Source organism: Hoplias malabaricus, chromosome 15 (assembly GCF_029633855.1).
Source record: "Hoplias malabaricus isolate fHopMal1 chromosome 15, fHopMal1.hap1, whole genome shotgun sequence".
NCBI classification, from domain to species: domain Eukaryota; kingdom Metazoa; phylum Chordata; class Actinopteri; order Characiformes; family Erythrinidae; genus Hoplias; species Hoplias malabaricus.
Genome location: NC_089814.1, coordinates 3807152 through 3879240, shown reverse-complemented (window position 1 = coordinate 3879240; position 72089 = coordinate 3807152). Strand labels below are relative to the sequence as shown.

At 44.4% G+C, this 72089-nt stretch overlaps 3 protein-coding genes across 3 annotated transcripts in view; all 3 read right to left on the bottom strand.

Moving 5' to 3' along the window:
* The window catches only part of LOC136668694 (lymphocyte antigen 75), a gene marked incomplete at its 5' end in the record, with an annotated part of 61465 nt that extends 52600 nt beyond the window's left edge, over positions 1-8865 (bottom strand). Inside the window, 6 exons of the mRNA XM_066646369.1 lie at positions 1392-1510; positions 3447-3556; positions 3928-4151; positions 4534-4667; positions 8484-8596; positions 8686-8865. Coding sequence (XP_066502466.1) covers positions 1392-1510; positions 3447-3556; positions 3928-4151; positions 4534-4667; positions 8484-8596; positions 8686-8865 — 880 coding nt within the window. The remainder of the gene's footprint in view (positions 1-1391; positions 1511-3446; positions 3557-3927; positions 4152-4533; positions 4668-8483; positions 8597-8685) is intronic.
* Positions 8866-14893: 6028 nt separating this feature from the next.
* Positions 14894-54363, bottom strand: sdad1 (SDA1 domain containing 1). Its single transcript, XM_066646368.1, has 33 exons — positions 54069-54363; positions 53410-53514; positions 53129-53227; positions 52889-52999; positions 51879-51950; positions 50780-50880; positions 49540-49597; positions 49365-49439; positions 48959-49060; positions 47124-47193; positions 46899-47002; positions 46465-46522; positions 45818-45876; positions 45426-45502; positions 44076-44173; positions 43864-43940; positions 42778-42904; positions 42585-42679; positions 42146-42327; positions 41158-41242; positions 40478-40639; positions 38418-38454; positions 36940-37034; positions 32632-32826; positions 30343-30570; positions 28713-29033; positions 27601-27787; positions 25320-25463; positions 23958-24069; positions 23360-23528; positions 22904-23063; positions 19674-19875; positions 14894-19463 (listed from the first exon to the last, which is right to left on the bottom strand). Exons 1-33 carry the CDS (start codon positions 54156-54158, stop codon positions 19340-19342), a joined length of 3981 nt encoding a protein of 1326 aa, XP_066502465.1. The 5' UTR covers positions 54159-54363; the 3' UTR covers positions 14894-19339.
* A 2454-nt stretch (positions 54364-56817) lies between these two features.
* ptpn13 (protein tyrosine phosphatase non-receptor type 13) overlaps positions 56818-72089 on the bottom strand; it is a 19512-nt gene continuing 4240 nt past the window's right edge. Inside the window, exons 6-22 of the mRNA XM_066646556.1 lie at positions 71457-71612; positions 71083-71254; positions 70750-70960; positions 66636-66730; positions 66189-66238; positions 65541-65696; positions 64719-64884; positions 63422-63511; positions 63189-63289; positions 62926-62981; positions 62304-62401; positions 61944-62092; positions 60468-60558; positions 59548-59885; positions 59210-59425; positions 58555-58617; positions 56818-57367 (exon numbers count right to left, since the gene is read on the bottom strand). Coding sequence (XP_066502653.1) covers positions 57290-57367; positions 58555-58617; positions 59210-59425; positions 59548-59885; positions 60468-60558; positions 61944-62092; positions 62304-62401; positions 62926-62981; positions 63189-63289; positions 63422-63511; positions 64719-64884; positions 65541-65696; positions 66189-66238; positions 66636-66730; positions 70750-70960; positions 71083-71254; positions 71457-71612 — 2286 coding nt within the window. The 3' untranslated portion in view covers positions 56818-57289. The remainder of the gene's footprint in view (positions 57368-58554; positions 58618-59209; positions 59426-59547; positions 59886-60467; positions 60559-61943; positions 62093-62303; positions 62402-62925; positions 62982-63188; positions 63290-63421; positions 63512-64718; positions 64885-65540; positions 65697-66188; positions 66239-66635; positions 66731-70749; positions 70961-71082; positions 71255-71456; positions 71613-72089) is intronic.

The window sequence follows — 72089 nt, the reverse complement described above, 5'->3', positions numbered from 1 at the left end:
TCTGGAATAGAGATGGTCTGGAATAGAGGTGGTCTAGAATAGAGGTGGTCTAAAATAGAGGTGGTCTGGAATAGAGATGGTCTGGAATAGAGGTGGTCTGGAATAGAAATAGTCTAGGTTGTCTAGAACAAAGATGGTCTGGAATAGGGATGGTGTGGAATAGAGATGGTCTGGAATAGAGATGGTCTAGAATACAGATGGTCTAGAATAGAGATGGTGTGGAATAGAGGTGGTGTGGAATAGAGGTGGTCTGGAATAGAAATGGTCTAGAATAGAGATGGTCTAGGTTGTCTAGAACAAAGATGGTCTGGAATAGAGATGGTCTAGAATAGAGGAGGTCTGGAATAGAGATGGTCTGGAATAGAGGTGGTCTGGAATAGAAATAGTCTAGGTTGTCTAGAACAAAGATGGTCTGGAATAGGGATGGTCTGGAATAGAGATGGTCTGGAATAGAGATGGTCTAGAATACAGATGGTGTGGAATAGAGGTGGTGTGGAATAGAGGTGGTCTGGAATAGAAATGGTCTAGAATAGAAATGGTCTAGGTTGTCTAGAACAAAGATGGTCTGGAATAGAGATGGTCTAGAATAGAGGTGGTCTGGAATAGAGATGGTCTAGGATAGAGATGGTCTAGATTGTCTAGAACAAAGATGGTTTAGAATAGAGGTGGTCTGGAATAGAAATGGTCTAGGTTGTCTAGAACAAAGATGGTCTGGAATAGAGATGGTCTAGAATAGAGGTGGTCTGGAATAGAGATGGTCTAGATTGTCTAGAACAAAGATGGTTTAGAATAGAGGTGGTCTGGAATAGAAATGGTCTAGAATAGAGATGGTCTAGGTTGTCTAGAACAAAGATGGTCTGGAATAGAGATGGTGTGGAATAGAGATGGTGTGGAATAGAGGTGGTCTAGAATTGAGATGGTCTAGAATAGAGATGGTCTAGATTGCCTAGAACAAAGATGGTTTAGAATAGAGGTGGTCTGGAATAGAAATGGTCTAGAATAGAGATGGTCTAGGTTGTCTAGAACAAAGATGGTCTGGAATAGAGATGGTGTGGAATAGAGGTGGTCTAGAATAGAGATGGTCTAGAATAGAGATGGTCTAGATTGTCTAGAAGTTTGAATAGAGATTGTCAGACCATAAGATATTTTACCACCAAAAATAGCAAGCAATGTGTGAAGGTAGGTATTTATTATATGTATTTTTCTATGGCGTGTAACTCACATGAAATGAAAAAAATAACTGCTTTGTCCTCCTTTTATGAATCAGTTTATGCTCCATGGAGTGGGTCCCCCATTCGGAGCTGACCATGTTTAAGGCAGGGCAGAACCTCTGTCACCTCCAGTCCACTAGGTGTCAGTATAATGTTTGTTGTGTGCTTGCTCAGACTCACTGTTCAGAGCTCTCTTGCACATGTACGGCCGTTCATAGCGACACACATGGGTCTTCCACTTCCCATAATCCTCTCCTGAGTCCTTGATAATGGCAGTGCACACTCCACTCTCCTTCTCCCTGTCACACACCAAACAAACAGCGGTTTAAACGATTTAGAACTACTCCTCCCCCCTGGCTACTTTATTGGAAACCTTTCTAGGTACAGATCATCTGTTGTTCTCCATCCTCGTGTCCAGAGGAAACCCCCACTGCCAACTGTTTGAGAACTTGTGTCCGCCCACATCAGATAAAAAAAAAAAACCTGTCCATATTCAAACTACCATAGTGAGGTGGGAACACACCCTAGAGGGGGTGCCAGTCTTTCACAGGGAGAACACACACTCACACATTCACTCCACACACTCACACCTACAGACACTTCTGACTCTCCAATCCACCTACCAACGTGTGTTTTTGAAGCGTGGGAGGAAACCCACGTAGGCACAGGGAGAACACACCAAACTCCTCACAGACAGTCACCCGGAGGAAACCCACGCAGACACAGGGAGAACACACCACACTCCTCACAGACAGTCACCCGGAGGAAACCCACGCAGACACGGAGAGAACACACCACACTCCTCACAGACAGTCACCCGGAGGAAACCCACGCAGACACAGGGAGAACACACCACACTCCTCACAGACAGTCACCCGGAGGAAACCCACACAGACACAGAGAGAACACACCACACTCCTCACAGACAGTCACCCGGAGGAAACCCACACAGACACAGAGAGAACACACCACACTCCTCACAGACAGTCACCCGGAGGAAACCCACGCAGACACAGGGAGAACACACCACACTCCTCACAGACAGTCACCCGGAGGAAACCCACGCCGACACAGGGAGAACACACCACACTCCTCACAGACAGTCACCCGGAGGAAACCCACACAGACACAGAGAGAACACACCACACTCCTCACAGACAGTCACCCGGAGGAAACCCACGCAGACACAGGGAGAACACACCACACTCCTCACGGACAGTCACCCGGAGGAAACCCACGCAGACACAGGGAGAACACACCACACTCCTCAAAGTCAGTCACCCGGAGGAAACCCACGCAGACACGGAGAGAACACACCACACTCCTCACAGACAGTCACCCGAAGGAAACCCACGCAGACACAGGGAGAACACACCACACTCCTCACAGACAGTCACCCAGAGGAAACCCTCGCAGACACAGGGAGAACACACCACACTCCTCACAGACAGTCACCCAAAGGAAACCCACGCAGACACAGGGAGAACACACCACACTCCTCACAGACAGTCACCCGGAGGAAACCCACGCAGACACGGAGAGAACACACAACACTCCTCACAGACAGTCACCCGAAGGAAACCCACGCAGACACAGGGAGAACACACCACACTCCTCACAGACAGTCACCCGGAGGAAACCCACACAGACGCAGAGAGAACACACCACACTCCTCACAGACAGTCACCCGAAGGAAACCCACGCAGACACAGGGAGAACACACCACACTCCTCACAGACAGTCACCCGGAGGAAACCCACGCAGACACAGGGAGAACACACAACACTCCTCACAGACAGTCACCCGAAGGAAACCCACGCAGACACAGGGAGAACACACCACACTCCTCACAGACAGTCACCCGGAGCGGGACTCAAACCCACAACCTCCAGGTACCTTATTATTTTGTTATTTATGTTGCTTTTGATAGTCACCGATGTTGTAGTTATTATTGATTATGATTATTGCTATACTATTAGATTTGTTTATTGTGTTGTTTATGAGGATCACTGTTGTTGTTGTTGATTATTAAAATATTATTTTGGATGAGTGTTGTTGCTTATAATGATTATTATACTAATATTGTTGATATTGATGATCCCTGTATTGTCAGTGTTATAATTCTTGCTTATGATAGTTATGTCATTGTTATTGTTGGTTTTACTGCTTCTGACAATCTCTGTTTTGATGTTGCTTGTATCGTGGTTATATTTGTTGCTGTTACTGGGTTCTTACGTGAAATCCGGTTGTCCACCGGCCCAGTTGGTGAAGGACGAGGTGGAGGCGTCTGACCAGGTTAAGGAGATGCTGTTGGGCTGGACTTCACACGTCATAGTCGTACATTTCTGTGAAAGGAAGCAAAAACGTTTGTGTACAAATCACCATACAACATTTATTCTGAAGTGAAGGCTTTGTTATTTTAACTACAGCAACAGGCTCCACACTGGGAAAACAGCACACTACACAGCACCACATTTTAAGGATTTGATAGCAGCTGCTAGAGCAGCATCTACTAATGCTGAAGGATTAGGTCTGGATCACAAACACCACTCCAATGCTTCCCAAAATAGGAAGTCCAGGAGAATGAACAGCTTCCAACAGCAAAACTCTGCAAAGTACCTAATTTCCTTTGGGTTTCCTACAAAATCAGGACATTGTTGAATTGGCCCTGATAAAAACAAACCAACAAACAAGTCCAGCAGCAGTGGACCCTCACCAGAGTGGAGTATCCGATCCAGAGGTCAGTGTGGGAGGGGTCCAGTCTGCTGATGACGTACTGCTCCTCCTCAGCCGACTGAATGGACACGAGATCAGCTCCGTCCTTCACACACTCGGAGCGAGCAGAGACCCAGCTCTTCCTCAAAGCAGAGTGCAGCTTATAACAGTTGGAACCGAACTGCTGCCAGCCATTGGCTGTGTCACACTCAATGATGGGGTTCGCTATAGACACACACACACAGGCGCGCGCACACACACACACACACACACACACACAAATCATATACAGTTACTCCTTATGTGGCCTGAGCAAATGTTGGACACCTAACAGGGTCAGAAACAAGTTAAAACCCTCATTTGCAAACACATCACATTCAAAATCTCAGTATGTTTTACATTGAAACAGTATAGTTTCAGCATTTGAAATGTTACCCATGTATTATTCTCAATTAAACATACAGCATTCAGTTAATGAAAATGGGATTTGTATATGAGTGGTATTCTCAGCGCTGCAGTGACACTGACGTGGTGGTGGTGTGTTAGTGTGTGTTGTGCTGGTGTAGAGTGGATCAGACACGCTGGGAATGATCCAGCAGAGACTCACGGTTGTCCTGTTTGCAGATGTACTGGCGTTGGGCCGTGCAGTGTTCGTCGTTCCAGCGTCCGTTACTGTTGCCATCCACCTGACCACAGTCCTCATTATCATTGTAATCATCCGGCTGCCCTGGACGCCAAAACCTGCACACGGGGCCGAAAAGGTTCATTACATCACATACTCCACCACAACGAGAAAATGGATCAGATACAGCTACTGCCTCCACCATCTCCCCTTCTGACCTCAGTGTCCTTCAGGAGAATCTACAGAGATATTAAGGAGACACTACAAAGACACTACAGAGACACTACAGAGATATTAACGAGACACTACAGAGATATTAAGGAGGCACTACAGAGATATTAAAGAGACACTACAGAGATATTAAAGAAACATTACGGAGACACTACAAAGATGTTAAGGAAACACTACAGAGATATTAAGAAGACATTACAGAGATATTAGGGAGGAACTACAGAGATATAAAAGAGACACTACAGAGATATTAAGGACACAACAGAGATATTAACAAGACACCACAGAGATATTAAAGAGACCCTACGGAGACACTACAAAGATATTAAGGAGACACTACAGAGATATTAAGGAGGAACTACAGAGATATTAAGGACACAACAGAGATATTAAAGAAACATTACGGAGACACTACAAAGATATTAAGGAAACGCTACAGAGATATTAAAGTCACTACAGACATATTAAGGACACAACAGAGATATTAAAGAAACATTACGGAGACACTACAAAGATATTAAGGAAACACTACAGAGATATTAAGGAGGCACTACAGAGATATTAAAGAAACATTACAGAGACACTACAAAGATATTAAGGAAACACTACAGAGATATTAAGGAGGCACTACAGAGATATTAAAGAAACATTACAGAGACACTACAAAGATATTAAGGAAACACTACAGAGATATTAAGGAGGCACTACAGAGATATTAAAGAAACATTACAGAGACACTACAAAGATATTAAGGAAACACTACAGAGATATTAAAGAAACATTACGGAGACACTACAAAGATGTTAAGGAAACACTACAGAGATATTAAGGAGGCACTACAGAGATATTAAGGAGGCACTACAGAGATATTAAAGAAACATTACGGAGACACTACAAAGATATTAAGGAAACACTACAGAGATATTAAAGAGACACTACAGAGATATTAAGGACACAACAGAGATATTAAAGAAACATTACGGAGACACTACAAAGATATTAAGGAGGCACTACAGAGATATTAAAGAGACACTACAGAGATATTAGGGAGGAACTACAGAGATATAAAAGAGACACTACAGAGATATTAAGGAAACACTACAGAAATATTAAGAATATTAACAGAAACACTACAGAGATATTAAGGAGACACTACAGAGATATTAAGGAAGCACTACAGAGATATTAATGAGACACTACAGAGACATTAAGGAGCCACTACAGAGATATTAAGTAGGCACTACAGAGATATTAAGGAGGAACTACAGAGATATTAAAGAAACATTACGGAGACACTACAAAGATGTTAAGGAAACACTACAGAGATATTAAGAAGACATTACAGAGATATTAGGGAGGAACTACAGAGATATAAAAGAGACACTACAGAGATATTAAGGACACAACAGAGATATTAACGAGACACCACAGAGATATTAAAGAGACCCTACGGAGACACTACAAAGATATTAAGGAAACACTACAGAGATATTAAGGAAACACTACAGAGATATTAAGGAGACACTACAGAGATATTAAGGAAGCACTACAGAGATATTAAGGAGACACTACAGAGATATTAAGGAAGCACTACAGAGATATTAATGAGACACTACAGAGACATTAAGGAGCCACTACAGAGATATTAAGTAGGCACTACAGAGATATTAAAGAAACATTACGGAGACACTACAAAGATATTAAGGAAACACTACAGAGATATTAAAGAGACACTACAGACATATTAAGGACACAACAGAGATATTAAAGAAACATTACGGAGACACTACAAAGATATTAAGGAAACGCTACAGAGATATTAAAGAGACACTACAGACATATTAAGGACACAACAGAGATATTAAAGAAACATTACGGAGACACTACAAAGATATTAAGGAAACACTACAGAGATATTAAGGAGGCACTACAGAGATATTAAAGAAACATTACAGAGACACTACAAAGATATTAAGGAAACACTACAGAGATATTAAGGAGGCACTACAGAGATATTAAAGAAACATTACAGAGACACTACAAAGATATTAAGGAAACACTACAGAGATATTAAGGAGGCACTACAGAGATATTAAAGAAACATTACAGAGACACTACAAAGATATTAAGGAAACACTACAGAGATATTAAAGAAACATTACGGAGACACTACAAAGATGTTAAGGAAACACTACAGAGATATTAAGGAGGCACTACAGAGATATTAAGGAGGCACTACAGAGATATTAAAGAAACATTACGGAGACACTACAAAGATATTAAGGAAACACTACAGAGATATTAAAGAGACACTACAGAGATATTAAGGACACAACAGAGATATTAAAGAAACATTACGGAGACACTACAAAGATATTAAGGAGGCACTACAGAGATATTAAAGAGACACTACAGAGATATTAGGGAGGAACTACAGAGATATAAAAGAGACACTACAGAGATATTAAGGACACAACAGAGATATTAAAGAGACCCTACGGAGACACTACAAAGATATTAAGGAGACACTACAGAGATATTAAGGAGACACTACAGAAATATTAAAGAGACACTACTGAGATATTAAGAATATTAACAGAAACACTACAAAGATATTAAGGAGACACTACAGAGATATTAAGGAAGCACTACAGAGATATTAATGAGACACTACAGAGACATTAAGGAGCCACTACAGAGACACTACAGAGATATTAAGTAGGCACTACAGAGATATTAAGGAGACATTACAGAGAAACTACAGAGATATTAAGTAGGCACAACAGAGATATTAAAGAAACATTACGGAGACACTACACAGATATTAAGGAGGCACTACAGAGATATTAAAGAAACATTACGGAGACACTACAAAGATATTAAGGAAACACTACAGAGATATTAAAGAAACATTACGGAGACACTACAAAGATATTAAGGAAACACTACAGAGATATTAAGGAGGCACTACAGAGATATTAAAGAGACACTACAGAGATATTAGGGAGGAACTACAGAGATATAAAAGAGACACTACAGAGATATTAAGGACACAACAGAGATATTAAAGAGACCCTACGGAGACACTACAAAGATATTAAGGAGACACTACAGAGATATTAAGGAAACACTACAGAGAAATTAAGGAGACACTACAGAAATATTAAAGAGACACTACTGCGATATTAAGAATATTAACAGAAACACTACAGAGATATTAAGGAGACACTACGGAGATATTAAGGACACAACAGAGATATTAATGAGACACCACAGAGATATTAAAGAGACACTACGGAGACACTACAAAGATATTAAGGAGACTCTACAGAGATATTAAGGAAGCACTACAGAGATATTAATGAGACACTACAGAGACATTAATGAGACACTACAGAGACACTACAGAGATATTAAGTAGGCACTACAGAGATATTAAGGAGACATTACAGAGAAACTACAGAGATATTAAGTAGGCACTACAGAGATATTAAGGAGGAACTACAGAGATATTAAGGACACAACAGAGATATTAAAGAAACATTACGGAGACACTACAAAGATATTAAGGAAACACTACAGAGATATTAAAGAAACATTACGGAGACACTACAAAGATATTAAAGAGACACTACAGAGATTAAGGAAGATGATCTGGTCTTTGTCTGACTGTATATAATTGTTTGTGTAAAGTTGATACTTACGACAGATAGGGGTAAAACACACTCCCATCACTCCACTCCCAGTTCCCCTCAGACACAATATCATTCAAACCAAACCAGTATATGGACGTCCCAATCTGAGTACTGACCCATGTCTGAGAGAGAGAGAGAGAAGTAAGTAAACTGATTAAACTACGTTATCTGTCATTACAGTCATCAGTGATTATTGATCTCAGTGTCTCACCCTCTCATGAATGTCGTGGATGCTCATCAGGTGACTGCCTTTTTTCTCACATTCAGCCCGAGCTTCATGCCATGTTAAACGATCAGACGAGAAAAAATAACACCGCTCCTGGTACGCCCTCCATCCCTTCTCACACTCGCCCAGAGCTGAGAGAGAAGACAAAGTGAGACAGAGCAGAAAGACAGAGAGAGAGAGAGAGAGAGAGAGAGATCAGCACAAATGCACTCTGGGAAAATCACACTGTAGAACAGAGGGGCTGTGGTTCCCCTCCTTGGCCACCAGAGGTAATCACGAGTAATGCACTAGTGCGCTCGTTGGCATTTTTGCATGTGTGCCCTCTGGTGGCTATGTAAGTGAACTTAAAAAACACAGTCAGGTGCTCAGCAGAAACTGGACAAAGTGCCACTGAAGATGCTGCATATGATTCTGGAGCACAACTGTTGATATTTGAACTCATCACAAAACAAACAGTAAACAGACCAGAGAGCTAACATACCACTGATTTTTATAAAAAGTATATTGGCTTGCTTTAAATTGTATACAGCACCTTTAAAGGAACACTAGATAAGATTGGTATTTTGCTCCCGATGCTCCTCCTAGTGTAATTCATTTGTTGTGACACTGTATACAGCTATAGCTGGGGCCTGGAGTAGTAACCACAGATGCTCTATTCTCCCTGTTACAACTCAGTGGAGCATCACAACGATTTTAAATCTGTAACTTTAAGTTAAAAATATTATGTAGAGTCCCTTTAAGTCACTTTTTGAGTTGATCGTTTTGGACTTGTGCTCCAACAGATATTTTAACAGAGTATTGATACTTAGTAGTGGATTCAGGACCGTCTACACACCAGCCTTAACTGACCCTCATTGAAAACCAGTTCAGGGCCAAAGCAATGACTTTTAACTGTTCTCCAAATCCATAATAAAAGTCTCATGACTGTGAGGACAGACATGTGACCCACACCTCTTTATTACAGCAGTGATGAGTCAGGACACATACTCCATCCTTGTGCAGAGACTCATAAAAATCACATGAACCAAACAAAAGAAGGGTTTACAGACATCTGCCAGCTGCCAATCTCAGATCAGAGACCTGAACCTGAAGGGGAGCTTCACCTAAATTTCATAATTTCTGAACAATTAAAGGGTTACAATGTAAACACAGAGATGGAGCATTGGTTTGGTGTGTTGTAGAGAAGTTATGCTCATGTGCAGATGTATTAGAGTGTTGCACACTCCTCACAGACAGTCACCCGGAGGAAACCCACGCAGACACAGAGAGAACACACCACACTCCTCACAGACAGTCACCCGGAGGAAACCCACGCAGACACAGGGAGAACACAGCACACTCCTCACAGACAGTCACCCGGAGGAAACCCACGCAGACACAGGGAGAACACACCACACTCCTCACAGACAGTCACCCGGAGGAAACCCACGCAGACACAGAGAGAACACACCACACTCCTCACAGACAGTCACCCGGAGGAAACCCACGCAGACACAGGGAGAACACACCACACTCCTCACAGACAGTCACCCGGAGGAAACCCACGCAGACACAGAGAGAACACACCACACTCCTCACAGACAGTCACCCGGAGGAAACCCACGCAGACATAGAAAGAACACACCACACTCCTCACAGACAGTCACCCGGAGGAAACCCACACAGACACAGAGAGAACACACCACACTCCTCACAGACAGTCACCTGGAGGAAACCCACGCAGACACAGGGAGAACACACCACACTCCTCACAGACAGTCACCCGGAGGAAACCCACACAGACACAGAGAGAACACACCACACTCCTCACAGACAGTCACCCGGAGGAAACCCACACAGACACAGAGAGAACACACCACACTCCTCACAGACAGTCACCCGGAGGAAACCCACACAGACACATAGAGAACACACCACACTCCTCACAGACAGTCACCCGGAGGAAACCCACGCAGACAGAGAGAACACACCACACTCCTCACAGACAGTCACCCGGAGGAAACCCACGCAGACAGTCACCCGGAGGAAACCCACACAGACACAGAGAGAACACACCACACTCCTCACAGTCACCCGGAGGAAACCCACGCAGACACAGAGAGAACACACCACACTCCTCACAGACAGTCACCCGGAGGAAAAATGACCATTTTGTTTATTTTTTATCATTTTAGTCTGAAAATTAAAAACCCTCAAAACTACTAATAAATATTAAAAACTATTTTTAATATGTCCTCCACCACTCCTGTTTCATATAAATCCAAGAATAATGTGTTCACCAACTGCTGCCCTCAACCAGAATAAACAAATTAAAAGTCCCACTTACTTGAGTGGAGAAGAGCAGAGAGACTGAAGATCAGAATTATCATCCTCTCCATCCTCCTCCTTCTCTCACTCCTTCAGTAAGAAACCAACTCCCAGACTCAGTTTTCCTCCTGGAGCTCAGACAGAGCCAGCCTTAACGTCTAATATCTCTATAATCCTGCTGCCGTTTCTCAGAGACACACAGAGAGAGCGAGAGAGGCCCAGTGTGGTCCAGCTGCCTCTCACCACTGTTCTGAGCAGCATCCTCCACATCCCTCGCTTTTCACTTTTCTCCACAGTCCGAAGGTCACGCTATAAAACCAACAGAGACGATGGTCTGTCCGAGTCCAGGCCGCTCTACACTCTCTCTGCATTTCTCCAGCAGAGTCACAACCGTGTGCAAAACTACAAAGTACTGTTATTCTTTTCCTTAATGAAAATAATGTTTAGGTATCGTTCACACAATAAAACACAGACACAGTTGGAGAACCTTTACAAAACCAAACACTAATGTTACCACAATAATTTACTACATATATTAACAACAAAAACAAAAACAACAATAATAATATAAGGCTATAAAATACAATTATACTAAACAGTAATGCTTATAACAACATTATGCATGTATTACCACAAAAAAACAAATACATAGATAAATTTAGAAAAAAAGGAGACATTAACAATAAACCTGACTATATTTTATTTTATAAACTGAAGTAAAACACAAAATAAAATGAATGAATTAAAGTTAATGTACAGTACCCAGTCCAGCAATGTGCAGTTCTGCTAACTGAGCTAACTGAGCTAGCACAACAGAACTAACACATTCATTGTCTTAAACATTTTGATTCTACAGCTGGATTTGTTCAATATATTATTATTATAATTAATTATTGCTACTACTACAATTAATACTACATGCTACTTTATATATATATATATGTGTGTGTGTGTGTGTTGATGTTGACATTGTTTTTGATGTAGTTTTTCTTGCTCAATTGTAAAATTCTAATTGTAAATGTTTGTTTTCCTGGTTGATGTTAAAGTGATCAGAAAAGACACGAAACACCTGAAATATTTAATGAGGACAGTTTGAGTTAATTTTCATATTTCTGAGTGTCGAGGTCAGAGCCATTTCTCTGGCATTTGGATGAAATTGTTCATGAAAAGCACAAACATCAAAGTCCAGAGAAAGAGAATTGAATACAATCCTTTACAGCAGCTTTTTTAACAGCTCATAGTTCTGTAACATCAGACTGTAAAAGTTATATAACCACAGCTACCGATTACCTCCAAACTCTAACAGGGAATTTATAATGAGCTACAAACCGATCGTAAAACAATAGAGAGTGAGTTCTGTTGCTCTGAGGCTCACACTCATTCTTCAGAGTATTTCTGTGCTTCTATTTATTGATGTTAATTATGGAACAGAGGGGTATAAACACCCCCAGTATTGGGCTGTGGAGCTGTAAAACTGTGTTCTCTGGAGCTCCAACTAACACCTGAGATGAGCTGGAGTGGTGTCTGTGTGAGACAATTGATCATTCAATATCAGCACCGAATCTCATTGCCATGAAAAACTCGTACAGCAATATTCCGTGTCCGATCCAGTGTAAAGCCTTCCCTGGGGAATAGAGGCTTTTGCTGAAGAGAAGAGTAGCAAACTGCTGATTAATGCCTTACATTTCAGAAGACGTGTTGGACGAATGTGTCCACAGGTGTTGTTTCGTCATGTGGTGTCTGCCTACATTTTATTTAAGGAAAAGTTTAAATACAGCTCCAAATACTAGGTTTTTACAAGTTAAACATCATTCATTCATTGTCTGTAACCCTTATCCAGTTCAGGGCGGCGGTGGGTCCGGAGCCTACCCGGAATCACTGGGCGCAGGGCAGAAACACACCCTGGACGGATCACTAGTCCTTCACAAGGCGACACACACTCACACCTACGGACACTTTTGAGTCATCAATCCACATACCAACATGTTTTTGGAGCATGGGAGGAAACCCACGCAGACACAGGGAGAACACACCACACTCCTCACAGACAGTCACCCGGAGAAAACCCACGCAGACACAGGGAGAACACACCACACTCCTCACAGACAGTCACCCGGAGAAAACCCACGCAGACACAGGGAGAACACACCACACTCCTCGCAGACAGTCACCTGGAGGAAACCCACGCCAACACAGGAAGAACACACCACACTCCTCACAGAAAATCACTAGGAGGAAACCCACACAGACACAGGGAAAACACACCACACTCCTCACAGACAGTCACCCGGAGGAAACCCACACAGACACAGGGAAAACACACCACACTCCTCACAGACAGTCACCTGGAGGAAACCCACACAGACACAAGGAGAACACACCACACTCCTCACAGACAGTCACCCGGAGGAAACCCACAGAGACACAGGGAGAACACACCACACTCCTCGCGGACAGTCACCCGGAGGAAACCCACACCAACACAGGGAGAACATACCACACTCCTCAGACAGTCACCCGGAGGAAACCCACGCAGACACTGGAAGAACACACCACACTCCTCGCAGACAGTCACCTGGAGGAAACCCACAAAGACACAGGGAGAACACACCACACTCCTCGCAGACAGTCACCTGGAGGAAACCACACAGACACTGGGAGAACACACCACACTCCTCGCAGACAGTCACCCGGAGGAAACCCACGCAGACACAGGGAGAACACACCACACTCCTCGCAGACAGTCACCTGGAGGAAACCCACAAAGACACAGGGAGAACACACCACACTCCTCGCGGACAGTCACCTGGAGGAAACCACACAGACACAGGGAGAACACACCACACTCCTCACAGACAGTCACCCGGAGGAAACCCACGCAGACACTGGGAGAACACACCAAACTCCTCACAGACAATCACTCGGATGAAACCCACACAGACACAGGGAAAACACACCACACTCCTCACAGAGTCACCTGGAGGAAACCCACAGAGACACAGGGAGAACACACCACACTCCTCACAGACAGTCACCCGGAGGAAACCCACAGAGAACACACCACACTCCTCGCGGACAGTCACCCGGAGGAAACCCACACCGACACAGGGAGAACACACCACACTCCTCGCAGACAGTCACCTGGAGGAAACCCACAAAGACACAGGGAGAACACACCACACTCCTCGCAGACAGTCACCTGGAGGAAACCCACAAAGACACAGGGAGAACACACCACACTCCTCGCGGACAGTCACCTGGAGGAAACCACACAGACACTGGGAGAACACACCACACTCCTCGCAGACAGTCACCCGGAGGAAACCCACGCAGACACAGGGAGAACACACCACACTCCTCACAGACAGTCACCTGGAGGAAACCCACAAAGACACAGGGAGAACACACCACACTCCTCGCAGACAGTCACCTGGAGGAAACCCACAAAGACACAGGGAGAACACACCACACTCCTCGCAGACAGTCACCTGGAGGAAACCCACAAAGACACAGGGAGAACACACCACACTCCTCGCGGACAGTCACCTGGAGGAAACCACACAGACACTGGGAGAACACACCACACTCCTCGCAGACAGTCACCCGGAGGAAACCCACGCAGACACAGGGAGAACATACCACACTCCTCGCAGACAGTCACCTGGAGGAAACCACAAAGACACAGGGAGAACACACCACACTCCTCTTGGACAGTCACCTGGAGGAAACCACACAGACACTGGGAGAACACACCACACTCCTCGCAGACAGTCACCCGGAGGAAACCCACGCCGACACAGGGAGAACACACCACACTCCTCACAGACAGTCACCCGGAGCGGGACTCGAGTTAAACAAATGACACTGAAACATTAATTAATGTGTTTTTTATAACTTTATTCATATGAAACAAACAGAGTGACCAATGCAAAGAGTCAAGCAAAAATATCGTACGACTACAGTACAATTTCACCAGAGATCAGCTCAAAACCACCACACACTCCACTGTAAAGATCCTGTGAATCAAAAACAACACGCAGTCATTCAAAAAATATGATTATCTTGAAATGTCTGATCATTTCTGAGAGTCATCTCCCAACCTCACTCTGTCTATGATTTAAGATCAGGGGATGGAGGAAGAAAAGCCCTGGCTCAGGAGCACACTGCAATTCAGTGAAATCACCTTATACCTGGTCAATATCTCAAACATTTCACATCCTGAGATTAATATTACAAGATTAATCACCTATTTCTACGTGTTTGTGCTTGCTGTAGGTGATTTGTTCTGGAGAGAAAGAGAGCACTAGCAGATGACTTCATTTAAAGGTCATTTCTTCAAAACAACTTTCTACATATAATCTTTTAAAACGTGCAAAATCATCCAGAAACTGGTAAATAATCTTATAATATTCTTACCACAGACTCATAATGAGTTACATTAGAGGTATTTACTAGATTTATGATGATTTCTCTTGCCACAATATAATTTTCCGGTGCATTAGAAGTTGCAGTAGAGAAAAATAAAGAACTTCTTGTTTTACTATCAATATCTCACTCTGATACAAAAGGCTCTGCTACTGAAAATCAGCACTGCACAAGCAGAGGGTCCACCACATTTAATTAATGGCAGTTCAATAAATAACCTCGTCCAGACACGACCCTCAGGTCTGACCAGTGTATTTTAGATATTAAAATCTATATAAATATGCAAATCAAACACGTCTCGTGGCACTCGCGATATTACAGATATGGTGGGTACTGTTATAAACAAACTCATCTGATTGTGCTGCCACAGACGCAGCCCCCCGCCTCTGTGAAGTCTGACACCTGGAAACTCTAAAGGGACTCCAACCTGGAGGAAGAGGGAAGCCTTGCCCTTAAGCAGGGGAGTACCTCACACTATGCAGAACCCAAACACACAATCCCAGGAGACCACAAGTGGTACGTGAACTGTGATTGCTCAGCTGGGGGAGCATCTGTCCACAGCACCAAGTACACTTTGAAACCTGAGCTCGATCTGCACCAGCAACACAGGTTGCAAGGCGTTCCCTCTCTCAAGGGCAAGGCTGACTCACTAGTGGTCCCTCCCTTCTGAATGTTGAGTTTCAGGGTTCTTCTGGGTCCGGGTGGGCTGGATATGTGGTATCTGTGACTAAAATGATAAATATCTCAATAAAAAAGTCTAGAAATCAGTCCGTTCCACTTCAAGAATGTAATCGCACAATTCAGCAACATCGATATTTAGGTGGAAAATAACAAATACTGCAGTGCTTTACATAAAAGAAGCAGCAAAACATATTTGTCAATAAGAATATTCAACAGTCATTGCATTGAAATGATATTCAGAAAGAAGTAATGAAAGACGACACCATCAAGAGAGAGAGAATAAAGCCTCAAGTCATGGGAAGATCTGAGATCAGAGTCCGGAAAGCAGACCGAGCCGATGTGGGCTCTTTAGGAACATCTATAAAATAGTGCTAACCTGTTAGCATTCTTCTCTTTTTACAGAAAAGGAGGCAAAACTATCCCAGAACCCATGCTGCTACTCTAAGAAAAGTAGTGCACAACAGTCAAACCAAATCATAAGAAGTGAATAAAGAGATATGCACAAAATTCCTGACCGAAAAAGGCTTGACCTTTCAAACATTCTCCAGAATCTGAAGCTCCTTATTCTCTCAACATTCATTTGGCAGCTGCAGACTGTCCATCCTTCTCCGAGGCTCTTATCCATTCCAGACACGTAGCACTCAGATCGGAGAACGAAAACATTATAGCTCTCGCAATTCCAGAACGGGAACTATGTAGCTCTCGCATTTCTAGAACTGGAATCGCAGAACTTCATGGCTCTTGGAATTCTGCCAGGCTTCTCTGAAAATAATCCCAGAATCTGAACCTCATAGGTGTCAGAATTCCAGAAATTGAATCACATGGCTATCAGTATTCCAGAATCTTAACCTGATAGCTCTCGGAATTCCAGAAATAGCGTTTGGATTCGGGAACTTTGCGAGATGCCTTGTTCTCAGCTTTTAGATTACTCAGACTCCAGGATTCTGACACCTGTGACTTTCTGGAATTCGAACAGCTGTGAATCCCCAGTTCTGTAAATCTGACAGCTGTGAGGTTCAGATTCTAGAACCGTAATCTAAAAGCTGTGGGTTTTCCAGAACTGGGACCTCACCGACGTGAGAACACTAGACCTGGAAGTGCGAGGCGTTAACATTTCCCAGTAAGGCGGAGTCAGTTAAGCTATGACAGTGAATGGGACTGTGGCTCCTCCCTCTGCTCCTCATGCTGCTGTTTTGGTTGGGTGTTGTTTCTGATACATTCCAGTGGCTTCAGCCAATGTCTATGTATGTTGGACAACATTGAGCAGATGTTATATTGCACTATGGGGTGTCCTCCCCAAGGTCTTGTCCTCTCTGTAAAACGTATAATTGATTGTCCACGGCACAAAAAAACAATCCAGAAGAGGTAAACAGGTCGGACTATTGATTTTGTGCAATTACTGAACGACCTGAACTCATTCTGACGTAGAAACCTCGAGATTAGAAAACGGACCATGTCACCGTGGTCACTGAGCTAACACTGGGTTTACCTGGCTTTGCTCAGATACTGCACTCTTAAGTCAAATCACCTGAAGTCTCCGGAATATTTTTAATCAGGAGTGTTTTGTGGTCATTATGGGAAGCGTTGTGAACTACATTCGATTATATTTCCGCTCTGGTGTGTGGGTTTAACGACAGGGTTCGCTGATTTGCTCCACCCTCAGACACTTGCTGCCCACAAAACACATGGAAACCGCAATGGGAATCAAGTCCTGACCAGGGTGGATATGGTAACCGTTCAGCCCCACAGGAGAAGTGAGGCCTTTCCGTCAGATAAAACCACTTAAAACAAGTTAAATAAATCTATAAATTAGTGAATTAAAGGAGAAATGTTGTCAATATTAAATAATCTAAAATACTGTGCAGAAGTCAGAGACCACTAGGGAAACTCCCAGACCTCAGCATCACTGAATGTGACGTGGATCGTGAGAAGCAGAGATTAAGGCTGAACCATGGACGCTGTGCTGAATATCTTTTAACAGAACCATCCAGCCGACAGCGTCCTGTGTCACTGATGAAGGACTAGAGGACGAGCGACACACACTAACACACCACCACCACGTCAGTGTCACTGCACAGAACACCTGCTCTGTGTGCCGAGTGTTGAAGAACAGGGAAAGTGGGGCTAACAAAGTATGATGAGCAATAATAATAAAAATAAATACAAGACTACACTCCGTTATTGTAGAAATGAAGGAAGGTCTCTGAATTCTGCACAGGACGAAATAACGAGACACAAACGATGTGTACAAGCTTAGATCCAAGACTTCAAGATTTTCTCCAACACCTGAAGATCTCCCTTTTAAAATAAGGAGAGAAAATAAGCGCAAGGGAGATGCGCTTTAAACCCATGGTGTGTAGAGCCTTAGTCTGATTTGTCTTTGTCATTATCCTCGTAAAATATCAGAGAATAAATATTCACTGATCAACAGGCAGCTTTCATACAGTGATACGACCAAAAACTTCCAAACAACTCAGGAACTGTCAGGTGGAGCTGGCTCCATCATTGGGAGATCGAAAGTTTGATCCCAGATGATGCCATAGCCATCCGTAAACAGGAGTCTTGGAGTATAACTGTCCTCTTTCTCTCTGTGTGTGTTTGTGTACTGGATGGTCATGCTTCTCCCTCCATTACTCAGCATAAAGGTAGCACACACAGGGGTCTCTTAGCTGATGTAACACTGGAAGCTGATGTTCTCCTCCAAGCGTGTTGAGACCCGTGTCCAATTAAAACGATGATGTAGAGTTGACTCGGAGCTAAAAATGAAGTCTCGGCAAGTGAAACCAGCTTCTCTACATGAATCAGGATTGTTTCTGTCTTCTCGTAAGTGATTTCTTCTGTAGAATGTGTGTCTCAACCCATTGGCAGATGATTTGACTTTGGTCAAGCATCATGTCCAGTGATCTGCAAACTGGAATAAGACACTTTCCCCACATAAAACCACTTAAAACAAGTTAAAGGTAACAATAAACATGTGAATCTTCTTAAATTATCATTACAACAATCTCAGAATGAGAAAAATATGAATCGGGGAGGTTTCCCAGACATCCTACATCCTCCTTTCAATAGAAAAATCACAATTCAAAATGCTGTGTAATCTCTGTCTGGGAAACCATCCCATAATGTCTGGTTCAAATATGATTTCACTTGCTAAGACATGATTTTAAGTAGTGTGTAGCTGTATGGAGTGTGTATGAGGGTGGAAACAGAGGTGTTGGGGGCGCTGTTACATGCAGTCCACCACGTTGCTGGACCCTTGTCCCACGTCTCGGATTTTACTGATGTGTGTGGCACAGACGGCAACTCCTGCTCCAGCTCTGCAGTGGGATACAGATCCCACTAACTCCCATCTACACACACACACACACACACACACACGTGTCAGTACAAAAACACCAATTATCAATAGCTGATCTTAATTAAGTTTTAATAATGTGCTGATGGCAATCAAACCCTTACAACAATGTTCCAGCATACAATGTAAATGTTTCACTCAACAACAGTGGTGTCTACGAACATATGGAGTGTATCTGGATGACCCCATTCCTTCAGCCTCTCACCTGTTCATCCGGGGGTCGAACGCCTCCACCGTGTTCAGGTAGATGTTTCCATTGTGGCCGCCCACTGCAAAGACTCGTCCCATCACCGTAGCAACCCCGACTCCGCCCCTGGGCGTGGTCAACTCCGCTACGTACTCCCAGCGGTGCATTCTGGGATCGAAGCGCTCCACTGAGCTCAGCGGAGAGTTGTCGTCAAAACCACCTTGACAGGACAAAAACATAGGGTTAGGGTTAGGGTTAGGCAAAACCATTATCTACTATTTCCTCTGTGAAGTGCAATCATCAAACAAAGCCCCTGAATGTAACCCTCTGTACTCCATCAACCGCCTTTTTCGTGTTTATGACTGCCCATCTTTCCGGACCGTCAACGACTGAAGACCTACCGCTGGCCTCTACCGCTATCCGAGTTACCAACTAGACTCACCGTCGGGCCTTTACACGTGGCCGGTCTGAAGCTGACACATGACACTAGAGCCGTTTCTCAATACGTGTTCGGTTCTGTGCTTGTGTTCTTGGGAAACGTCATCAGTCTCAGCCCAAGTCCTGTTCCATTTAAAAGTCCACCTCTATCCCAGTACAGTCCAAATCCCCGGATGTGTTCTTGCTCCGTGTATTTTATTGAGGATGCACTGGGACCTGACTTCTGTAGAATTGAGGGAGTCAGATATCCCAGAATGCATTTCACACCAACCTCGGCGCTGGTTATTTCGCGCCACGGAGACAGTGACTCTCCGCTCCAGTTACAGCACGACCACAGTGTCCTCAGGGGTTTTCCCACTCGTCTTGTCCCCAGACCATGTTTCTACTATTCTCAGCATCCACTATCACATCTCTACCTCACCTGGATCTTTGATGGGACTGATTTAACTTGGAGTCTTTATTATTTTAAAAAAATATTTATAAATGTTTTGACCAGAGGAGGATGCCCCACCCCAGTGAGTCTTGGTTCCTCCCAGGGTTTCTTCCTTGAGGGAGTTATTCCTTGCCACTCTCGCCATTGGCTTGCACACTTGGGGTCGATTAGGACAATTCTGGGTCACATTTTTCTCTATAAAGCTGCTTTGTGACATCCCCATTGTTGTAAAAAGCGATATATAAATAAACCAGACTTATGCTCCTCAGAGCGGGTCGCCCAGACTGCGGAGTCCAGGTTTAATTCATGTTTAATACATAATCTCTGACACAACCAGGCAACAAGCTGTAGATCTGATGACCTTTATGTTTCACAGCGAGTCCTCGAATATTTGTACTCACTTATTTTCACTGGTCATCTGACCAGCGCAGTGACATTCCAGTAGTTTATTTTTTGTGTATGTGTGTGTGTGTGTGTTGTGTTACACTGTCAACGTCGCTCTGTACTAAACCTGCGAATTTGACAAATCTTTTCTCTCCTAAATCTAAAGTTCAACACCCCAGTGTCTATTAACTCTGACTCAGGGAACAGAGAGTAAAACCAGCAGCTCACTGCCATTATAACAGCGAATATAAGAGATTATATTACTCCAGCAGACATAAAAGTCATGTGTTGATGCTCCTGCTCAGTCACTCATTCACAAACACCTCACCTACACCTCATATACCTTCGGTATCAAGGTTCAGCTCTCTCAAGGCAGCTCATGTTTACAGTAACAGCACTGGGGTCACCTCAATGCCTACCCCTCCAGGTTGTATTTAACCAGTTTGGCCAGTACTGTCTAATATATTTGACTGAGGGCGCTGACCCAGATCAGAGTTGGCCTTGAGTTGAATTACGCATTCAATAAAGGTTTAAAATCCTTTTCATGGCCATTCAGGAGTAATTTTGTGTTTTATGTTGTATGTTTACGCACATCATTTCACCTCAGAATAATAACAGAAACAGAACTAACACGGCATACAGCTTAATATTTATCAGCCAAGATTTCTTTGTTATATGTTAAAAGGGACATATGATGAAAATCCAAGTTGTTGTGTTAATGTGTGAATCTGGAGCCCACCAACCCACACACACTGAGCATCCAGTAAGATTTCTGTGCGCTGCCTAAGTCTAAAACACAGGATAAATTGAGCCGTTCTGATTCTGCTCCGCTTCTGACGCAAGTGTGTGTAGAATGGCCACGCCCCCTGATCTGAGTCTGTCCAATCACAGCGCTGGACCCGTGTTTATGTGAGAGCACAAAGACGAGGTTAAACTCAGCAAAACAGACACAACGAGCGCGGAGAAATAAGAGCACTGAGTAAAAACGGAGAAGAAAGAGAACAGAGTGAAAACGGCTAAAAACCAGAGCTTCTGCTCCTCGCTCCTCACTGCTGTGCGCTCGGGGTCGGGGTGAACAGCGAGCGGCTCATTATCATTTAAAGGAACAGGTGCTGAAAGCGGGCGTTCTGAACAGGGCTGTTTACACAGGGGGAGAACACTGCTGTGGGGCTCGTGGGTTAAGAAACAGAACTGTGTTCCACTTTGGAGATGAGGGGGAATACTTTGCCTTTAATTAAGGCACCTGCTCTGAAAAAATAATAAATATACTTTACAAAATGGAAAACATTTAAATGCTTTTCAATGTTCAGAAACCACTTTATAAAATGTGCAGTAGTGCGTTTCTTTTCTTAAATATGGGCCTGATTGGATAACAGTATTCTGCTACTGGAATATGCGGTTATGTAAGAAACTGCTTTATACTAATCTTAGTCCAGAACAAAGCGGACTGTTACCAAATGTCCACCAACCAGTCAGTGCTGGAGATGAAGCTGGGTCTTATGAACTAGTGAAATGGATCTGAAGTCCCACTGGTCTGAGAGGTCAATGATTGCGCGTCGGGACGTAGGTGCCCCAGCAGCTGGAAGATATTGTATAAGCCAAATTTCTGATGATCACCACACGTCTGTTCCTTCTGTGAACCACTGGTGATTCGCTGCTAGGCCCAAAATAATCATCTAACGTACAATACATGGACATTACATTAATCATTTTTGCTGAAATAAATATTGCTCCTTGTGTTTACAAACGAATGAACGTCACCAATATTTTTTAGCCACTGGCTCAGTTTTCTTCTCTGGTGTGAATTCTACCACTGTACATGGTGATGGCTGGTACAATGGAGAACATTTATTTTTGCAGTGGAAATGTGGGTAAACAGTATTTTGGAACCAGCAGCGCCACCTTACATTTGGAAAACAGGCTTGTGTCATCCACCAGTGGAAATCCAAAAATAATTCAATAAAGAAAACAAGGTGATGTCTCTGTTTCTTACCGACGACGTACAGGCAGCCGTTAAGTTCGCTGACCCCGTTACCGGCGCGTCTCTGACCCATCTCTCGGACGTCCGTCCATTTGTTGAGATGAGGATCAAAGCGCTCCACGCTGGAGAGAGACGCTACACCGTCATTTCCTCCCACAGCATAAACATAGCTCTGCAGCACACAGAAACATCACCACAGTTCAGCTCCTTCAGGTGATTATAATAACAACAACAACAACATTACAATCACTACACTTTCTGATTCAACATCTTCTCCCTTTGGAGTTTCTGTTTAAAAACGACTAACAATTTCTAAGAGCTGAAGTATAAAAGACTTAAATCTTTATGTAAAGGACTTTAGGAACAAATTGAGGGTGAAACTCAAGTAATTTAATAAATGACACCCTATGGTTTTCTGTAAAAGAGTGGAAAGTAGGAATTTGAATACCCATGATGCTCTGCTCTTACCCCTAAAGCCACGGAGCCCACGCCCCCTCTGGGCGTGTTCATCGAGGCCACGGCACTCCAGCGGTCCGACTCTATATCATACCGCTCCACATCACTGAAACAGGAGTTATCGTCCAGACCCCCGATTGCATAGATAGGACCCCCTAAAGCAGCCAGAGCTATCCCCCTCCTACACACACACACACCAGGTAATTTTATAACATCCCACATGCCCAAAGTCAAATTTAGAGGCGTGTAAAGCCCTCCAGCATTGGACGGACCCCTGGTTCTCTGGATTAATGGAGTGATGGAGCTCCTGTGGGACGTGTTGGAGTGGTGTTTGTGATCCAGATCTAAGCCTCCCACATCATTAGTGGCCTTCTTAATACTGAATGCCCTCAAATCCCAAAAGTACTGGATGAAGTTCCATCCTTCAGAGAACACAAATTAATAGCTCCCTAGCCCAATGAGGGCTTTACACTCCTCTAGTCCAGTCTTGGCATTGAGCACGGTCGAATTTACAAGCCAAAGCTCATGTTCAAACAAATATGATAATGTTCTAACGACAATAAAATAATAATACACTCTAACAATAATAATAGTAAAACGGTGCAGTTACCGTTTGGTGTTCATAGAGGCTTTCATCATCCACTTGTTGGTGAGAGGGTCAAAAACCTCCATGTTTCCCAGGTGTTCGCTGCCATCATGTCCACCCACTGCATACACCTTCCCTGTGGATAGATAGAGAGACAGATAGACAAACATCAGATTGATAAAATGGTTTTGTGGCAGTAGCAAACACTGCATGTTCATGTTATCGGGTGTCGTCTCTAAGGGGAACAGTGGTCTTTGGGAACCACAACAACGGCGGTGGTAACGTTAAGCGGTGTTTACTCATGGTGTATCGGCGTGTTGTTGTTGTTTGGGACTGAACACAGCTCCGTCATCAGTTCAGACAGATCAGTAGAGTTTGTTCCTTCCTTGTTGCAGCGTCCAGCTCTCGCTGGATTCTTTCGTCGGCCACCGATCCAAGGAGCGTTTGAACCTCTTCAAAAGACCACGGCGTCATTTTACGAGCTGCCGTCGTGAGTCGGATAAAAACAAACGTGATCTCTGCTGCAGCTGGAGATTTTACAGATGGAGAGTTGGTGCTGGTCGTCTGCGTTGCGTGGCGTAGAGTGACGACTCTCTCTGGACAATCAGCGCTCTGCAAGGTTTACACGCCATGGTTTAGTCCCTACTCGACTCGCTCTGAACCACGAGAGAACAGCCACTAAACAAGAACCCGCTTCCAGAACCAGGACCTGATTCACCTGCTGGAGGAGGAGGAAAGACGAGTAGATCTGAGTCTAGTAGAATAGGGACCATGCATTGGAAAGGTACCAAATGTAACAACAACTAGTTCAGAACCCTGTGATCTGATTGGACGAGAGACACTCCCTGAGTGCTGATGATGTAGGATAACTGTACTGAGACTCTGCTTCAGAGGCATGATCTATGTAGCCTTTATGAAGCAATACCACATTTTCCATCAAAACACCATAATATCTACCACAAGATGTGAAATGGCCTTTCTTAAGAAGAAAAGCTCCAACATCACTCATAAATATACATAACACAAAGCAGTTGCTTGCCTTAACGCACACCTATGTGACACAGCATGCTAGTGGGCAATGCCATGTTTATGTTGCTCTGCATAAGTCCAGTGATGTTATTTAATGAACAGGGATAACACTCATTAATCAACATAATAAGTACATAAAGGAAGGCACGGTGGCGCAGCAGGTAATGTTTCAGTCACACAGCTCCAGCACTGTGAAGGACTGGTGCCCCCTCCAGGGTGTATTCCTGCCTTGTGCCCAATGATTCCAGGTAGGCTCTGGACCCACCGCGACCCTGAACTGGATAAGTGCTTACAGATAATGAATGAATGAATGTATGTTTGTTTACTGCATCCATTTGATAATTCCTCTTTCCTCACCTCCTACAGAGATGACTCCTACGTGTCTGCGTCTGCTGTTCATCTCGGGGCCAAAGAACCAGCTGTTTTTGCTGATGGAGTAGCACTCGATGCTGCGGAACGGATCTCCAGAACCTCCTCGACCTCCAACACAGAACAGAACACCTGCAGGGGATCAGAGGTCATGTTTATACACAGCTGTAGTTCACACAGTGCGGGAAACCATGTAACCGACATGACCAGAAATTAGTTTACAACACGACATGATATTGGCAGGACATGACGTAACCCATTACTCGATCTGAAACCAAAAGCAATCGCAAGGAAATAATAAAAAACAGGAAATGCTCTGGTTTCTGTGGTTGTGTTCAGTGTGAGTTGAAGCATGTTGTTTGTGTTACTCCGCAGCTCTCGTTTACCAGCTCAGCAGCCACACTCCAAACCGCTCACTTTTAACTTAATCAGCGAAAACTAGGCACCGTTTACACTATGATCTGAACCCTGTAAACAACTGTTAAACCATGACATTTTACAGACTATACCCGTTCATCTCAGGCTCTGGCGCAGTCCTGATTTAGACCGAGAACAGCTCTGAGTAACGCAGCCTTGGTTCCCCTTCAAAAGAGAATCAAGGATCAAAAACTCAGAACAAAACCAGTTCAATATCCAGAGTTCTTCAAAAGGGCAAAAAGGAAAGTGTGATGAGATGGAACTATTTTACCTGGTGAAAGGTTGATAATAAAAAACTATTTTCTTCTTATTTATATTTAACTCTAACGAACTGTGGTATAATCTCAATAACACAAGGATGGCGCTGTACTGCGAGATGTCGACGCTGGTGACTGATCTTCAGGACTCTGCCTGTGACCACAGCACACCACGTTACAGTACACATTATAGTAATAACATTGAGTGCATTACCGTTTAAATATCAGACTGGATGTTCAAACCTGATACCAACCCCTGAGTAACGGAGCTGCACAGTGGTAACAGCATTGTTCAAAAAAAAAAACCTTTTACAGGAGGAGGAAAAAACCTTCTTAACGTTGAGGATAATTTTGGAGCGATTCTATTGACACATTTCACATGACATTTTCAAACAGTGTGAAGGACAGCTGCTGTGTTCAAATGATGTAGAGCAGTGGTTCTCAAACTGTGGTAGGTGTAACACTAGTGGCACGTGAAGCAGCAAGTGGTACGCCAAATGACCTCGAAAAATTTACTACTTAATTAAGGAATTTATTCATAACTGAAAATATACAGTTTTTGTGTAAATTACATAATGTTTCACAGTTTTCAGAATTAGTTGTAGAAAAACACAACGTGCTACACACACTGTAGTTGGTTACGTCTGTAAGGGCCTCCGTTCCTCCTCTTTTTCCAGGGAGGGAGCACGATCCCCCAATTTTCTGAGAAATCCGTGTAAATAAAGCCCAGTTTCATTTGCTTTTTGGACAAAAGCAAAGCCCTTTATTATGAAAAGGGCAAAGGCTAAAATGAGAAAAACAAGCTGAGACCAAGCCCGAGAAATGCTCTGGAGCCCAGAGGAACTAAGTCCACAGGCAAAAATAGAGAAGAACTAATCGAGAACTGTGTACATGTGACGACAAAATAGAATAAAACACTCGGCTGAAGGAAACCGTGGCCGTTCTTCGCATCATTACAGCCCTGAGACAAGGTTTAAACCAGCGCCACCCCTCCTCCACCTACTGCTACAAGCGCCGAGAGCCACTGTGACCTGCTCCCGGCGCCGCACTGTTTTCACCTGGAGCCTGTTAAAGCACAAAGCTGATATTACACTGACCTCTTGTTTTTATTTCTTTCAAAACGCTTTTTCCCCATAAATTTGATGTGTTCATAAATGTATAATTGTGGTTAAAACATTCAGTGTAGGCCTATAGTTCTCGTGTTCTCTCTATAATTTTCAGTTATTATTTTAGATAATTTGTGTTAAGACAAATTTCAAGTAAAAAAAAAAGCAACAAAAACAAGCAAAAATTCAAGCAGGATTTTGCAGAATGCCCCCGGCCCAGAGGGAGGAGCAGGGGCCACATGTTTCTGTAAAAATCACAGGTGGTACTTGGTCTAAAAATGTTCAGAACCACTGATGTAGTAAACTAAACAACCACAATCACAAGATACATGCGTTCCTTGGATAGTGGCGATATTATATAGATTTTCTTTATATAAATGTATGTAAAACACTATATAAACAAATCTATTTTTGACGACGACTGATGCTAAAATGGTCCAGCGAACGAACCAATATGGGCCATAACCGTCTCATCCCCCGCCCTCTGACCTGCGGTGTGTTTCCGGGGCGTGGTGCGGACCGAATACTCAAAGTCCGGTACGCTCTTGTCGCTGAGGTGCAGGTGGTAGTTCCTGGCCTCGTCCAGAAGATCTCTGCAGTTCAGATTCGCTTTAATCATCTCCTCCTTCGCCACAGTTCCGGTGAGAAAATCCACTGGGAGAAGAGGAAGACGCACCTGACAGAGACAACACAAACAAACACGGGCTGCAGAGACAGACTATACACAGCCAAATACATGTGGAATGGCTTTACACTATACGCTGGAACATCTCTGTGAGGATTTGATGGCATTTACACCATGGAAACTTTAGCAAAGTCAGCTATTGATAGTGGATCATTATTTCCTGATCATAAGCACCACTCGCTCCATCTCTCCAGAGAACACCGTTCCACTGCTCCACAGCACAATACTGACAGGCAGCAAGAGCAGATTTACAGTATTCCCGGTTCTAAGTGTGTGCCACAAGGCAACAACAGCAAAGACAATCTCGCTCTGAGCGTGAGGAGGCACTACTGAGAGGAGCCAAAATGCAAAACGGGATCCCTGAGTAAAAACTGAGAAAACGAGAATGGCAAAAGAAAGAGAACAGAGTGAAAACGGCTAAAAACCAGAGCTTCTGCTCCTCGCTCCTCACTGCTGTGCGCTCGGGGTCGGGGTGAACAGCGAGCGGCTCGTTATCATTTAAAGGAACAGGTGCTGAAAGCGGGCGTTCTGAACAGGGGCTGTTTACACAGGGGGAGAACACTGCTGTGGTGTGTGATCCTCATGGTATTTTGATTAAAGGAGGTCACAAACATTTCATTAAGACCTGGAACTATGTTCCCTCATGGAGAAGGAGTAGAACATTCCCCTTTTAAAGGAACAATTGGGTTTATTTCCCATGAAAAATTCATGAATAATTATCTGATATCTGATATAAAATACAGTTGTTTTGTAGTCCCTGAATGAACCAGTTTATGGTGATGTTTAAAATATACTTGGCACATAATCTCTGAAACATCCAGGCCACTAGGTGTCAGTATAACACCTGTTTCACAATGTAAAAGAGAATCTGGGTGAAGAAGGGTGACTGCTCCTTTAAGGTGTCCTCATTACTGACCTGGGACATGATCTGGTCGAGCCAGAGCTCATGGTGCTGGGGGTTGGCCTTGAGCCACTTGACGGCTGCGTTGTAGACCTGCGTCTCTGAGTGGATGTTGAGGTCACTGGAGCTCAGCAAAGTTTTGAGATGCTGTGGAGAAACGCAGGGAAAATCCTCACACTCCACGACCTCGCGGAAGTGCTCGCAGGCGTAGCGGTCAGCCATGTCCATCAGGTCCACGCGGTTGTGGCTCTCTGCGAAGGTGCGGACGGCCAGGCAGTTAGACGGGTGGAAGTGCGCCTTCATGTACTCGCAGCAGGCTCGGGCCACCAGCTCCACCTGTGATTCCAGTCACATCAGCTCTGTTCAGATTAATTCCATTCATATACATTTTATTTAGACAGAAAAAAATGATAGAAATGAGTTTGTGTAGAGATCAGAACATATAAAAACCAACAAGCGCTGTTAGAAAGTCAGTCTGAGAGTAAGGATAACAAAATTCACAAAATGCAAACACTTAAAACCAGAGTGTCAGCGTGAGAACGAGAAATGATTCTACAGCTAAAACCTGTATCAACATCCGTGTGTTTGTTTTTACTGTGGTTATTATGTCATGTAAGAATGACAAGTTGTGGTTTGCCCTGTGCTAAATGATTGTTGCTATGGTAACTACGCATAATATGAGCTGTACATAGAGAAAATTCAATCAGCTTGGACGTTAAATCAATAATCAACCTGAAAGTGAATTAAAAAACTAATCAAAATGTATTTATAAAGTGCTTTTTACTAGAAATGTTGTCACAAACCAGCTTCACAGAATTAGTACCAGAACAAGACATAATACGACTCAGAAAGCCCCAGGTGAGCAGCCAAAAGCAGCAGTGGCAAGATAAACCCCCTCAAGGAAGGACTCATCCTTCTCTGACCAAACTACTAATAGAAATTAACAGTATCATAGGTTAAGTCTGTCATTAGGTTCTGATGTAAAAATGATGGAAGTAATTTGGATTAAGGCAATAATAACGTAATATATAAAATTTTATAATTTATATATATATAAATATATAAATAAATAATGTGATAATGGAATGTATCTGGACAAATTATAAAAGTAATGAAAAACAACAAAAGACTGGTGTTGGAAACATCAGTCTGAGGGTTACTGAATTTAATGTGAATCTGAATCTGAATGTAAATATAAACCTGAACGTGAATCTGAAAACATGAATTTGAATGTGAACAGAAATGTAAACTGAATTGTGAATGTGAATCTGAATAGAAGTCTGAATGTGAACATGAAGGTACACCTGAATGCGAACCAGAACACAAACCTAAAAGTGAATCTGAAAATGAAATTTGAATGTGAACATAAATGTGAACTGAATTTTGAATGTGAATCTGAAAACATGAATCTGAATGTGAACATGTGAATGTGAATCTGAACATGAAATTTGAATATGAATATAAACCTGAACGTGAATCTGAATTGTGAATGTGAATCTGAATAGAAGTCTGAATCTGGAAGTCAGTGTGAACCTGACTGTGAAATAGAATATGAACCTGAACTTGAAAATGTATTTGATTCTGAATTTTAATGTGAACTTGAATCTGAATCTAAATCTAAATGTGAAACTGAGGAAAATCCGACCTGGAGGATGCAGGCGGCGTAGAGTAGCGGCTGCACGTTCTCCACGGTGAGCGTGAGACGAGAGGAATACGCGAAACGCACCAAGTCCTGGATCGCGTCACCGTCAAAGTCTCGGATCTCTATCAGGTCCTGCTTGGCCTCTGCCATGTCCGACAGGAACATCGCACGGAAATACGGAATCACACAGGCCAGGACCAGCTTGTGGCATGGAATCAGTTTATTCCCCACCTTCAGTAGAGAGAGAGAGAGAGAGAGAGAGAGAGAGAGAGAGAGACAAAGTGAAGAGGGGTGGAGATAGAGAAAGGGCATGATAAACTTTTCAAGATGGGTGGTGACCATGGTGGCCATTTTGGATCCAACTTTTGTTTTCAATGGGAAGAGGGTCATGTGACACATCAAACTTATCGGGAATTTCACAAGAAAAACAATGGTGAGCACCTGAAACTACGGATACTGGATGCCTGTGCTATCATTTCTCCTGCGGTGTTGCTATCAGTGTGTGAAGAGTGGGAGAAGAGGGTTGCATTGACAATCCAACACAATGGGCAGCACTTTGAACACATTTTATAAGTGGTCAGAAACCTGTAAATAACTCATGAAAGAATAAAGTTACGGTAAAACCAAGCACACCATTGTTTTTCTTGTGAAATTCCCAATAAGTTTGATGTGTCACATGACCCTCTTCTCATTGAAAAACAAAGGTTGGATCCAAAATGGCCGACTTCAAAATGGTCGCCATGGTCACCACCCATCTTGAAAAGTTTCCCCCCTCCCATATACTAATGTGCCACAAACAGGAAGTTAATATCACCAACCATTCCCATTTTATTAAGGTGTATCCATAGAAATGGCCCACACTGTAATTTAACAAGGAGGTCTGTGATTTGATTCCTGGTGATGACTCTAATATCCTAGATCAGATACTTATCCGATTTGTGGGCATGACATTAATGTGAATGACCAGATTGGATTTTGTCTATTTGACTGCACGCATGCGCTTAGAGCTGTCACATCAGCATCGGCAGCGCTGCGAAACAAAAACACAGGAGAGGCTCCAGTTGCGTCCCGAACAGCACCGCACTCCCTACTAGTGTGTGCACTTCAAAGGGTGGAGGGAGGCAAGATCTGCCAAATCCAATCTGAGCAAATGAGTCTCAGCAAACGATGAATGAGGCTTGTGATGTGAACATGGCCATAGTTGAGGAAAAACTCAAACACTTTGGGAGAAATATAACATTTTGAAAACCGGCTTAGTTTCGACAACAGGCTTAGTTTCATGGTGTAAACCAGTGGTCACCAACCTTTTTACGTAGAAGATCACCCTTTGAAATCTGAGCAAATGAAAGATCTGCCAGACTTAGGCTGCTTACAAAGCTGTGTATGTGCCCATCGCCTCCAATAACACCATTAAACTGTTTACATACTTCATTAATGTACAGCTGAGGGCTGGCTGTGGTACTTAGTGCCTGAGGAAACAGATGTTCTGACAATGTTGTGCTACTGATAACTATCTACAGCAGCCCTGCGCATGCCCCACAATATTTAATGTTTTAATGTTTTCATTGGAATGGCAGAAACAGAGCCGCAGCACTATTGGTCAGGGACACAAATTCAGTATTTGCGGATGCGATTTCTGTGTGACCGCGGATTTATGTGTCCCTGTTTAAATAGCTCGCAAACCACTGCGGATACAGAATGACGCAGCTATAGTAACTTAAAGGACATAACTGACGCAGCCATGGTTTATCGCAATCGACTGGTTGGTGACCACTGGTGTAAACTGCGTCGAAAAGCAATCAGTTCTCCAATGATTCTGATATGGTATATCCATCCATTATCTGTAAGCACTTATCCAGTTCAGGGTCACGGTGGGTCCAAAGCCTACCTGGATTTATTGAGCGCAAGGCAGGAATACACCCTGGAGCGGGCGCCAGTCCTTCACAGGGCAACACACACACTCACACACACACACCTACGGACACTTTTGAGTCGCCAATCTACCTACCAACATGTGTTTTTGGACTGTGAGAGGAAACCGGAGCACCCGGAGGAAACCCACGCAAACACAGAGAGAACACACCACACTCCTCACAGACAGTCACCCGGAGGAAACCCACGCAGACACAGGGAGAACACACCACACTCCTCACAGACAGTCACCCGGAGGAATAGTAACGTTATTAGTAGTAGGATTATTATGACTAGGTATGTTAGAAGAAAGAGTGAGAGCATGAAAGGGAATATTTTTGACAGAACCAACACAGAATCCAGCCCTGTGCCCATATTTACCTTGAGTGTGACGTCGCAGAGCTCTCCGTTCTCGTAGAACTGTCGGAGTGAGTTGTGGAAGTCCCTCCAGGCCTCCTGAGCCTCGAACACGAACGAGCCGTCCGCCTCACACTTGTCCAAGGAGCGAGACACACACTTGTTCCGGGTTTTCTGCGGCTTCCCATGTTCAGGAACCATGTCCCCTGGCGCCATGGTCTCTCACACACTCCACAACCTGCAGAGAGACAGAGGAGTGTTAAATAAACAAATACAGCATTTACAGTTGAAGGAAAATTCCAGAAAAGATGACAAGGTCCATGTTGTCAGGGGCTCCTTCGACACTGCCCTGACAGCACACCAAAATGGTCATGAGCTTTGGATAATGACCAAAGGAAAGGGACTGAGGATACAAGCGGCTAAATGAGCTTTCTCCAGCGGGTTTCTGGGCTCACTCTCCATGATCCGGAGTGTGGAGTAGAGTCAATGCTCCTTCGCGTTATGGAGAGCCAGCAGAGGCGTATCGGGGATCTGATAAGGTTGCCCCCTGGACATCTCCTGCTGGAGTAGACCCAGGATTATACACCCTGGGAAAACCTGGGTATCCCCAAGGATGACAAAGAAGGTGATGATGTATTAGTTATCACTGCAAAAGAAAATGAGTATTATAATAATTTGGGAAGTAATTGCATACACTTCAGACAGTGTAAGTGAGAACAGTTCTTATCTCTTGGACAAGAAAGAAATACAAATACAGATAAAGACAACACAACGCCCATAGGTAAGAAAAACAAAAGGTCATACCATTTCTTCACCTCACGAAAGCCCACCAGTTACAGCCCTGGCACATTTGCAAATGATGCTTCGATACATAAAGGGACACCCTCTGAATGGAGCCTCTGTGGGACACCCACCTCATCAACATTCATTCACAGCGCTGCATGAAAGCCAGCGAGGATTTAACAGCACCCCGGCCTCAAAGGGCTTTTTGTTTGTTTGTCTCTCTCACACACACACACACACTCTCTCTCAGGATGTGAGCCAGGGTCTCCTCACCCCCATTCAGACCCCCTGATTCGGAAAAACGAGGAGAGAACTTACTCACAAACTGAACTGAGTAGCATCAGCTGGTGATGAACAATATAATCACAAACACCAATCAGCCATAACATTAAAAATGACCTCACTGAATCTACACTCACTGTTCATTTCCACACAGGAGCTCGGTGTAGTCTCCAAATCTGTGGCTCTGTATACACTGTCTGCCCCCTTTCACCCTTTTTCACTGCTAAGGCCCCCCCTAGGACCCCCCACAGAGCAGGTATGATGTGGGTGGTGGATCACTCTCATCGCTGCAGTGACACTGGTGTGGATCAGACACAGCAGCGCTGCTGGAGTTTTTACGGGGTGCACTTTAAAGTCAATGAACTTACTAATTATAAACATTCAGATACGTAGTGTATTTAAAGTTATATAAAGTAAATACAGTGGGGAAGTATTTGATACACTGCAGGTTTTGCAAGTTTTCCCTCCTACACGGAATGGAGGGATCTGTCGTTTTTATCGTACGTTCACTTCAACTGTGAGAGACAGAATCTAAACAATATATATATATATATTTTGTACATTAACTGCACCTGTTTGAATTCATTACCAGTATGAAAGAAACCCTAGATCACTGTCAGTCATCCTCAGTCTGTGGCTCCATGCAAGATCTCACCTCGTGGTGTCAGGATGATTCTGAGAAAGGTCAGGAACTACACAGGAGGACCTGGTCCATGACCTGAAGAGAGCTGGGACCACAGTCTCAAAGATGACTTTCTGTAACACACTACGCCGCCATGGATAAAAATCCTGCAGGGCACGTAAGGTCCCCCTGCTCACGACAGCAAATGTCCAGCTCCCGTTTGAAGTTCACCAATGACCATCTGGATGATCCAGAGGAGGCATGAGAGAAGGTCATATGGTCAGATGAGACAAAAAATAGAGCTTTTTGGTTTCAGCGCCACTCCCGTGTTTGGAGGAAGAAGGAGGATGAGTACAACCCAAGAAAACCGTCGCAACCGTGAAGCATGGGGGTGGAAGCATCATCCTTTGGGGGTGCTTTTCTGCAAAGATGACTGCAGAGGATGGGTCGTGGCTGGGTATTCCAGCATGACAATGACCCAAAACACACAGCTGGGGAAACTAAGGAGTGGCTCCATAGGTCCTTGAGTGGCCGAGCCAGACCTAAACCCAATGGAAAACATGTAGAGGGAGCTGAACCTCAATGTTGCCCAGAGACAGCCCTGAAACCTGAAAGATCTGGAGAAGATCTGTATGGAGGAGTGAGCCAAAGTCCACAATGTGATTTCTGGATTTTTATTTATTTATTTTTATTCTGTCACTCACAGCTGAAGTGAACCTATGATAAAAATGTGATTTCTTTGTAGGTAGGAAACCTGCTACATATTTATATTCCCCACTGTATACAGTCACATATCTCACAGGCCACAGAAGGAGATTACACCAAAAATATATGGCCTTTATATGTTTCTCAAATGAAAACGAATCACACTTGGTTTAGTAGATACCTTTAATTCAGAGCGGTGAATAGAATCATTAAGATCTCAGATATGTTTAATATAAATAGTTTTTCCACAGATTAAAGACACGAGTATAACATCAACTTTTAGTTCCTTTAGTTTCTATTTATTTATTCTCTTTAACCGCGACCCTGAAATGAATAATGAATACATATTTATTCTCTTTCCCTTCGTCCTTGGGTTTGAGAGAGGCGCTGTAAAAGTGTAACCTATCATTATCTAGTTTTATTTCCTTGGCCCTTCAGTAGATATATGCGGATTCGCACGTTTCTCTTTCGACTCTTCCCTTCCACCTTAAATGTCGCTTCAGTTAATATCACTATGCTGCACCATTTAAGGTGGACCGGGGACTTGGCTTAAGAAGCTGACGTATTAGAAGCAAATTTTCACCTTTGCTGTATTTACAACTGAATCTAAACCACTTTGAAAGAAACTATAAAGAGCCACTGTGCTTAAATGTCATAAATAAAGGGTTTAATCCTATTATAATCTTGTTAGTGCTGTATCTAAATCTGTGGCTCTTCTCCGACAGCGACTGGAAACACTGGTAAATACGGACACTTTTCACACGTTTTCTCGCGGAAATTAACTTAAATAATCCACTGTCTCTCATGTTCTGGACTAAAAGATAGTCGCCGTGTTGTGTGTGTCAGAAACCGCTCTGTAAAAATGTGTTATCTGCAGTTTTACCTCATATTGAGTCAAACAGACACCGCTCACTCCTCTCTCCGGGTTGTTGTCATTGAGGAGCAAAGCATTATGGGAAATGTAGTTGTTCCACCATTGAGTCCAAGTGACATTTTGAAACGATTTTAACATAATTTCAGCGCATTTAAACAACACATTCTTGATTATATTTACTGTATTGTTTAAAAACATTAAATATGTTTATTCAGTCACAAATAATGCGTGTATTTTTGACACATCCTCTACAAGAAAAATAAATAAATAAATCTTTGTAGCTCCAGAACAGTCTACTCGTGATCTGTCTTTACACACATCCATGTAACAGTGGAACACAGTTCTCTGCAGATATAGCACTATACAGAAGATCTACACAATAATATACAGGTGCTGATCATGAAAAAGTTGATTTATTTCAGTAATTCCATTCAAAAAGTGAAACTTGTGTATTACACTCATTCGTTACACACAGACTGATATGTGTCAAGTGTTTATTTCTTTTAATTTGATGATTATAACTGACAACTAACGAAAACCTCAAGTTCGGTGTCTCAGAAAATTGGAATATTGTGAAAAGGTTCAATATTGAAGAAACCTGCTTCCACACTGTTATCAGTGAATTAACTCAAAACACCTGCAAAGGCCTTTAAATGGTCTCTCAGTCTAGTTCTGTAGGCTCCACACTCATGAGGAAGACTGCTGACTGACAGTTGTCCTAAAAACGACCATTGCCACCTTACACAGTCAGGGCAAGACACAAAAGGCCATTACTAAAGAGGCTGACTGTTCACAGAGCTCTGTGTCCAAGCTCATTAATAGAGAGGTGAAAGGAAGGAAAAGATGTGGTAGAAAACAGTGTACAAGTGATGACCGCACCCTGGAAAGGACTGTGAAACAAAACCCATTCAAAAATGTGGGGGAGATTCACAAAGACTGGACTGCAGCTGGAGTCAGTGCTTCAAGAATCACCACCACACCAGACGCATGTAAGACATGGGTTTCAGCGTCGCATTCTTTGTGTTGAGCCACTCTCAAGCAAGAGACAGTGTCAGAAGCGTCTCACTTCCAAAAAGGACTGGACTGCTGCTGAGTGGTCCACAGTTATGTCTCTGATGAAAGTAAATTTTGCATTTCCTGTGGAAATTGAGGTCCCAGAGTCTGGAGGAAGAGAGGAGAGGCACAGAATCCACATTGCTTGAGGTCCAGTGTAAAGTTTCCACAATCAGTGATGGTTTGGGTTGCCATGTCATCTGCTGGTGTTGGTCCACTGTTTTCTGAGGTCAAAGGTCAGCACAGCCATCTACCAAGAAGTTTTAGAGCACTTCATTCTTCCTGCTGCTGACCAACTTTATGGAGATTTCATTTTCCAACAGGACTTAGCACCTGCACACAGTGCCAAAGCTACCAGTACCTGGTTGAAGGACCATGGTCTCCCTGTCCTTAATCGGCCAGAAAACTCACCTGACCTTAACCCCATAGAAAATCTATGGCGTATTGTGAAGAGGAAGGTGCAATACGACACTTTTTTTTTTTTTAATGAATTTGGGGTATTCATTAGGTGTCAGTTATAATCATCAAATTAAAATTAATAAACACTTGAACTATATCAGTCTGTGTGTAATGAGTGTAATACACAAGTTTCACTTTTTGAATGAAATTACTGAAATAAATCAACTTTTTCATGACCAGCACCTGTAATTACTTATTTTGTACATTCCTAGTCTTTAACTCTCAGGTTTAATATAGTCTTTATTCCGGTTCTCCAGGTCAGGAAACGTCTGTTCTGGAAATCCTTGTATGCACACTTACCCACCACACACTGGACATATTAAACAAAACGAATAATCTCAGTTTATGGCTCTCTCCTGAAAGCAGTGGTGCTGTGTATGAGATGGATTTATTTTCCATGAAGCATTGACCATAGCTGTAAAATGATTGAAAAACATGTCAGCACTTATTCTCCCCTAAAAGCCACATGACTGACATTCTTTCACCTGTTATCAGCAAAACCGCTCTTAAACTTTAACATCTCTCTCTCTGAGCTCCTAGTTTATCATTACACTTTATTTCTGCTTCCAATAAGAGATCAGGTTTGTAACGTTTGCACTGATCAAACAAAGCATTAGTTACTCAATTATTACACCCACTGACCATACAGCACTTCGTATAACATTAATACTTACAGTAGCACTTTAAATGTGTGTTCTGACCTGGTTCTAACTCTTTCAAGAGTGTGTGCTCTTCTGTGAGATCGGACCACACAGACTCGCTATCGCTCCCTCCACCATCAGTGAGCTCTGGCCCCAGGAGGCCGCTTCCCCTATTGTTCTTTCTTGGAGCATTGTTAGGATTTAGCCACTGGGGCCTGGGAACACCACACAGGCTCTGACCCAAGAAAGAAATGCTATACACAACGCCACGTTGTTTAACTGTAAAAGGTTTTTAATACAGGGTTCTAAACACAACAAATCAGTCCAGAATTCAGAGTGAGCTCAGGCTGAGGCGAATGGTCCTCACAGTTCTTTCCTGAGACTCATTTGAATTTCCTCTTCTTTAGCAGCGCATCTCTGAGAGCAATCTGAGGTAAAACAACCAGAAAAAAACAGTTTTAACTGAAGAAATATCTTGATTTGATAATAAACAATAGGTGTGATGTAAATAGAAACAATTACAAAAGAGAAACTGTATAAATCTAACTTTTTTTAAAAAAATGAGTCGGACTTCGGTTGAGTGCATCAGTAAAATCCTTCAGAAACCATTTACTGAACCCAGGCCACACTCGTGTTATTCTGATATTACACTGATCACAATGTATCATTAACAACAGATAAAACATTTAACACACACAAATAAAACCTAAAGCCATTGATAGAGTCTAGGGTTGAGCCGTAACAGAATGAGGTGTGTGTCAGGATTAACGTATGGGAAATGAATAACTGTAACTGAGATGAGAATGTGGATGGAAAGGACACACTGTGGAGCGGCACTGTATCACTGTAGTAACCCGCACATCACCACAGCAGGAATATTCCACACCTTTGGAGGGCCCCCTGCTGGGCTGGAAAGTGTGTACGAGTGTTTTCTAGCCATTTATCTGTGAGGACTAAGATTTTTGAAAACTCTGGCCTCCTGTTCACCCCATAGAGGACGGCCGGCTCCCCCTGGGGGAAGTGTTTATTAGCCGCACTAGAGACCCTCAGGCTGGTGGATCTGTGTGATCTTTAAAGGCTAAGCAGCAGCTCTATGAAAGAGTCAAACAAATAAATCCAGTGGAGTTTGAGTTCCTAACTTGTGTTTATTGATCGTCAGAAAACATGTTATTTCTTACTAATTGAAGGAATAAGGTTTAAAAGACCGTTGGTCCAACGAAAGGTGTTCAAGAGCCTCTGTAACATGGAGGTAAACAGGGTAAGGACACTCACTTCGCCTGTTTTAGTTGGTGTTAGTTAGCGTTAGCTTGACTCGCTAAACTCGGTGGCTCAGATTATACTCGGCTACGTAGCTGCATTACGGAGGTTTATAGTGTCGGATGAATTCGAGTTCGACTTCGATCACATTTACAAGAATAACGGTACCTCTACATTTGAGTTTAGCTTATTGCTAGGCTATTGTCATGAATAATGTTGGTTATTTAGCTAGATACTGTCATAACAGTCAGTCGTAATGGTGTTTTAACGCGGCGTTGTTCAGCTGTTGTCCACCAGTGACGTCACGGTCGCGTTCGAGAATTTCCGTAGAGAGCTCGGGTTTTTCCGTCAGTTTAATAAAATTGTCAGTTTTAAAGCAAATTAAGCTGCTATTTTCATTTTAATTCATACTTATATCTGTCAGTAACTACAATAATGTGGAATATTCATGGAGGGTCATTAAGTGGTGCTTAGCCTTTAAGGCTGTTATGATTGGGCCAGACCCAACAGTGCTGCTGGAACAACACAAAATTTGCAGCAACAGGTGAGCTACTGTCTCTGACTTTACACTCAAGGTGGACCACTGCTGTGTCTGATCCACCAGAGCAAAACACACTCTTGGTGCCTTTCCACTGCAGTGGATTGGCTCGACTCGACTTGCTTTTTTTCTCCCCCATGATATGGAGACGGTGACGTCCCAAAACCCGTCTCTAACGGGAACTTTGAAAACCGTGTTGTTTGGACTGAACAAGGCTCCACCCCAGATCAGTTTTCGCTGGAGATTTTCCAGCCACCGACCCAAGGAGCGTTTGAGCATCTTCAAAACCACTCGGGGGAATGTTACGAGCTGCTGCTGTGAATCGGATAAACACAAACGTGAACGCTGCTGTAGCTTCAGAGGTTTTACAAGCAGTGAGTTTGTGCTGGAGCGCTGCGTTTCGTGATGATTGACAGGTCTCTGGCCAATCAGTACTCTGCAGGGTTTACACCTCACCATTTAGTACCGAGTCGACTCCAAGGACCAGATTTGGCCAGTGGAAAAGCTAAAGGGCCGAGCTGAGTCATGTAGGGTTCATGCAGTGGAAAAGCACAACACACCACTACATCACTGTCACTGAAGCTAAATAAACCATCACAAGACCTCTCTGGACATATCAGTAAACACTGTGGGCAGCTCTGTTTCTCCTGTTTTACCTGTTTCTCTCTGAAGGAGCGTTTGCCTTTGGTCCGGACGTTTTGACTCTGCCTCATCATCATGAAGTTCTTCTTCTTCCTCTTCTCCTTGTTGCTGGTGCTGGCAAACGGGTTCAGTTTACTCTTCCTCCTCACAAACTCCTTCCTGTCCGTCCTTCCGGCCTGAGGAGGAGGACAAAGTCAAGAAAAACAAAGCAGAGTCCAAGGACGAAAACAACAGAGAGTCCAGCAATCTTTCCAAACACCTCAGTCTAAGAGTCTGTTTTGAAAGATTGCTTAGTGTTGGGCTTTTGGTCCCCCCTCTATCCCAGGACTGACACTGCCCTTAGGCTCCCGTCAAACTGCTCCAGAGCATCCTTACACCCAAGTAGTTTTTCTATGACGATTATTCAAGCTGTGGAGGATGGTGATAAAGAAATAAAACTGGCAGCTTTGCTAAAAACATAGCTTTTCTTTGTTGTTTCAGAAACAGCTCTGGCTCCAGTTTGGCGTGTGATAAATGCTCCTCATGTTTATTTTCTGACGACACAGTGGGATGTCGGGGAGCGTGGGAGCACTGTTTGTGCTGATTGCTATACTCCAACTTTACAAACCACGCATCAGAGGATACATGTCGTGTAGTGGGAGCAGTGCAGCAGATCTCATACTGTGAAAGTGTGTGTGTGTGTGACGATTCTCACCATAGCTGTGGCCAGTCTGGTCTCTTTGTCTGATTTGGGTTTCTTGTGTAAACGCTCGATGTCTCGGAGTGTGAGCAGCTCCCCTCTGAAACACAACAATCACCATAAACATCACTGTCTGGATTCTCAGTTCATATGGGTTTTGATACAAACAACATATAATGAGCAATGTGTATTAAGCATCACAAGGTTAAAATCAATGTAAATAATGTAAGAAACTGATCAAAGATCCAGAAGCTCTGGGACACTCTGGGACACTCTGGGACACTCTGGGACACTCTGGGACACTCTGGGACACTCTGGGACACTCTGGGACACTCTGGGACACTCTGGGACACTCTGGGACACTCTGGGACACTCTGGGACACTCTGGGACAGAGCTGCTGCTTTGTTCTTGTTGTTGTTGTTGTTCCCCTACCTGCCCACCAGAGGTCACTCTGACTAATGCACTACTGCTGTGGCTGGAATTCGGGACACAGAGCCCCTGGCTGCAGGTCATGACTTGTTTTAAAACCAGAATAAAGACCTATTCATTTTAGTAAGAAAGGCTTTTCCGTAAAAGTAACTGACACTAAGCAAGATGTGGCTATACTTTTATTTTCTTTTGAAAAGGCTTCTAATAAATACCTCTACCGTTTGCTTCTTTAAAATGCTTCTTCAGATGAGTTATTTATTCATTTATTTAGTCTAACTTCAAGTGTAATGTTTTCATTTTTGTCGTAGCACCTTGAGATTGTGACCAAGTGAAAATGCATTATAAATAATTGGTGGACTCAGATCAGTGACGGTTGGTTGGCGAAGATGAAACACTAATCAATATGAAGAGAGATGGAAAAAACACAACAAAAATGTGGGCTGTGCACAGACTATGATTCATTTTGGAGGGTCCATGAGGTCCAGTGTTGTTTGAGAATGTTCCTATTTTAATAAACACTTTAAACTTATGGCCAATTAAGACTCGACTCGTCATGAGGCGGTGTCTCCGTACCTCTCCGTCTCCTCGTCCTCTTTTTTCCTCTTCTGTCCCTTCCCTGGCGCAGAGTTGACGTCTCTGGCCATCTGAGCGAGGCGGATCTTTTTAAAGTCGTCCTGAGTGAGGAGTCGACTGGAGCTGACCGCTGCTGCTTTAGCTTTCCTCTCCTCAGCGGGGATGCTCTGCAGCTTCTCCGCCTTAAAAACACACACAACGTTGTAGTGACACTTCATCCAGGTTCACACTGTGGAGTCTAAAACTCCTGTAATCCACTGAGGCCTAAACTTGGTAAAACAGTGGGTATTCTGAAGAAACATCTTCCCTTTGGGGGCCGTCTGGCCTTTAAAACCCTGAAAGATCTATAAAATCTAGTCCACGTCACAAACAATGCCATGATCTGTGTGAAATAACGAACAGATAAAAGCAAGAACAAAGAGTGAAGTTGGACACTCACCACTTCTTCCTGATCTTCATCAGACGAATGGTGCACATTCACCCATTCTCCATCATCATCATCATCCTCACTCATGCTGGCACTCTCCCAGCCCTCTGTAGAGAGAGAGAGAAAAGAAAAAGAGCTTTTCCTTCAAATACAAAAGGTATAAAAGGATAAAGACATTAGTGAGTGTTTGAAAGGTGTGTGTTACCTTCATCCTCTTCTCCTTTAGGCTCCTCCTCCACCTCCAGGACCTCTGCTCCAGGGATGTAGTCTTTAGCCTCCAGCTCTCCGTAGTCCTGGATTCTGGCCTCAGTCGACGACTCGGTGGGCTTCCCCTGACCCCAGAGAAAAAATCTACATCATCAAACATACCACATACAAACCATTCATATCACATTCATCACACGAGCGTACGCTCATCCCTCGATGTTGAAGCAAGGGCCAAATCGAGATAGTTCTGGATGCTAGGAACACCCCACAGTGGTCAGTACTGACCCAAAGTGGTGACAAGATCAAAGGCACCTAAGGCTCACTGATGTGGAACCGGTTCGGTTCCCGTTTGTGAACCTACTGTTGAACCGTTCTGCACATTTCCACCAGAATAAACAGTTCCAGAACTGGAAAAATTGTCCCCAGCTGGAAATAAAGAATAGTAGGTTCTTCAGTGTGAACTGTAAAAAGCTCCAGAAAGAGCTCAGAGTCTTACAAAATAACGTTATGGTGCAGTCGAGTTGGAGGCCATTTGCAGTGTTATATTGCCCTTGAAGGCATTCTGGGTAAAAGAGCAGAGAACCAGACGGACATTTTTGTTTTGAAATGGGAAAAGACCCAATTTCTGATTTCGGATTTGGAAAGAAAAAACATCTGTGTGTTAATTGGTCACTGTTCTCCGCTGTTCTCTCTGTTCTAGAGCTCAGCAGACGGCTGTAACAGACAGAGCTCTGCATCATTTCCACACGGGTCTCGTATCTCACTGTGATGTCACCGTGCTGTAAACGGTGGATTAACCATGACTCTGTCCTGACCCTATCCCTTTATCTTTGGCTCTGAATTCAGACACAGTGCTGGAACACAGCGCCCAAAGCAGCGCCCACCGATGATGATAATGATGATGTGACCTTGGTTCCCATTACAACTGGTGGTCCGTTGTCCTTGCTTGCACCTCTCCTGGCAGGTACTAACCCCCACACACCTCAATATCACACAAAAACACTATCTGCCCCACGATGTTCATTTCTAAAGGAGAGCAAACCGTGGAAAGGGCAAAAGTGAAGATACGAGGTTTGGTTCTCACCCTGTCCTTCCTGTGGAGCATGTGGGGGTTGAGATCTCTGAAGAGCTGGATCAGTCCGCGAGATGACATCACCACGTCTGCACAACACACACACACAGTATTTAATACACAGAATATCATATATAATACACAAGTGGAAGTCGGTCAGGATTTGGATGAACGTTGATGATGAAAGCTCAGAGATAATAGTAAAACACTCAGATATAACTCACTCTTGTCTTTGTGAGATTTGTACTGAGCGAGGTCCTGGAGCAGATCTTCATCCATAGACAGAGGACAACGGGCCACTATTTCCTTTATAGCATTGATCCTGACACAGAAGGAGAGACAATGCCGCCTTAAATTCAGGGCGTCAACACTGGGAAAGCCTAGTCCTGTGGGACCACCAACGGCACCAAAGCTACCCCGATGTGATCAAACCTCCCTGTGCCAGCTCCACATGCACCCTCAGTGGATTAAATCTCACTCGGTCCCACCTTAAAACAACACACACACACCCCACTTGATTCACAGAACACAGTAAGTCAGAAGCTGAAAGGAAGGCAGACAGTAAAGCAGCACTAGGTAAGACTTGGTATTTGTGCTCCTGGGTAATACACTTATACACAGCACTGTCCTGAAACCCAGGGGGAGGGGGGATGGTTTCCTACCCTCCTCCTAAAGTAGTGCAGTTTCTGCAGTGCTGAGTCCAGAGCAGAACAGAGGCTTTGTGTTCCCTATTACAGTTCATTACAATGATTCTGAAGCTGTGATGTATTTTGATGTAAAAAAATACTACCTATTGTTGCTTTAATTTGAAATTGTTAGTTGCACAAGAAAGTGTTACAATACATTTTTATGTTTATTTACTGTTTTATAAAAGTATTTTGGTTGGTTTCTACCTGGAACTGTGCCCTAAATTTCAGGCGTCGAATCAAGTCGCGAAGAAAAATGAGCGCTCTACTCTTGTCCCCATCATCAGAGTTCAAACCCTGGTGATGCCTCAGAGTCACACGGTGTTTTCCACCAAAAAAGGAACTGAATGGTTCCCGTTCTCTAATCTAATTTGGAACCAGTCGGCAAGTTTCCAACAACATGAATTAGTCTCTGCCCCAGAAAAGTTAGTTCCCAGCTGGAAGCAAGAAGAGTTGGTCCCTTAGCGTGAACCGTGGTCGAGTCGAGATAACGAAGCTCCAGAAAGAGCTCAGAGCCTCAAGTACAGCCTTATGGCACAGTGGATCTGGACGGGGCCTTGACAGAATGTTATAGAAATGAATAAATCAGAATCTAAACTGTTCACGAGCTCAGTGGACGACTCAGACATCACTTACACACACATTATACCCCACGCTGTAAACAAAGAATTTAAAAAAAGACCCTGTCATGACTCCATTTATCTTCAGCTCTCTTGCCGATTTCACCCAGAGCGACGCCGAAACCAAGCCCCCACAGCGCCTGGGTGTTTCACCTCCTCGCTCTTGCCGTCCTGAGGCTGGGGGCTCTGCGTGTGATTGGTGGGAGACTCGCTTATGGACAGAGCAGATCACCAGTAATGATTATAGCCCAAAAAATGAGCTACTCACCCTACAGTCATCACCTCTCCCGAGTTCCTGTCGGTCACAAAATTATTGGCGATGGTCATGATCACAGGCTGGATGATCTGAGAGAGGAACAAAGAGGGCTCAGGTCATTACAACGACATTACACACCTGAAACAGGCTCTACGCCGCAGGACGTTTATTATTCCATTAGTCATTTAAAAGGTGTGTTCACGTGAGTAAGCATTAGAACAGATCTGTACATTCCCTGAGTCGCTATTAAAAGGTGCTGTACACGATTCTGAAGAACAGCTGTAGATATTTGAACAGCAAAAGAATTGCACCCTTCTGTGCTGCTTCAGAAGCTCCGCCCCTTGAATGGATGTGTAATGGATTGAAACTGTGGACAGCACCTTTAATGAGTGGGTTTTATTTACCTCTGGGGGAACGAGCTGGTGGGCGGCTTGAGCAGCACACAGCAGGATCTTTGTAACTTCTGGAAAACGAGGAAAGGAAAATAACATCAGGTGTTTTCCGGACTGAGCCGTTTAAAAAGAGCTGGTACGGTTTGTGAGATCCTGGCTTGTGCCCAGGGACTGCACGTGGGCCGTGTATCAGTGCAGCACTGATCAGGGTAAAGCTGGATGAATGAATGAACAATGTCTATTTAACAGTTTAGCTTCTTTTTAAAAGTGGAATTATTGACAAACCGATCAAAACGTGGACTCATTCAACTAACGTGGGGGACCCCAGGGGGAAAGCCACAGACGTTAGAGAACCAGTGCCCCTCTCATCACATAACACTCCTTCATTATAAACACGTATACGTTTATTTATAGAAGTACACATTCAATCTGAAAAACAGTACTTTGTCATAAATAATTAATACAAATATATTTTTCTGGTGTTTTTTTTTTTTCAGCCCTTATTCCTCACAGGCATATTAATCCATCACTGATATAATGGACAGTGAGGGGTGGGGTTTACCAGCTCTGGTGACATCTGTAGATTAATTCAGGGTCAAGAAAAAACAAAGAACACAGTCCAGAGGTCCAGGGCGTACCTCGAGACGGTCAGTACTCACCTCTCTGATGAGGCTGAAGGAAGCGCTGGACAAACGGGTAGAAATTGAAGAGGAAAAGCTGCAGAAAAACACAGATAACTCCTTATAAATTCATAAATTCTGTGTTCAAACAGCACTGGACTGTACAGCAGAGAGAAAACACACCAGTGAACGCACAGCTGTGAGACACCGTCTCTTTCCAAGGATATTATTCTAACAGTGGAATTAAAATATGAAAAACACTCAATATTTATTAACTTTCACTTTAGAGCATTCACTGCTGCAGGAGATTAGAGAGAGTGTAAAATCCAACATGTCGCTGCAGATACTCCCCTCTCTCTTTAAACCTTTGTGTTTTTTACTGCAGCTATCACCGATTAACTTCATACAGCGGGCCGCATTTGTCCAGGGGCCGGACTGTGGACACCACTGCATTCAAGGGTTTGTTTATTTACCTCATGGATGCCCACGAGTCTGGAGATGAGCTCCATCAGCATGATCTTCACCTCGAAGCGTTCCTTAGAGCTCTCCAGCTGCTTCAGGAGCTTCTCCGCGAAATCTGGAACAAAAACAAAACGGTGTCCAATTTTAACAAGAAACAAAGACAAAACAGAGTGAGACAGAGAGAGGAGAGAAAGAACGAGAGGAATCACATTCATGTCATTCCTTCAGATGGTCACCTTGAGGATCGTGGATCAGGTGAATGGCAGAAAAATTGAAGACTTCCGCCTTCTTCTTTTTCTTATGTTTCTGGCAAAAAAAATATGATTAGATCTTATTACAGTTAACAACATTAGAGTTAAAATGATGACGACCAAAAAAATTCAGTCCAGATACAAACAATACATTTAATAAATAAATGTATAAATAAATATAAATGTTCATGTAAAAACAAGCTGGTTGAAAGGTAATTTTACTTTTTAATGCACATAAACTAATGAAGATGAAAGGGGCCTAAATATTAACTTTACACATGGTGCAGAAACCACAGGCGCAAGTGCAAATCAATTTTAACAATATTTTATTTGAAATTTCCAAATAAATGTACACTCTGGTGTCTGAACCTTATTTGAATGTTCTAGTCCACCTTAACAATCTCACCAATCCCAACGCTGCCCCATTTCAGTTGGAATGCAACATTCAAATAAGAAGCTTTAGCACCAGAACATAGCGGCAGATTGATTTAAGGTGGATTAGAAAGATAAATAAAAGTTATATGTCAGTCCACCATTTAAGGTGGAAAGGAATATTCATTTACAAAGTTTAGGCATAAACTGCTGTCCCATTAAATGTGGATTAGTGCCATGATCTTACTGCTGAGCCATATAAGGTACACTGGACAATTTAATAAAGCTGGTGCCAGTTGGGAGCGGCACGGTGGCACAGCAGTTAGGTGTCGCAGTCACACAGCTCCAGGGGCCTGGAGGTTGTGTGTTCGATTCCCGCTCCAGGTGACTGTCTGTGAGGAGTGTGGTGTGTTCTCCCTGTGTCTGTGTGGGTTTCCTCCGGGTGTCTGTCTGTGAGGAGTGTGGTGTGTTCTCTCTGTGTCTGTGTGGGTTTCCTCCGGGTGACTGTCTGTGAGGAGTGTGGTGTGTTCTCCCTGTGTCTGTGTGGGTTTCCTCCGGGTGACTGTCTGTGAGGAGTGTGGTGTGTTCTCCCTGTGTCTGTGTGGGTTTCCTCCGGGTGATTGTCTGTGAGGAGTGTGGTGTGTTCTCCCTGTGTCTGTGTGGGTTTCCTCCGGGTGACTGTCTGTGAGGAGTGTGGTGTGTTCTCCCTGTGTCTGTGTGGGTTTCCTCCGGGTGACTGTCTGTGAGGAGTGTGGTGTGTTCTCCCTGTGTCTGTGTGGGTTTCCTCCGGGTGACTGTCTGTGAGGAGTGTGGTGTGTTCTCCGTGTGTCTGCGTGGGTTTCCTCCGGGTGACTGTCTGTGAGGAGCGTAGTGTGTTCTCTCTGTGTCTGCGTGGGTTTCCTCCGGGTGCTCCTGTTTCCTCCCACGCTCCAAAAACACAGGTTGGTAGGTGGATTGGAGATTGTGAGTGTGTGAGTGAATGTGTGTGTGTGTGTGTGTTGCCCTGTGAAGGACTGGCGCCCCCTCCAGGGTGTATTCCTGCCATGCGCCCAATGATTCCAGGTAGACTCTGAACCCACCGCAACCCTGAACTGGATAAGGGTTACAGATAATGAATGAATGGTGCCAGTTGACCGTAAAGTGTGCAGCAGTAAGGTTTCTGTGCCTAGCCACTAGGACGTAACTCCTGCACCATTTAAGGTGGAAGCGAACATTCTATAAAGAAGAATATGTGCATTTTTTGGTGGAACGGACTGCTCTATGATGAAGCTCAGGTGTAAGGAAGTGTATGTTATTAACAGCTTTTTAAAATGTTCTGTTCTTGGACAGACTGTGTCCTGAATTTCGTTTGTTTCTGGCCAATAGCTGTCTGTTCAGTGCATCAGTGATAAGAGTACACCTCTTTACCCCCACCAGCCACACAGTTATAAACAGTGAGGCTCAGGTACCTTCAGAACTTTCATGGCTTTCTCCAGCTTCTTCTTGTTCTTGGATGTTTTCCTTCCAGTGGAGTATCGGACCATTAAATCTCGGGCCGTGGGTCCATCGTCCTGGAAACCAGAGATTCGTTTGATCAGAAATCAGGGGGAAAAGGAAGCGCTTAGTGTTTAAAGTCATTAACAGCAAAGTAGAAAAGGTTTAAAACATTCAGCCACAGACACGACCGAGCTCAGGCGCTGGTGTTGATGATTCATTTGGACAACAATCATCACCGGATGAGCTCCGTAACTCCAGAGAACACAGTTCCACCGCTCCACAGCCTTTAGCTCATATGTAACCGCCCCAGATCGTCCCGTTTATACAAACTGTGTGTGCAGTCCTTGACTTGTTTATGAACACAATGCTTCAACACACCTCCGACTCTGAATCACTGTCTTTTTTCTCCTCTTCATCTTTACCCAGGAAAAACGTCAGCGCCCCCACCAGGATCTGGACACAAACACAAACACCACGATATAAATAAAAACAGCAGTAGAAATGAGTGAAAGAGGAGGACAGTGAAAGCGGAGAGAGTAAAGGTAAGTCGTACCTTCGTGACGTTGGAGAAGCAGGCTGTTGTGATGACGTTCACTGTTTTGGCATCGTTCCTAGTCAAAGAAATGAAGAAGATTATTTAAAACAACAGCAGCTTTAGAAACACAGAGCCACATAATAGTGCACAGTGCCCTCTGTATGTGGAAGGGGATATTTCCAGGATCCCTTTATACAAGTTCTTTATATAAAATGGCATAGTATTTGCAGAAACCTTCACACACCCTGCGTCCACTGAACCATCTGTAGATCGCTGATCATCCTTAACATAGTGTGTTTTTTTATGGAATAAAATTAGAATCCACGTGACGTCTCAGCTGTCCAAAGCCTGGAGACCCAGCGTGAATCCCATTTCTTATTTTTTCGTTTCATTCCCAGGCGACTAGCGCCGCTCTGTAGCAGCTCTGCACCAGTCTGCAGTGATATCAGAGGAGCTGCTGGACTTTAGTTACATTTAGAGCCTCATTCTCCTTCAGAAGAGTTCCACAATTAGAGATTACCCCCCTCTCCTCACTCTTCTGTGACATGGAGCTCAGCTCAGATTCTCATTCTGCAGAGTTCTGATCAAACCTTCAGTTCCACCTTAAATATTGCATTAACGTCAGGTGCTAGAATGTAATTGATTCACTATTTAAGGTGGAACTGGAAATTTACAGCTAACTCCTGAGACCTCAGCTGCTCCTCGTGCTGTTTTCAGCTCGTTCTAAAGTAAAGGGCCATTATCCACTGAAACTACATTAAACTCAGAGAATACACTGAGGATCGTAGAGTTTAAAGGAGGAAACACTGACACCTGTGGGTTACTTAGGGCGCTGCACAGCGTCTCGCCGCTGATTCACAAGGCATCATAACCCTCCATTTGGAGCGTGACTCTGAAAAATCTCTTTCTGAAGGGCCATGTCGCCACATACTTCACCCCACCCCTCCATCCCGACAAGAACTAAGAGCCCTACTTTGAGTCTAGGTAAAAAAGAGGGGTGGGGCTAAGTGGAAAGGGCAAGGGCTGAAATGGGATTCGACTGGTCTTGCTCTCTAGGTGGATGGGAGCCCCTCTCCCACATTCAATGTCCATGGTGCTAACCAGCACGGACGTGTCAGCTGATGTGACAGATCTGTGCAGTTTGCATACTCCTCCAGCTCGCCGAGATGTTGTGTGGGGAGACTCAGTGAACTGGAGACCTCTAATAACTGGGAAAAAAATTCAGTATTAAACAAGTATTTAAAAAAAGCTGTTTTACCAGATGTTTCTTTTGTACAGGTCCACCATAACATCCAAAGAGATCTTGGCTGCGATGGGATTGGAGTCTCTCAGCATCGTGTACATGAAGTTCTGCAGAGTCTGTGGAAAGAGGGGTAATGAGAAAACTGATGTTCTGCTGTGACTTACATTTATACAGCGCTTTACAAGACCAGTTCAGTACAGTATCCCTGTCACTACAGCCAAGCATTAATCATACAGGCCTATGCTAAGCAGCCGCTCACCTTTTGCGTTAGCTGCAGGACTTTATCTGGTTTGTAGTTTGATGACTAAACACTGTCCGTATCATTAGGAGATCACGTGATGATCCCTGGTGATGAGTCACCAGTAACACAGCAGCCGCTCCGGGGCTGAAATAAAGCGCATTATTTTCGACTACGGCACCTCTTCTCCGTTTCCTATGTTCCTCATGATCCTCATGCTCAGCTCCGGAGCTGGCCCCGTGCGGTTCTGCAGCGGGGGAGTAACAGCGAGGAGACAGTTCACAGGCTTTTGTTCCCCCTCTTTCTGGAGCTGCTCATTACCCCCTCAGAGCAGGGACGAGCGGGTGAACGGTGGTCGGTGTTGAAGGAGCTGTTTCACCCAGCGCAGATGCCACTCTATAGGACATTCAGACTGTATTCCACATCCTAAGGACAGCTGTGCCATCATTAATGATAATTAAAGATTCTGATTGTGAAAAGCATAACTCATTCTCTCTCTGTCTGTGTTTGAAGGAAAGATGGGCCTCCCTCGCCCCTAGTGACTCAGCACAAAGCCAATGTGTTCATCTGGAACTGAGCACTTAGGGTTCTCCTGCAAGCGTGTTGAACTCCACTGACATTAACTTAGCATCCGTTAGCAAAGATGTGGTGGAGCTTCACAGGTTTCAAAGCAGTCTTTGGTTAGTTGTGTGATTGTTGTCTGAGTTTCATGAGTTTATTCAGATCACGAGACGCTGTTCGTTTGTGTTCGTCTGAAAAGACGTAAGGATCAGTCTGAAATACTGTATGATCAGTGCAGTGCTCTACTGAACACACCCCGACGCCTCACACACACACACACACCACTGCGTCTGTATGGAACACAAGAGCACTCACTGTGTTGAGTTTGTTGTTTTTGTGTTTAGCGTTGATGTTCTTGATGTCCGTCACAATGTGAGTGTACAGCGTCTGTGGAGAGAAATCAGAGGAGTACGGAGAAATAAACTTAATCTTAGAAATGTAAACGTATAAAAGAGATTAGACATAATAATAAAGACACCGAGAGTAAGAGAGAGAGACACTGGAGAGAAAGAGAAAAGAGAGAGGGAGAGGGAGAGCGAGAGACAGCGGAGAGAAAGAGAGAGGGAGAGCGAGAGACACCGGAGAGAGAGAGAGAGAGAGAGAGAGAGAGAGAGAGAAAGTGAGAGACACCGGAGAGAAAGAGAGCGAGAGAGTGAGAGACACCGGAGAGAAAGAGAGCGAGGGAGAGAGAGACACCGGAGAGAAAGAGAGCGAGGGAGAGACACCGGAGAGAAAGAGAGCGAGGGAGAGACACCGGAGAGAAAGAGAGCGAGGGAGAGACACCGGAGAGAAAGAGAGCGAGGGAGAGACACCGGAGAGAAAGAGAGCGAGGGAGAGACACCGGAGAGAAAGAGAGCGAGGGAGAGACACCGGAGAGAAAGAGAGCGAGGGAGAGACACCGGAGAGAAAGAGAGCGAGGGAGAGACACCGGAGAGAAAGAGAGCGAGGGAGAGACACCGGAGAGAAAGAGAGCGAGGGAGAGACACCGGAGAGAAAGAGAGCGAGGGAGAGACACCGGAGAGAAAGAGAGCGAGGGAGAGACACCGGAGAGAAAGAGAGCGAGGGAGAGACACCGGAGAGAAAGAGAGCGAGGGAGAGACACCGGAGAGAAAGAGAGCGAGGGAGAGACACCGGAGAGAAAGAGAGCGAGGGAGAGACACTGGAGAGAAAGAGAGCGAGGGAGAGACACTGGAGAGAAAGAGAGCGAGGGAGAGACACCGGAGAGAAAGAGAGCGAGGGAGAGACACCGGAGAGAAAGAGAGCGAGGGAGAGACACCGGAGAGAAAGAGAGAAAGGGAGAGCAAGAGAGAGAGAGCAAGCTTTACCTTCCTGAGGAGTTTATCGTGGCAGCGCAGCAGCTCAAAGAACAGCTCCAGGAGGCTGCAGGGTTCGATCAGGTCCTTATTCCTCAACAGGATCAGAGCTTTACAGAACGTCTAGAGGAGAGAGAGAGAGAGAGAGAGAGAGAGAGAGAGAGAGAGAAAAAACTCATCACTCCAGAGAACACAGTTCCAATGTTCTACAGCCCAAAACCATCCGTGCCACACACAAAACAGCGCTCTCACCATCCTGAGGTCCGAATCCAGAACCGTGTGGTGATTTAACAGGAGCTCCGTCAGCTCTTTGGGGAAGTTGGACAGTTCCTCCACATAGCAGTGTCCGACCTGCGGAGCAACAACCGGGCGAAGATTTTACTGTGTGCTAGGACTCTTCTTTATACAAATCCAATGCTACAAAACCAGCAATAAGCTCATGTTACATTAATCCCACAGAAAAGCAGTGTAGTAATATATTTTAAATTAAATCCCCTCTGAACAGAAGCCAAAGAAGAAAACGTGGACCAGACCTGGGCCAGGAACATCACCAGCTCGGACAGGTCCTTGCTGGGTTTGTCGGGCTGGTGTTTGAAGATCTGGAGGTTGGACTGATAGTGCCGGAACTGCTGCAGGAACTGGAAAATATGAGAGAGAGAGAGAGAGAGAGAGAGAGAGAAAGAGAAAGAGAGAGAGAGAGAAAGAGAGAAACGATAAACAACTAGAGGACAACAAACACAAAGCTACTGTCTCTGTCTCTGACTCTACATCTACAAGGTGGACCAACGAGGGAGGAGTGTCTCACAGAGTGGACACAGGGTTTAAAAACTCCAGCAGCACTGCTGTGTCTGATCCACTCTACACCAGCACAACACACACTAACACAGCAAAGGGAGGGGAACAAAGTATGCAGAGCAACAGAAGGACTACAGTCTGTAATTGTACTGGTCATTGGAGCTGAGAGGATGTACATAAATGTGTGTAAGGTTAGGGCCACAAACACCACTCTAGCTCCACCCTAAAGACTGGGATGAGCTCCATTAGAGAGAACACAGTTCCACGTATTACTTCATTCTCCTGGACACACAGTGAACGTTAGAGTGAAGACGACGTCGCCCTGAAGGCTCCTCTGTGTGGAAGTGCGATGTTAAAGGCTGTATGTCACAGAACTGTTCACGGCGTGTGTGTTTACCTCCTCGGTGTAGGACGCGGGGTCTCTCTTGATGAGGTTCTGCAGCTGGGGCAGGTTGGTGGGCAGTTTGTTGTTGTGTCGGCCCGACATGTCTCCGCTGGAGTTTGTTTCCTCTTCTGTATTAGTTTAGACTTTGTTCTTTAATAACACACAGCGTGGCTCACCAGGGCAGCGCCATGATACACAGTCTGACGTCAGAGGACTACGGGGTTAACGGAGGGACAAACTGAACGCCGGGAGAAAGACGTTGCGAAAAAAACAGAGTGAGGACCGGAAGCTCTCTCAGCGTGGCCTGCTCTCCCGCTGTAGCTCCACCCCCGTGGCCTACGGACCCAGACAGACTCAGACTCAGATCACTGTCCTGTACCGGATAGAACTCACTTATAATCTTTACATTCACAGAGACTTTTATTCTGGAAAACACACTAATACAAATATCACCAACAACTCTGAGAGATATAATAATGAGTGTAAGACTGATATAAAATGATTAAATGATAAAAATGATGACACTGTGCTGGATTTAAATTATTTACTGATCTTATTTATAAAGAATAACAAAAAGAACCTAATGAAGGAGAAAAATGTAAATTACACTGTGAATGGAAAAGTGCTAAAATGTGGCATTTTGTCTAAAATTCTGTTTAATCAGCAGTGGTCCGCCCAGAAAACGCTGTGTAAAACACTAGTGCACCTCCACCTCTGCCCTCAGTGGATCAACAGTGGTCCTCCGTCTCCTTGCTCTCAGTGGAGTTTGATTTGTGGCAAAAATAAACCTTTTAAACATTAAACATAAATAAGAAAAAAAACTCAGTGTGTCAAATATATCAAATTAATAACAAACGTTTAATTTGAAATGAACATTTTATTGCTCAAAGGTTGCTCCGTAGTGGCTCAGGAGACATAAGGGTGATTCTCCTAAACTTCCTTAAACTCGGCACGTTATAGTTTTCCTTTAGTTATTTACTTGTGTGTGTGGAAAGCACTGTTGATCTCTGCTCAGTTTTGTCAAAGGAATCTTATCTTTTCATTCGGTCCTGGGTGGGATCCTCTCCTCGGGTCACTGTCTGTGAGGAGTGTGGGTTTCCTCCTGGTGTTCCTTCCTACCGAAGGGTCTGGAGCTGACCCTGGAACACTGGGCACAAGGCAAGAACACACCCTCAGTCACAGTCCACACACACACACACACACACACACACACACTGTAACTGTATTAAACTGTCCACAGGGGTGTGTGTGTGTGTGACCTGTGACTGAGGGTGTGTTCTATTCTTGTGGCCAGTGTTTCAGGGTCGGCTCCAGACCCTTCAGTAGGAGGAGTCAGAAATGCATTTCATACACAGCTGGGTCGATCTCGGACTGTCACGGGATGTTCTGGAGACTGGAGGTGTATATTCCTGACGTCCCAAGTTGCAGAAACTCACTTCACAAAACAAAACTCTTACACACACTAAAGGATGTGGGTGAAAACAGAGGTTTTCTTCGTGATACAGGACTGTGCCTGACATCTTCACACACTGAACCGCCCCACACTAAAAACTCTTGGCCGCTCGTTCTGGACTCCAGGACGTTTCATCTGACCTGTGGGCATCAAGGAGCCGCTGTGCACACGTCTTTAGCACCACTTAGTCATCAGTTTGTAACCAGTTCCATCTGCGGTAAGCCCTGCCCTTCCCCAGCCCAGCCCCACAGACGCCGGAACAGGATGAAGGGGTTAAAGATGAAAGAATGAATAACAATAAATGGTTTTTATTAGTTGCTGTTACAGTCCTGAACATTGTAAATAAATGTCAATTAAAATGTGTTATAACATTCATAAATGGTATGTGGTGTATTACTTAAGACTCTGTTGTGATGATCCTAAATGTTAATTAAATACTGAATTACACACAAACATTCATAAATAACACATTGCTATGGTATCCCGGGTGGGGTTCGACAGTTGCTATGGTATCCCTGGTGGGGTTAGACAGTTGCTATGGTATCCCAAGTGGGGTTAGACAGTTGCTATGGTATCCCAGGTGGGGTTAGACAGTTGCTATGGTATCCCAGGTGGGGTTAGACAGTTGCTATGGTATCCCGGGTGGGGTTAGACAGTTGCTATGGTATCCCAGGTGTCGCTAGACAGTTGCTATGGTATCCCAGGTGTCGCTAGACAGTTGCTATGGTATCCCAGGTGGGGTTAGACAGTTGCTATGGTATCCCGGGTGGCTGTGACAATGTTGACATGTACTATTAAGATTTATGCGTTGACAGGGATGTGAAAACACAGCTATAATGGTGATAAATGTAAAGAGTAATGTGAAAGGAAGAGCCTCACTATTTCAAATGATTGTAATGGTATCCAGGTGGTTGCCAAGGAAGTTACCTTAGCAACAGCCTTAGCAACCACCTGGATACCATTACAATAAAGTAGTTGCTATGACATTTCAAGGGAATCTCTTAAGGTGTCCATTGTGGTCACTAGGGCGGTTGCTATGGTATTCCAGGTGTTGGCTAAGGTCATGCGTATGGTTGAGTGACAGTGGTGGATGTGTTTCACTGTGACCTAAGATGACCTCATTCATTCCTATGGGAATGTGGAAACTGTACAGATCACACAACTCTGCACCGGCTTTCATCGCACAATCATAAATAACACGCTACTCTAATTGCAGTTAATATTTATAACTGGGTCTTAGTTATTTACCATTTGACCAACTGTAAGCAAAATTTGTATTTAACGCAATAACACAAGCATTTTTCCCATTTGTTTATTTGAATTAAGCACAGAAACAAAATATACAGGAGGCAGCATTAAAAGGGAAAGCTCTTTAAAGCACGATACTCTTTTATTTACAAATTGCTAATCGTCCGGTATGTAACATATCCACAATTTTCCGTCGGATAAATATGTACACTTTCATTTCCTCCATTACTTTCTGGCACTCTGCGATTTATTCATCGATTTACAAAGTAAATACTGTCGTTCGTTTTAAAATACACCATAATGATTCTGTTCCACATAAAATAGACTTTTATTCATCACCTACGCTCGGTTTATCGGTAAAAAAAGTAGAGAAAGATAAATTATAAAATCCATTGTTGTGTCTCTGATAGAGTCAGGAATGTACAAAACCTAAAAACACATCTCTAATGTTGTAAGGTAAATTTGATCAGAGCTTTTAAGGAAGTTCTCGTTGGTTTGCAGCTTGTTTTAAGGCAGTAACACGTCCCCAACTCTATCCTGAGATTTTCTCCTCGGCCTGCAGACACCTGAGCACGTATAAGATCACCTGGTAGCAGAAAATGTACTGCTCCTAGAGAGGAAAGAGAAGAGCAAACAGTGGGTGTATTATCAGACAGAAAGATCCCGGACACACGCTTTCACTCCTCATTTGGAGTAAAGTTTGTGAACTCTCGTCAAAGTCAGGTTATAAATGTTTTAAATGTTTCACAAGTGTTAAGGTGTTTCTAGGGGGCAGCTGTGGTGTTCAAAGTGGTTGCGAAAATTCTATTAGGCTGTTGCTATGGCATCCCAGGTGGTTGCTAAAGTTGTACTGGGCAGTTCCTATGGTATCACAGGAGTCCCTAGGCAGTTACTATAGAATCCCGGGTGATGCTAGGCCGTTGCTATGGCATCTCAGGTGTTGCTAGGCAGTTGCTATGGTATCTCAGGTGGTTGCTAAAGTTGTACTAGGCAGTTCCTATGGTAGACCAGGTGGCGCTAGGCCATTGCTATGGTATCCCAGGTGTCGCTAGGCATTTGCTATGGTATCCCAGGTGGGGCTAGGCAGTTGCTATGGTATCCTAAGTGGTGCTAGGCCGTTGCTATAGTATCCCAGGTGTCGCTAGGCTGTTGCAATGGCATCCCAGGTGGCGCTCAACAGTTGCTATGGTATCCCAGGTGGGGTTAGACAGTTGCTATGGTATCCCAGGTGGGGTTCAACAATTGCTATGGTATCCCAGGTGGGGTTCAACAATTGCTATGGTATCCCAGGTGGGGATAGACAGTTGCCATGGTATCCCAGGTGGGGTTCGACAATGTTGATATGTACCTTTAAGATTTATGCGTTGACAGGGATGTGAAAACACAGCTATAATGGTGATAAATGTAAAGTGTAATGTGAAAGGAAGAGCCTCACTATTTCAAATGATTGTAGGTAGTTACCTTAGCAACAGCCTTAGCAACCACCTGGATACCATTGCAATCAAGTGGTTGCTGTGGTAGTTGCTATGACATTTCAAGGGAATCTCTTAAGGTGTCCATTGTGGTCGCTAGGGCTGTTGCTATGGTATTTCAGGTGTTGTCTAAGCTCATGCGTATGGTTGAGTGACAGTGGTGGATGTGTTTCACTGTGACCCAAGATGACCTCATTCATTCCTATGGGAATGTGGAAACTGTACAGATCACACAACTCTGCACCGGCTTTCATCGCACAATCAGTGCTCTGATATCTCACCCCACAATCAGAGAGAAAGAACAACAAGAGAGTCGCATACTTACCTCGGTCTGCACCATGCCCTGTCTCTGGAGTCTCATGCTCCTCACTACATCTGAGATGTCGAACTGAAAGACAAAGGAAAATAAAACACTTCTTTAAAGTTCAGGTCGAAATAAAGCGGGGTCTGAGAGGATTAGCCTCGGGAAACTTTAGAGAGTTCATTATCCTCAATCTTAAATCAGCACCAGGCACGACTGGGTATCTTCTGCTCCTGGGCTCCCTTTACTGTTGCAGACTGTAATTCACTTTTACAGCACTGTCCTTAAATCAACTGGAAGGGAGGTGGGGGTTTTCTACCCTCCTCAAGGAGTCACATAGTGCAGTTTCTGCAGTGCTGAGCCCAGAGCAGCAACAACAGAGTGTCTGTTCTCCATGTTGCAGCTCAGTGGAGCATCACAATGATTTTGAAGCTGTCATTTAAAGATGAAATATCACCTACTGTTGCTTTAAGGACAAAATGAAGGGTAGTAATAGTGTGCGTTTAAAGTGTTTTTGTGTAGTGTGTAATTGTGATTCAAAATGTAATCATTCTCCCGCTCTTTGGTCATTTCACAGTGTTTTTATTGCGTCGTGTTAAAAATCACAATCCTCTTTTTACTCAGCAGAAAAGAACCTAAAAATCACGACAACCAGCTGTGAACCAGCTGCGATACTCACATCCACATCCTTCCCGATGAGGCCGAGGACCACGTCTATGCAAATGAGCGTTCCTGACCGGCCAATCCCCGCGCTGCAGTGCGTGATGATGGGCCCTGATTTGTAGATGTGTCTCATGTAGGAGATGAAGGTGAGGAGCTGCTCGGGCTGAGTCGGAGTGCCGTGGTCGGGCCAGCCGGTGTAGTTCAGGTGCGTCACCCTCTGGATGGCGTTCGTCTGCAGGTAAACAGAGAGAATTCAGGCGGTTTGAACAGGGGCAGATTCTCAGAGCAGATCCTAAAGCTGCTCCGATCGGATGCTGAAAAGGTGAAAGTGAAACTGTAGGTGTTCTCTCGGACCTGGACGTCTTTAACCTCGAAGAGGCGGATGATGAAGTTGTCCAGGTGCTGGTCTTTGACGAGAGTGACCTGCAGCCGGTCGTTCACCATCTCGGCGGCGCGAGGCGTGTCCGGCCAGTACCGCTGACATTTAATCTTCCCGCCCTCCACCTCCTGGGTCATCATGGCGATGACGTTGGACTTCTGCTCCCACACCATCTGCCAGAAGTCTCCCAGAGTGGTGGGCAGAGGCCCCTGGCAGGCGATGTACATGAAGCTCTCTTCCTTCACCGTCATCTTGATGAAGTTAGCATTGATGTAGCCTCCGTCTTTACCCAGGAGAACCCGAGTCGTGTCGACTGCAGGAGAACCACAGAAATACATCAGAATTAAAGCAACACTAGGCAGGATCTGTTGGTTTGCACCTGGCCACCACTAGAGTTAGAGTTACAGAGTTGATTGAACTTTATGAATGAATGAAGGAATGAAGGAATCAGCTAAACTCTGATCACTCTGAAAAACAGCAGAGGAACTGGGGGTAAAAGCTACAGATCTCTTCATAAGTGCCTCAGCTTCATGAGAGAACCACTGGGGGCTGAGCCTCTGTCTGTTACGATACACACACACACACAGACACACACAGGCACAGTCACACACAGGCACAGACACAGTCACACACACAGACACACACAGGCACAGACAGTCACACACACAGACACACACAGGCACAGACAGTCACACACACAGACACAGTCACACACAGACACAGTCACACAGTCACACACAGACACAGTCAGACAGTCACACACACACACAGACACAGTCACACACACACACAGACACAGTCACACACACACACAGACACAGTCACACACACACACAGACACAGTCACACACAGACACACACAAAAGTAAACAGAAGAACCGTGTCAGTGACTCACAGGGCACTATGTTCTTGTAGCGGTTCTTCTTCTTGTTCTCCTGAGTCTGACCGATCAAGCAGTCGTCCAGAGGCTGTAAATTCTGCAGATTCTGTAAATACATGAAACATATTTTAGACGTTTGTAGCTGTTAAACAAGACCACTTCAAGATTTAATTCCAATAATTCTGGAGCATTTCTATTGGTTGGTTCGTTATGAAAGTTTCCCCGTGTGAAGGAGGGCAGCTGTGCTCAGTTTGGACTGCGACGATGTGTGACTTTACAATGAAACATTTTAGACACAGACGGGAACTGTGGGCTCACACGGATATATTTCCATTTACAAACTTCTGATGCTGAAAATACAGACACTGGCAGCGATTCACCAACACGACGTTACAGAGAAATGTGTTTATTCCTGAAGAGACACAACGTACTGCAGAAGTCTCAGAGCAGGGGCCAAAGCACAGCTGAAAATGTCCCGCCCTTCTGGTGTACGATAAATACCACATTAAATATCATTTGAATGGTCGTCCAAATCTGAACCGCAGCCATTTCAGACATCACCGTTCATCTGTAATAACTAGAGACGCCCCGATCCGGTCTCAAACATCGACATCGGGCCGATCACAGCGTTATTTTACTGATCTGTACTGAGCTCCATCTTAAGTCCGATCCTTTGTGTCCTCTAGGGGGCGACCTCACACTCCCTCCTCCTCCTCTTGTAGCACACTTTGTAAATGCTGCTGTGATCTGACTCTGCTGGCCACCGTAGCGGACACTTCTGTTCGGCACAAACGCACATTCCCGCGGGGAGTCGGGTTCAGAGCTGGAGCGAGTGCACGTGATTAGACTGTAATCGGACACTAAATGCAGTGCTGTGTTTATCCCGTATTTCTGAGGTGAGACTGTAAACACCACAGTCCCGTCCACGGCGGGTGAATCAGGTCAGTGCTGAAAATATACAACTTATTTTAGCAGCGTGTCTTAAAGAGACTACATTTAATTTCTCCCTCGACACGTCTGTGGTGACAATAAAACTGACTTTTACAATCAGAGTCATTCTGTACACATTACATCACTTCATATGAGATTAACAATAATATTAAATTATTTAGAAGAGCTGTTTGTGAAGACACCTTGTGTTTATTTTGTTATAAAAGAAAAACAAGCAGCAGTTTGTTAATGTGAGAGATTCAGTGTGGAGCAGATACTGGGCTGAGTTTAATAACTATAATGTATTTAAAGTGTGCACTGTGTAACAGTGATATCTAGAAGAACATAAGTATCGGATCGGGACACGGTATCGGCAGGTACTCAATATTAAAAACACGATCCAGACATCACTAGTGTTATTATTCAGAATGTAAACAAAGTATATAAACATATTTCAACCGCTGCTGAAACCCATCCAATACTCCCTCGTCACCCAGTGAACCGGACCGAGCAGGAACCCTCATGAAGTACAGAAGTGAACGCAGCTGTAGGCGTAAGTACCTCAAACTCCTGCAGAGGAACCTTCTGCTCCAGTAATCCCCTCATCATCCGCACCACAGAGTTGAGCTTGTGTCCGGTGTACTGACCGTCAGGAACCACCTTCACCAGCGGCAGAGAGGTCAGCTCGTCCTCCGTGATGATCAGACCGTCTGAGAAACACAAACCGCAACCGCACACATCAACGACACGGAGTCCACTGAGGTACGCCGTTGTACACAGTCACAGGCGACTCGTACAGACGAGTAACACTCACAATCAATCAATCAATCAATATCATATATAACCAATTTGATTAATTAGTAATGATACACTTATTATTATTATTATTATTATTAATTTCTTTGTTACATAAATATTTACCCTGAGTGAATTTTGAGTAAATGTCGTCTATGGGGAGGTCATCACTGCCCCATGTGATCTCATCATCATCCAGCTGCTCTGAGGACGACTGCAGAAAACTGAGAGAGAGACAGAGAGAGACAGAGGGAGACACAGAGAGAGAGAGAGAGAGAGACACACACACACAGAGAGAGAGAGACACAGAGAGAGAGAGAGAGAGAGAGAGAGAGAGAGAGGGAGAGAGAGAGAGACAGAGAGAATTAAACCTGACATGAAGTGGATGTACTCTGGCTCTATTCTGTGATACATTTGTCTGTGAAACATGGGGGTGGTAGGGTCTTAGGGCTCTGTGAACCTTTCCTCTCCACAATCAACAATAAATTTATGGGTTAATTCTTCTTTCTCCACTCGCTGGTTCACGGCGAAGTCGTCAAGAAAATATCAGAAAGTGTTTTAGAGGCGGGGCATTTTGCAGAAAGCCTTTGGTATTTGAAATGATGGCTATGGCACGATGAGCTCTGGGTGTTTGGCTGCTTCTGATCCTATCTATAGGTAGGTTCCTAGTTGTAATGTGTTAATGTTCTAGACTTATGAGAACGCTGGTGATGTAGATCAACATTAGACAGAAACACTTGGCTCTCACCTGGCGTTCTGAGAGTTGTCCACATTCTGCTCCTTCCACGCCGCCCTCCTGGACGTCTGGAGAAACACAGACATCGAATAAAAACCAGCATAAAATCAAATCATAAACTGGGCACACGCAGCTGTAAATAACCTACTCTCAAACTCCCGTGTGGCACGTGTGTGTGTGTGTGTGTGTGTACAACACTGTAACAACCTGAAAAACTGCTTGGTCTGCAGTACATAATGAACCCCCTCCCCAAGTTGTGGCAGAAAGTGCTGTACCTCTGGAGAGTCCTCAGGCAGAGAGGAGCCATCACAGTCGGTGTCTTCAGACACATCAGCGTCCGGTCTCTTGGCCTTCTCCAAAGAACCAGTTTCATAATCTGCAGCATTAAAAACACAGGAAACTTTGACTCTTCAGTGAGCTGCAGCGGTCGGTGTGTGGGACGTATGCATGAACACATTACTGGATTACTCTGAACGGACTGTCCTAGGCTCTATGAGTCACTGTATACCTATAGGAGGAAGAGAAGGTGGAGTTCTGGTCTTGTGGGCCTCCAGAGAACTGCACAGTTTAGTCTTCACTCCACTGTCCTCACTCACATCTGGGAAACAGAGGACAATAATAGTCTCAATATAACCTCAAAACAAAAATTAACCTCAATATAGTCGACATATAATCTTAATTACAATGCTTTTACAGCCTCAATATTATCTCAGGATAATCTCACAATAGTCTCAACACGATCTCAATAAAATATATAAACTCACCACATGCTCAATATAATCTCTATATAATCTCACTTCAAACTCGACAGAATGTCAGTATGATCTAATTATGATCTCAATTCAAACTCAGCAGAATGTCAGTATTATCTCATTATGATCTCAATATAATCTCAATTCAAACTCGACAGAATGTCAGTATGATCTCAATATAATCTCAATTCAAACTTGACAGAATGTCAATATGATCTCGTTATGATCTCAATATAATCTCAATTCAAACTTGACAGAATGTCAATATGATCTCGTTATGATCTCAATATAATCTCAATTCAAACTCGACCAAATGTCAGTATGATCTCATTATGATCTCAATATAATCTCAGTATGTCAATTCAAACTCGACAGAATGTCAGTATGATCTAATTATGATCTCAATATAATCTCAATTCAAACTCAGCAGAATGTCAGCATGATCTCATTATGATCTCAATATAATCTCAATTCAAACTCGACAGAATGTCAGTATGATCTCGTTATGATCTCAATATAATCTCAATTCAAACTTGACAGAATGTCAATATGATCTCGTTATGATCTCAATATAATCTCAATTCAAACTCGACCGAATGTCAGTATGATCTCATTATGATCTCAATATAATCTCAATATGTCAATTCAAACTCGACAGAATGTCAGTATGATCTCGTTATGATCTCAATATAATTTCAGTTCAAACTCGACAGAATGTCAGTATGATCTCGTTATGATCTCAATTCAAACTCGACAGAATGTCAGTATGATCTCAGTATAATCTCACTTCAACCTTGACAGAATGTCAGTATGATCTCAGTATAATCTCAATACAATCATTATTAAAACTCAACAGAATATCAGTATGATCTCCATAGGATCTCTATATAATCTTGACATAATCTCAGTTTAACTTACAAAGTCAGTTTAACTGACTTTAAGTAAGTTTAGTCTTAAATAAGTACAGAATCGTGTGCCTGATACAGGTCAGATATATGACCACTAGGTGTCAGTATGATGGCTGTTTCAATGTGAATAAGCCCCACACTTTACCTGTGTTTCCGTTGCAGGAGCTGGAGTTGAGGGGCAGGAAGCCCAGGTAAGTGCTGGGTGTCTGGTCGGGAGGTCGAGACACTATGATATGAACAAGTCCTTTAGTTTTTCTGATCGCAGTGACCGCTTTCGCATGAGACACACCTGTCATTAGGTCATCATTCACCTGTAATACACACACACACACACATGAGGTCAGTGTTTACCTGTGATTACACATTACCAGAGTCTTTTCAGAGGAGCTGATGACAGGTTACTGGCAGTGAATGTTAAAGACTGTAACACTAATCATGGTCTCTGTTTAAGTCCGGCTCTTCTACAAACAACGGCCAATCAGCTGGCTCCTGTGGCATAATGCCCTTGTCGCAGTGGAGACATGTGGATGTGCAGGAGCCAGGACAGAGAGACAGGCAAAGGGAGAGACCGGCAAAGGGAGAGACCGGCAAAGGGAGAGACCGGCAAAGGGAGAGACCGGCAAAGGGAGAGACCGGCAAAGGGAGAGACAGGCAAAGGGAGAGACAGGCAAAGGGAGAGACAGGCAAAGGGAGAGACAGGCAAAGGGAGAGACAGGCAAAGGGAGAGACAGGCAAAGGGAGAGACAGGCAAAGGGAGAGACAGGCAAAGGGAGAGACAGGCAAAGAGAGAGACAGGCAAAGGGAGAGACAGGCAAAGGGAGAGACAGGCAAAGGGAGAGACAGGCAAAGGGAGAGACCGGCAAAGGGAGAGACCGGCAAAGGGAGAGACAGGCAAAGGGAGAGACCGGCAAAGGGAGAGACCGGCAAAGGGAGAGACCGCAAGGACAGAAAGGTGCAGCTGACTAACTTTGAGCAGGCGATCTCCGACTTGTAGAGTGCCCTCGGTGTGAGCAGCTCCTCCGGGAGTGATGGACTTCACAAAGATCCCTCTCTCTCCACCAATCACAGAGAAGCCCAGTCCCCCTCCTAGAGGCTTAAACAACTGCAGCCTGATCACCTGCTCCTGAACACACACACAGACATTATCCACAGGTGAGTGTGCAAGTGACTGGGTGAGCGTGCGAGTGAGCGAGCGCCTGGGTGAGCGTGCGAGCGACTGGGTGAGTGTGTGAATGAGCGAGCGACTGGGTGAGCGTGTGAATGAGCGAGCGACTGGGTGAGTGTGTGAGTGTGCGAGCGACTGGGTGAGTGTGTGAGTGTGCGAGCAACTGGGTGAGTGTGTGAGTGTGTGCGAATGTGTGAGCGACTGGGTGAGTATGCGAGTGTGCGAGTGCCTGGGTGAGTATGCGAGTGTGCGAACGCCTTGGTGAGCGTGCGAGTGAGTGAGCGCCTGGGTGAGCGAGCGACTGAGTGAGTGTGTGAATGAGCGAGCGTGAGTGTGTGATGCCCTGTGATGTTCCAGGTTGTGCGTTGTGTCCCCTGACTCCTCCACACCTCGACCAGGATGAAATGTTTACATAGACAAAAGGATGAATGAATGAACTGTGGCTCTCACCTCAGGGGGACACACAGCTTCCAGGTCGTGGTGACTGTCCTGAAGAAAACCTGGCGGAGAGAAAAGACGCTTTATTGAAACAAGAAAATTAATCTAAACTTTATTATTATTAATAATGTATGGTTTTTAGTGTCAGAGCAGTAAACTTTATTTAAATATTTGTAATTTAATACTACTAATACTACTATTATTAATAATAGCTACAATAAAAATATTTACTACTTTTCAAATAGGTCGATAAATGAATGCTATATATTTGAAATTTAACAAAAAAGCAATGTATATAATATATATATATATATATATATTTTTTTTTTTAATTATTTATTTAAATCACAGTTCTGTGCAGAAACAAACGCTTGAAGAACCATCTGAATGCCTAAATGTCTCCCTGATCTTCTCTATGATTCAAACATCCAGTAAAATCCAGTCAGAAGGGGAGCTGACCGTTCACACTGGGCGAGGAGTTGTTTTTGTGGCTGATGTTGTTGTTGTTGAGGATGGAGATTCTCTCATTCAAAGGACACACCGGTTTCCCGTCTCTGAAACACACCAGGAGGAGACACACTCCCTGTTACAGCTCTGAACTGCAGCAGAACCCTGACCAGCAGCAGGGCTAATCTGCTCGAGGTAGTGTAATCTGCCCGAGGTAGAGTAATTTGTTCGAGGTAGTATAATATGCCTGAGGTGGTGTAATCTGCCCGTGGTAGAGTAATCTGCCTGAGGTGGTGTAATCTGCCCGTGGTAGAGTAATCTACCTGAGGTGGTGTAATCTGCCCGAGGTAGAGTAATCTGTTCGAGGTAGTATAATATGCCTGAGGTGGTGTAATCTGCCCGTGGTAGAGTAATCTGCCTGAGGTGGTGTAATCTGCCCGAGGTAGAGTAATCTGTTCAAGGTAGTATAATATGCCTGAGGTGGTGTAATCTGCCCGTGGTAGAGTAATCTGCCTGAGGTGGTGTAATCTGCCCGTGGTAGAGTAATCTACCTGAGGTGGTGTAATCTGCCCATGGTAGAGTAATCTACCTGATGTGGTGTAATCTGCCTGAGGTGGTGCAATCTGCTCGAAGTGGTACAATCTGCCCGAGGTGGTGTAATCTGCTCCTGGTAGAGTAATCGGCCCGAGGTGGTGTAATCGGCCCGAGGTGGTGTAATCTGCCCGAGGTGGTGTAATCTGCCCGAGGTGGTGTAATCTGCCCGAGGTAGAGTAATCTGTTCAAGGTGGTGTAATCTGCCTGTGATAGAGTAATCTGCCTGAGGTCGTGTAATCTGCCCGTGGTAGAATAATCTGCCTGAGGTGGTGTAATCTGTCCGTGGTAGAGTAATCTGCCCAAGACAAAGTAATATGCCTGAGGTTGTGTAATCTGCCCGAGGTAGTGTAATCTGCCCGAGGTGGTGTAATCTGCCCAAGGTGGTGTAATCTGCCCAAGGTGGTGTAATCTGCCTGAGGTGGTGTAATCTGCCTGAGGTGGTGTAATCTGCCCAAGATAGAGTAATATGCCTGAAGTTGTGTAATATGCCTGAAGTTGTGTAATCTGCCCGAGGTGGTGTAATCTGCCCGAGGTGGTGTAATCTGCCCGAGGTGGTGTAATCTGCTCCTGGTAGAGTAATCGGCCCGAGGTTGTGTAATCTGCCCAAGGTGGTGTAATATGTCTGAGGTGGTGTAATCTGCCCGATGTTGTGTAATCTGCCCGAGGTGGTGTAATCTGCCCGATGTTGTGTAATCTGCCCGAGGTGGTGTAATCTGCCCGAGGTGGTGTAATATGTCTGAGGCGGTGTAATCTGCCCAAGATAGAGTAATATGCCTGAAGTTGTGTAATATGCCTGAAGTTGTGTAATCTGCCCGAGGTGGTGTAATCTGCTCCTGGTAGAGTAATCGGCCCGAGGTTGTGTAATCTGCCCAAGGTGGTGTAATATGTCTGAGGTGGTGTAATCTGCCCAAGATAGAGTAATATGCCTGAGGTGGTGTAATATGCCTGAAGTTGTGTAATCTGCCCGAGATGGTGTAATCTGCCCGATGTTGTGTAATCTGCCCGAGGTTGTGTAATCTGCCCGAGGTTGTGTAATCTGCCCGAGGTAGAGTAATCTGCCCGAGGTAGAGTAATCTGTTCGAGGTGGTGTAATCTGCCTGTGATAGAGTAATCAGCCTGAGGTGGTGTAATCTGCCCGTGGTAGAGTAATCTGCCTGAGGTGGTGTAATCTGTCCGTGGTAGAGTAATCTGCCCGAGGTGGTGTAATCTGTCCGTGGTAGAGTAATCTGCCCGAGGTGGTGTAATCTGTCCGTGGTAGAGTAATCTGCCCGAGGTGGTGTAATCTGTCCGTGGTAGAGTAATCTGCCCGAGGTGGTGTAATCTGTCCGTGGTAGAGTAATCTGCCCGAGGTAGTGTAATCTGTCCAAGATAAAGTAATATGCCTGAGGTTGTGTAATATGTTTGAGGTGGTGTAATCTGCCCAAGATAGAGTAATATGCCTGAGGTGGTGTAATATGCCTGAAGTTGTGTAATATGCCCGAGGTAGAGTAATCTGTTCAAGGTGGTGTAATCTGCCTGTGATAGAGTAATCTGCCTGAGGTGGTGTAATCTGCCCGTGGTAGAGTAATCTGTCCGTGGTAGAGTAATCTGCCTGAGGTAGTGTAATCTGCCCAAGATAAAGTAATATGCCTGAGGTTGTGTAATCTGCCCAAGGTGGTGTAATATGTCTGAGGTGGTGTAATCTGCCCAAGATAGAGTAATATGCCTGAGGTGGTGTAATATGCCTGAAGTTGTGTAATCTGCCCGAGGTGGTGTAATATGTCTGAGGCGGTGTAATCTGCCCAAGATAGAGTAATATGCCTGAAGTTGTGTAATATGCCTGAAGTTGTGTAATCTGCCCGAGGTGGTGTAATCTGCTCCTGGTAGAGTAATCGGCCCGAGGTTGTGTAATCTGCCCAAGGTGGTGTAATATGTCTGAGGTGGTGTAATCTGCCCAAGATAGAGTAATATGCCTGAGGTGGTGTAATATGCCTGAAGTTGTGTAATCTGCCCGAGATGGTGTAATCTGCCCGATGTTGTGTAATATGCCCGAGGTTGTGTAATCTGCCCGAGGTTGTGTAATCTGCCCGAGGTAGAGTAATCTGTTCGAGGTGGTGTAATCTGCCTGTGATAGAGTAATCAGCCTGAGGTGGTGTAATCTGCCCGTGGTAGAGTAATCTGCCTGAGGTGGTGTAATCTGTCCGTGGTAGAGTAATCTGACCGAGGTGGTGTAATCTGTCCGTGGTAGAGTAATCTGCCCGAGGTGGTGTAATCTGTCCGTGGTAGAGTAATCTGCCCGAGGTAGTGTAATCTGTCCAAGATAAAGTAATATGCCTGAGGTTGTGTAATCTGCCCAAGGTGGTGTAATCTGCCCAAGGTGGTGTAATCTGCCCAAGGTGGTGTAATCTGCCCAAGGTGGTGTAATATGTTTGAGGTGGTGTAATCTGCCCAAGATAGAGTAATATGCCTGAGGTGGTGTAATATGCCTGAAGTTGTGTAATATGCCCGAGGTAGAGTAATCTGTTCAAGGTGGTGTAATCTGCCTGTGATAGAGTAATCTGCCTGAGGTGGTGTAATCTGTCCGTGGTAGAGTAATCTGCCCGAGGTAGTGTAATCTGCCCAAGATAAAGTAATATGCCTGAGGTTGTGTAATCTGCCCAAGGTGGTGTAATATGTCTGAGGTGGTGTAATCTGCCCAAGATAGAGTAATATGCCTGAGGTGGTGTAATATGCCTGAAGTTGTGTAATCTGCCCGAGGTTGTGTAATCTGCCCAAGATGGTGTAATCTGCCCAAGATGGTGTAATCTGGCCGATGTTGTGTAATATGCCCGAGGTTGTGTAATCTGCCCGAGGTAGAGTAATCTGTTCAAGATGGTGTAATCTGCCCGTGGTAGAGTAATCTGCCCGAGGTAGTGTAATCTGTCCAAGATAAAGTAATATGCCTGAGGTTGTGTAATCTGCCCAAGGTGGTGTAATATGTTTGAGGTGGTGTAATCTGCCCAAGATAGAGTAATATGCCTGAGGTGGTGTAATATGCCTGAAGTTGTGTAATATGCCCGAGGTAGAGTAATCTGTTCAAGGTGGTGTAATCTGCCTGTGATAGAGTAATCTGCCTGAGGTGGTGTAATCTGTCCGTGGTAGAGTAATCTGCCCGAGGTAGTGTAATCTGCCCAAGATAAAGTAATATGCCCAAGGTTGTGTAATCTGCCCAAGGTTGTGTAATCTGCCCAAGGTGGTGTAATCTGCCCGAGGTGGTGTAATATGCCTGAAGTTGTGTAATCTGCCCGAGGTTGTGTAATCTGCCCGAGGTTGTGTAATCTGCTCGAGATGGTGTAATCTGCTCGAGGTGGTGTAATATGCCCGAGGTGGTGTAATCTGCCCGAGGTGGTGTAATATGCCCGAGGTGGTGCAATCTGCCCGAGGTGGTGTAACATGCCTGAGGTTGTGTAATCTGCCCGAGGTGGTGTAACATGCCTGAGGTTGTGTAATCTGCCCAAGGTAGTGTAATCTATCTAATGTGATGTATTGTGGATGATGAGCGCCCCCTGCTGACCTGGTTGCCTTGAGTGTGACCTCAGGGAGGGACAGCTCCAGCAGCCTGCTGCTCTCGCTGAGGCTCAGGTCCTGGGTTGGAGCTCCATTGATGTAGTGGATGAGGTCCAGTTGTCTGAGGCTCCTCTCTGAGGCAGCAGCAGAGCCAGGAACCACATCCTTCACGTACAGTACTCCAACATCACTGTCCCGACCCCCGGCCAGCTCCAGACCTGAGAGAGAGAGAGAGACACACACACACACACACACACACCTTGTAGCTGTAGAACACTCACTGATATAAAGGCAATAATCTAAAATCAATGAAGTTCAAATGCCATATGAATGTATTTACCCAGGGGGCCGCTGGGACTGTGTAAGGTGATGTCAGGAAGCAGATGGGCTTCTATGGGAGGTTTTGGGGTCTCTAAAACCCGCCCCACCACCAGGTCCACAACTCTGGGGGCAGCACGGACCAGATTTACCACCTCCGTGTGACTCATACCAGACACGTCTGTGTTGTTGACCTGTAGAGAGAGGTGGACACACAATTATTCACTCAGCAACTCACACAACAGACCCAACAAAGTACCAGCCTCGGAGAGGGAGGGGCACCAGCTTCCTCCAAGCCTCACAAACTGTTTCTGTGAGAAGAAGAAATGACAGTGGCACCAGACAATATTTAACACAATCTTATTGTTTGAATCGAGGGAAATATAGCGTGTTTACCATGATCATACGGTCCCCAGGCCTCAGTCGGCCGTCTCCTTTAGCTGGGTCCAGGATGATGTCGTGGATGTAACAGTTTTGATCGTTTCCTTTCGTCAGGGTGAACCCCAAGCTTCCTTTATCGGACTTCACCAGAGAAACGTTCAGCTCCACCTCCTACAACAAAACAATCCATCAAACATTAACAAGAGTAAAACCAACCACTGAAACCCATGTCTCCTGGGTGTCAAAGTTACAAGCCTATTTCCAAACGAGTTGGGATGCTGTGTAAATGTAAAGAAGAAGAGTCCGGGTGCTGAACTCTGCCTGCAGTCCACACCTTTCACCAACAGAAAACCTTTGGTGCGTCATGAAACTAAAAACCCAGCTAAGACCCAGGACTGTTAATGAGATGGGTTCCTACATCAGACAAGAATGGGACAACAAAACCTCCAAGCAACTGGTCTCCGCACTTCCCTGATGTTCACAGATGGCTGTTAACGGAAGAGCGGATGCTACACTGTGACAGAGTTGGACCTGTCTCAGCTTTTTTGGAATGAGGGTTGTACATTAGTCGAATTTCATCATCATTGTTTGAAGGTCTCAGTCCTCCCCCCCTGAAGACAGCTACAAACTTAGTGAGTCCACTGAAGC

What these genes read in the sequence shown, in the direction of transcription:
- sdad1 (XM_066646368.1), bottom strand. Translation starts at nt 54,158, where the DNA reads ATGTCGGGCCGACACAACAACAAACTGCCCACCAACCTGCCCCAGCTG. An exon ending in GACTCGTGGGCATCCATGAG is followed by an intron (nt 46,523 to 46,898) that starts GTAAATAAACAA and finishes GTTTTTCTGCAG; the next exon opens with CTTTTCCTCTTCAATTTCTA. An exon ending in ATGAAGATCAGGAAGAAGTG is followed by an intron (nt 42,328 to 42,584) that starts GTGAGTGTCCAA and finishes TGTGTTTTTAAG; the next exon opens with GCGGAGAAGCTGCAGAGCAT.